At 38.1% G+C, this 72,089-nt stretch overlaps 2 protein-coding genes and 1 long non-coding RNA gene across 3 annotated transcripts; 2 read left to right on the forward strand and 1 right to left on the reverse strand.

Annotated features, from left to right (window-relative positions):
• Positions 1-13,112: 13,112 nt before the first annotated feature.
• On the reverse strand, positions 13,113-19,244 carry LOC121483491. The gene is made up of 3 exons (XR_005985738.1): positions 19,138-19,244; positions 18,022-18,196; positions 13,113-13,426 (listed from the first exon to the last, which is right to left on the reverse strand). It is a non-coding gene; the product is annotated as an uncharacterized LOC121483491 (long non-coding RNA).
• Positions 13,424-14,185, forward strand: LOC121483490 (proline-rich nuclear receptor coactivator 2-like). Its single transcript, XM_041742093.1, has one exon. It carries the CDS (start codon positions 13,471-13,473, stop codon positions 13,888-13,890), a length of 420 nt encoding a protein of 139 aa, XP_041598027.1. The 5' UTR covers positions 13,424-13,470; the 3' UTR covers positions 13,891-14,185.
• A 4,598-nt stretch (positions 19,245-23,842) lies between the features above and the next one.
• Positions 23,843-28,668, forward strand: LOC121483489 (zinc finger X-linked protein ZXDB). Its single transcript, XM_041742091.1, has one exon. It carries the CDS (start codon positions 23,980-23,982, stop codon positions 26,395-26,397), a length of 2,418 nt encoding a protein of 805 aa, XP_041598025.1. The 5' UTR covers positions 23,843-23,979; the 3' UTR covers positions 26,398-28,668.
• Positions 28,669-72,089: the final 43,421 nt, after the last annotated feature.

The following is a 72,089-nucleotide window of genomic DNA, read 5'->3' on the forward strand; positions in this document are numbered from 1 at the left end:
ACATACAGGAGCTAGAGAAAGAACAGGAAATAAAGTATAAAGCCAGTACAAGAAGTGAAATAATAAACATTAGAACAGAAATAAATGATATAGACACTAAAAAACACAATAGATCAATGAAACCAGGAGCTTATTCTTTTAAAAAATTAATAAAATTGACAAACGGCTTGCCAGACTTATCAAAATGAAACCAGGATGGGCACAAATAAATAATATCACAAATGAAAGAGGAAAGATCCAAACCAACATCACAGAAATACAAACAATTATAAGAGAATATTATGAAAAATTACATGTCAATAAATTTGACAATCTGGAAGAAATGGATAAGTTCCTAGAAACACATAAACTACCAAAACTGAAACAGGAAGAAAGAGAATATTTGCACATTGATAACAAGCAAAGAAATTGAATCAGCAATCAAAAATCCACCCCCCCCCTTCAAAAAAAAAAAAAAAAAAGTCCAGAGCCAGATGGTTTCCCAGGGGAATTCTACCAGACATTTAAAGAAGAGTTAAAACATTTTCTTCTGAAACTGTTTCAAACAATAGAAGCAGAAGGAAACCTTCCAGATTCTTTCTATGAGGTCAAAATGGCCTTGATTCCAAAACCAAAGACTCCAGGAAAAAAGAAAGAAAGAAGAAAGAAAAGAAAGAGAGAAGAGAAAGAGAGAAAGAGAGAGAAAGAGAGAAAGAGAGAAAAGAAGAAAGAAAGAAAGAAGAAAGAAAGAAAGAAAGAAAGAAAGAAAGAAAGAAAGAAAGAAGAAGAAAGAAAAAGAAAGATAGAAAGAAAGAAAGAGCGAGCAACAGGCCAATATCTGTGATAAGCATGGATCCCGAAATTATTGCCAAATACCAGCAAATTGTATCCAACATTACATTACAAGAATCATTCACCAGAATTAAGCAGGATTTATTTCTGTGTTTCAAGGTGGTTCAATATTCACAAATCAATCAACGTGATACACAACGTAAGTGAAAAACAGGATAAGAACTGTCTGATTCTTTCAATAGGTAGAGGAAAAGCATTTGACAATGTATAGAATATATTCTTTATAAAACCTCTCAAGAAAATAGAGCTAGGGGGAACATACCTCAACATCATAAAGGCCATATATGAAGGACCCATAGCTAATATCACCCTCAATGGGGGAATACCGAGAGCTTTTCCTCTATGGTCAGGAACAAGAGAAGGATGTCCACTCTCACTACTGTTCTTTCACATAGTACTGGAAGTCTTAGCATCAGCAATCACAAAGAGAAAAGAAATAAAAGGATGGAAATTGGCAAGGAAGAGGTAAAACTTTCACTATTTGCAGATGACATGATACTCTATGTAGAAAATCTGAAAGACTCCACCAAAATATTGCTAGAACTCATACACAAAATCAATAAAGTCACAGGATACTAAAGCAACATACAGAAATCAGTTACATTTCTATACACCAATAATGAAGTAGCAGAAAGAGAAATCAAGGAATTGATTCAATTTACAATTGCACCAGAAACCACAAGCTACCTGGGAATAAACCTAACCAAAGAGGTAAGAGATCTGCCCACTCTAAACTATAAAACACTGACTTAAACAATTGAAGATGACACAAAGAATTGGAAAAACACACTCCATGCTCATGGATTGGAAGAATAAATATTGTTAAAATGACCCCAAGCAACTACACATTTAATGCTTATGTATCAAAATACCACCAGCATAGCATGTGTCATGGTAGTAGAACAAACAATCCTAAAATTTGTATGAAACCATAATAGACTCTGAATAGCCAAAGCAATCTCAAAAATGAAAAGGAAAACTGGACGCAACACGATTCCTGACTTTAAGTCATATTACAAAACTATAGTGGTCAAGACAATATGCTGCTGGCACAAAAACAGTCACGTAGATCAATGGAACAGGATAGAAAACCCAGAAATGGATGCATAACTATATGGTCAACTAACGTTGAACAACATGAGAGACTCCTAACTCTGGGAAACAAACAAGGGGTAGTAGAAGGGGAGGTGGGGGGGGGATGGGGTGACTGGGTGACAGGTACTGAGGGGGGCACTTGACAGGATGAGCACTAGATGTTATACTATATGTTGGCAAATCGAACTCCAAAAAAATATATAAAATAAAATAAAATAAAATAAAATAGGAAATGAAAAGAAAGAAAGAAAGAAAGAAAGAAAGAAAGAGAAAGAAAGAAAGAAAGAAAGAAGAAAAGAAAGAAAGAAAGAAAGAAAGAAAGAAAGAAAGAAAGAAAGAAAGAAAGAAAAAGGAAGAAAGAAAGAAAGAAAGAATATCTATAGGACAAGACAGCCTCTTCAACAAATGGTGTTGGGAAAATGGATGGCAACATGCGGAAGAATGAAACTGGACCACTTTCATACATCACACTCAAAAATAAATTCAAAATGGATGAAAGACCCAAATGAGAGACAGGAAGCCATCAAAATCCTGGAGGAGACCACAGGCTGTAACTTCTTTGACCTCAGCCATAGCAACATTTACTAGACATGTCACTGGAGGCAAGGGAAACAAAATAAAAAATGAACTATTGGGACTTCATCAAGGTAAAAACAAAACGGAAAACGAAACAAAACAAAGCACTTGTGCACACTGAAGGAAACAATGAATAAACCTAAAAGACTACCTTCTGAGTGGGAGAAGATATTTGCAAATGTCATATCTGAACTTAGACATATCTGAACTTATCAAAAACTCAACACCCCTCCCAAAAACAAGTAATGCAGTTAAGAAATGGGCAGAAGACATGAATAGACAGACACTTTTCCAAAGAAGACTTCCATATGGCTTACAAAGATGTGTCTTAAAATGTGGTTTATAGTGAAAAGATGCTCAACATCACTTATCATTAGACAAATACAAATCAAAACCAGGTTGGAAAGCACTTCATACATGTCATAATGGCTAAAATTAACCACACAGGAAATAACAGGTGTGGGGGAGGGGATGCAGAGAAATGGGAATACTTTTGCACTGTTAGTGGGAATGCAAGTTGGTGCAGCCCCTGTGAAGAACAGTTTGGAGGTTCCTCAAAAAGTTAAAAATAGAAAAAAAAACAGTTAAAAATACAACTACCCTATGATCCAGCAATTGCACTATTAGGTATTTATCCAAAGGATAAAAATATATAGATTTGAAGGAGTACATGTGCCCTGATGTTTATAGCAGCATTATCAACGATAGCCAGACTATGGAGAGAGCCCAAATGTCCATCACTGATGAATGGATAAAGAAGAGGTGGGAGATATATATATACATATATATCAAAAAATGAGATCTCGTCATTGGCAATGATGTGGATGGAGCTAGAGTGTATTATGCTAAGTGAAGTAACTCAGTCAGAGAAAGACATGCCATGATCTAACTCATGTGGAATTTAAGAAAGACAACAGGTGAACATATGGGAAGGGGGAAAGGGAAAATGAAGTTGGAAAAAACCCATAAGAGGTTCGCCTGGGTGGCTCAGTGATTGAGCATCTGCCTTTGACTCAGGGCATGATCCTGGGGTCATGGGATTGAGTCCTACATCGGGCTCCCTGCATGGAGCCTGCTTCTCACTCTGCCTGTATCTCTGCCTCTCTCTCTCTCTCTCTCTCTCTCTCTCTCATAAATAAATAAATAAATAAATAAATAAATAAATAAATAATTTTTTTTTAAAAAAAAGGGAGAAAAAAAGCCATAAGAGACTTTTAAGGATAGAGAACAAACTGAGGGTTGATGAGGGAGGTGACTGGTGGGCTAGATGGGTGATGAGTATTAAAGCGGGCACTTGTTATGATGAGCACTGGCTGTTGTGTATAAGTGATGAATCACTGAACTCTACTCCTCCAGAAACCAATATTGCACACAGTATGTTAGCTAGGTAAAATGAAAAGAAAAAAGAAGAAAAGAAAAGAAAGGAAAAGAAAAGAAAAAAGAAAAGGGAAGAAAAGGAAAGAAAGAAAAGAAAAAAGATAAGAAAAAAGAAGAAAAGAAAAGAAACAAAAGAAAAGAAAAGAAAGAAAAAAGAAAAGAAAGAAAAGAAAAGAAAAGAAAGAAAAGAAAAGAAAAGAAAAGAAAAGAAAAGAAAAGAAAATGCTTTCTTTAAAAAATACATGAATACTGGGCAGCCTGGGTGGCTCAGCGGTTTAGCGCCACCTTCAGCCCAGGGTGTGATCCTGGAGACCCGGGATCCAGTCCCACATCAGGCTCCCTGCATGGAACCTGCTTCTCCATCTGCCTGTGTCTCTGCCTCTCTCTCTCTCTCTCTCTCTCTCTCTCTCTCTCTCTCTCTCTCTCCTCTCTCTTTCTCTCTCTGTGTGTGTGTGTGTGTCTTATGAATAAATAAATTTTTAAAAATACTCCTAACAATACTCCTAACTCTGGGAAACAAAGGGTTGCAGAAGGGGAGGTGAGTGGGGGGATGAGGTAACTGTGGGATGGGCAATGAGGAGGGCACTTGATGGGATGAGCACTGGGTTATAATATATGTTGGCAAATTGAATTTAAGTAAAACATGTAAAAAATCAACCAAAAATAAATAAAAATACATGAATAAAATAGAGAATAAAAAAGACAATAAATAAAACTAAAACTTTTTTCTTTGAAAAGATAACAAAATTGACCAAACTTTTATTAGATTTACTGTAACAACAAAGAAGACTCAAATTAATAAAATCAGAAATTAAAGTGGGCCATTACTCTAGTTTTACATAAATAGAAAGAATGTAGATTAGTATAAACAACAAAAATTGGATAACCTAGATGAAATGGACAAATTATTTGAAGTACAGAACCCATGAACACTGAATTATGATGATATAGAAAGTCTGAATGAAGTAAGTAGATTGAATCAGTAATACAAAATCTCCAAACGACAGCATTAAGCTCTGCACCAGATGGCTTTACTGTGATTTCATCCAAACATGTAAAGAATGAACACGAATCTTTTTCAAATTATCACAAGATATTGAAGAGGCAAGAATATTTCCTAACTCATTCTATGATGTCCCTATTACTCTGATACCAAACGCAGACAAAGGTAGTAGGAAAAAAAAACACACTATAGACCAATATCCCTGATGGATATTGTTGCAAAATTGCTCATCAAAATACTAGCAATTAGAATTAAACAGGATATTAAAGGGAATATATACCATGACCACGTGTGATGGTTGTCTGAAAATATGCATGGTATGATCTCAATCTTTTTGTACCAGCAAAGGCCTGACTAGTGACCCAGTATGTGATCTATGCTGAGGAATTTTCCATATGCACTCAAAAAGAATGTGTATGCTGCTGTTTAGGCTGAAATGTTCCGAATAGATCTGTTAAGTCCATCTGGTTCAATGTATCACTCAACCTATTGTTTCCTTGTTGATTTTATGCTTAGATGATCTGTACATTGCTGTAAGTGGGTTGTTAAATTCCCCTATTGTTATTATATTATTATCATTGAGGGTTTTTTTTATTTTGGTTACTAATTGGTTTATATAATTGGCTGGTCCCAAATTAGAAACATAGATGTTTATAATTATTAGATCTTCTTGTTGGAAAGACACTTTAAGTATGATATTGTGTCAATCTTCTTCCCTTATTACAGTCTTTGGTTTAAAATCTAATTTGTCTGATAGGAGGATTGGTACCCCAGCTTTCTTTTGAGGTCCATTATCATAATAAATGGTTCTCTCATACCTCACTTTCAATCTTTCAGTCTTTAGGTCTAAAATGAGTCTTTTGTAGATAACATATAGATGGATCTTGCGGGGTTTTTTTGGTCCATTCTGATACCCTATTGTATTTTGATTGGATCATTTAGCCCATCAACAGAGCAATTATCGAAAGATATGAATTTAGTGCTATGGTGTTACCTGTAGCATTGGTGTTTCTGGCGACATCCTCCTGTCCTTTCTAGTCTTTGTTGCTTTTGTTAATTTTTTCTCCACCCATAGTGTCCCCCTTAAAATTTCTTGCAGGGTTGTTTTAATGGTCATAAACTCCTTTAGTTTTTGTTTGTCTGGAAAACTCTATCTTGCCTTGTCTGCGTGGCATCCTTGCTGAATAAACAATTCATGGCTGCATATTTTTTCCCATTCAGCACATTGAATATATCATTCCACTGTCTTCTGGCCTGTGAAGTTTCTGTGGACATATCTGCTGCAACCCTGACAAGTCTTCCCTTTGTAGGTTAAGGACTCCCCTCCCCCCACCCCGCCATTGCTGATTTCAGGATTCTTTCCTTGTCTGTATATTTAGTGAATTTGACTATGATATGCCTTGTTGATGCTTGGCTTTTGTTGATTTTAATGGGAGTTCTCTGTGCTACTTGGATTTTGATGTCTGTGTCCTTCTCCAGATTAGAAAATTTTTCAACTATAATTTGTTTGAATAAACCTTCTGCCTCTTTTTCTCTCTTCATCTTCTGGGCCTCCTATGATATGAGTGTTATTCTAATTAGTTGTTATATTCTGGATGCCTGGGTGGCTCAGCGGTTGGGCAGCTGCCTTCGGCTCAGGTCATGACCCCAGCATCCAGGATCGAGTCCGGCATCAGGCTCCTGTGAAGAGCCTGCTTCTCCCTCCACCTATGTCTCTGCCTCTGTGTGTGTGTCATGATTAAATAAATAAATCTTTAAAAAAATTAGTTGTTATATTCCCCAAGTCTTCTTTCATGGTCCATTACCTTTCTTTCACTCTTCTTTTTGGCTTCATTATTTTCCACAATTTTATCTTCTATATCACTGATTCACTCCTCTGCTTCTTCCATCCTCATTTTTGTGATACATCCACATAGGACTGTATCTCAGTTATAGCCTTTTTAATTTGGGCCTGATAGATTTTAGTTCTTTTACCTTTGCAGTAAGGGATTCTCCATTTCCTTCTATGCTTTTTTCAGGCCCCAGTAGTATCCTTATAATCATTGTTTTAAATTATATTTCAGACATTGTACGTCTAGCTGTATCGATTACATCCCTGGCCATCAGTACTACTTCCCATACTTTCTTTTGGCATGAATTTCTCCATCTCATCATTTTTTTTCAGAAAGGAAAAAAGAAAAAACCCAAGCAAGCAAGCAAGCAAGCAAGCAAACAAATAAACAAACAAAAACCAAAGGAAAATAAAAACACAAAACACAAAAAACCTAGATCCTGGCTATGTTTTAGTCTGTGTGTTAAAAGAATCTTCCAAAAGTTGGTTGTTTTTCTACTTGTGGACTTACAGTTTTTGTTCTCTCAGACCTCTGACTGACTTTTTTTGGGTGTTCAGAATGATTTGATAATCATCTAGCTGTGTTTGAGGTACAGGACATGTTTTAGGGTCCCCGTAATCCTCTGTCATTTTAACTCTCGAAAGCCTATTTTATTCATATCTCACCTAGTCTTTATTATTTCCTTCCTTCTACTAGATTTGAGTTTAATTCTTTGTATTTTAGTTCCTTAAGTTGTAAGATGAATTTGTTGATTTGAAATCTTTTTTTTTCTTTTTAAAAGCTTTTCTCACTATAAATATCCCTTACAGCACTGCTTTAACTGCATTCCATAGGTTTTGATAAATTGTGGTTTCATAACTTATTTAGACATATTTTTAAATTCCCTTTTGGTTTGTTCTTTGGTCATTTTTTTAATAGTGTGTTTTATTTCCACACATCAGTGAATATTCCAGTTTCCCTCCTGCTATTGATTCCTATTTGCATTTGCTTGTGATTGGAAAATATTTTTGTATGATTTCAATCTTTTCCAATGTATTAAGACCTTTATTGTGACATAAAAATGATCTATTCTAGAGAAGTGCCATTTTCACTTGGAAAAAATGTGTAGTTTGCTGTTATTGAATGTTCTCTATATGTCTGTTGAGTCTCATTGATTTATAGTGTTGTTAAACACTTCTATTTCTTTTTTGATATTCTTGCCTGTTTGGCCCATCCATTACGAGAAGTTAGCTATTGAAGTTCTCAACCATTACTGTAGAACTGCCTATTTCACCCGTTATTGTTTTTAAATGTTTGGTTTGTATATTTTGGTGTTCTGGTATTTATAATTGTTATATCTCCTTGGTGATTTGAAACTTTTATCAATATATATTTCCCTTTGTTCTTTAATGACAAGTTTTACATTAATGTATGATTTGCCTGATATCAGCTCTCTTTTGATTACAATTTGAATATATTTTTCCAGGGGTGCCTGGTGACTCAGTCCATTAAGGGTATGACCTCTGATTTCACCTGAGGTCATGATCTCAAGGGCATGAGATTGAGCCCCAATGTCAGGCCCCATGCTGGGTGTGAACCCTGCTGAAGACTCTTTCTGTCTCCTTTTGCCACCCGCCCCCAGATTGCTCTCTCTCTCTCTCTCTCTCTCTCTCTCTCTCTCTCTTTCAAATAAAATATTCTTCCATCTTTTCAATTTCAACCTATATGCATCCTTAGGTCTAAACTGTTTGTCTTATAGAAAGGATACTGTAGAAGCATGCTGTGTGTGTCTTTTAAAAATCCATTCCAACCATATTTGGCATTTGATTGCGGAATTTAATCCATTTATATTTAAAGTCTTTACTGATAGATGACTTACTTTTGCCATTTTGTCATTTGTTTTCTGTATGTCTTGCGGCTTTTTGGTATGTGGATGTCACCATTGCTGCTTGTGTTTGTGTTTAATTGCCTTTTGATGTATTTTGATCTTTGTGTGTGTGTGTGTGTGTGTGTGTGTGTGTGTATGCCTTATATTTTATGGTTACCAGACAGATTATATAACAACCTGAAGTTATGATGATCTACTTTTAATTAAGCCAAAGTTAACTTCGGTTGCAAACAAAATCTCTACTACTTTATAGCTCAATCCTCCCTCACCTATGTAATTAATATTACAAATTACATTAACATAGATTTATGTTTATTTTTATGTATTTGTCTTTATATCTTGTAGATTATATAAGTTGGAGATATAAATCAAAACTACAGATTACTGGTATTTTTTCAACCTCTACCAGAGATCTTTTTATCTTCATATGTCCATAAATTATTACCTAGAATCCTTTGATTTCAATCTGAAGGTCTCCTTTTAGCATTTCCTACAGAGCAGTTGTAGTGGTAGTGAAGTTCCTTGGCATTTGGTTATTTGGGAGTATCTATTTATCACACACTTAAAGTTTTTATTTATTTATTGTAGAGAGACAGAGAGAGCATGGGGAGGGGCAGAGGAGGGAAGAGGGAATCTCAAGCAGACTCTGCACCAAGCATGGAGCTGAATTTAGAGCTTGATCATATGACCTCAAGATCACAACCCCAACGAAACCCAAGACTTGGATGCTCAACCAACCAACCTACCCAGGCACCCCTCTCCCACACTTTTGAAGGACAGTTTCACTGAATACAGTTGAAAGTTTTTTGGGGGTTGTTTTTGGTTTTGGTTTTGGTACTAAAGTGCCTTGAATACATCATTCCACTGGCCACCAAGTTTTGTTGTTGTTGTTGTTATTATTATAAATTTTTTATTGGTGTTCAATTTGTCAACATATAGAATAACACCCAGTGCTCATCCCGTCAAGTGCCCACCTCAGTGCCCGTCACCCAGTCGTCACCCCCACCCCCCACCCACCTCCCCTTCCACCACCCCTAGTTCGTTTCCCAGAGTTAGGAGTCTTTCATGTTCTGTCTCCCTTTCTGAATATTTTTTATATTCCCCAAATGAATGAGACCATGTAATGTTTGTCCTTCTCCGATTGACTTATTTCACTCAGCATCATACCCTCCAGTTCCATCCATGTCGAAGCAAATGGTGGGTATTTGTCATTTCTAATGGCTGAGTAATATTCCATTGTATACATAAACCACATCTTCTTTATCCGTTCATCTTTCGATGGACACCGAGGCTCCTTTCACAGTTTTGGCCACCAAGTTTTATGCTGAAAAGATACTGACATCTTTGGGGGATCCTGAATGGCTCAGTCAGTTAGGCATCTGACTCTTGATTTTGGTTCAGGTTATGATCTAAGGGTCGTAAGGATGGAGCCTTGGATAGGGCTTCATGCTCAGCCTAGAGTCTGCTCTCTCCCTCTGCCCCTCCCCCCATGCATGTTCTCTGTCTTAAATAAATAAATAATAAATAAATAAATAAATAAATCTTTAAAAAAGACACTGACTTTTTAAATTAAAAATATCTTGTATGTGATGAATGGCTTGTATATAACCATTATGGGCATCTGTGCCTTTGACTTTCAACATTTTCATTATGACGTATCATAGAGTTTATCCTACTTAGAGTACAATGGTCTTGTTGGTATGAAGATGTCTTTCACACAAATTTCCGAATCTTTCAAGTACTACTCAGAAGGGGAAGAAGGAAAGGCGATTCTTGGGAGAGGGAAATAACAGAGTTGTTTAAATATTTCGGTCAAATGACTCAGCAGCTAGAGTTGGAGTCTCTGGGTCAGAGAGGTCTGAAGGCAGGCACTGGTGTTTCAGAGCCACAGGATTTGTCTTAATTATGGATAACATATATTGGATGTAGTTTTGTAGGGTATGCAAAGTAGGCAAGCACTAAATGACTAAATATATGCTTATTTCAGATCTACTGAAAACTATTACATGTGTAAATTTTGAATTTGGTACTGGTGGGCTTTTAGTTAATGGTCCTGCTGTGAAGAAGTAAACAATATAGGGACCAATATACACAGGCCATCTTTAATTCACTTGAATACCAATATGTCCCTTAGTTAGATACTTTGATTAATCAGATGTATAAATTTAGACTGTCAAATGTATAAAATTAGTAATATTAACAGGACCTTAAGCAGCAAAGTGGAATTGATCTGCAGTGTGAACTTCAGTCATGCACAACACTACAGGGTCCTGACTGAGCAAATCCCATCAACTATCATGGTTTACCTAAGTAAGGGGCAAGAAGTTAAGTTTCTGTATTGATCTTTCTGCTTTGCTGGAGGAATTAATGCAGGTATAGCAGGATGTACTAGCAATTGCACAGGCTCCAACTTGCTCCACAAGTAGGAAGTCAATGAGAATTCTATCATCCATAACAAGGTTAATATGGATACCTTCTAGGACCAAAGCAGAGTTTCCTTAAATATTTGAAATCATCTTATGAGTACTTTTAGGTACAAATCAGGGTGTTTTGGGGTGAGAAGAAAGTTAATGCCTAGCTTCTACACAAATGCAATAATGAGAGATATCCATCACCTTGGGATGGGGCAATTAATTCCCCGAACGAGCTGGTTATTTTGAGAGAAAGACAAGTTATTTAAAGTCTGGGATTAGTGTAGAAGAGCAGAGGCCTCTTTGAAATAAAGTAGGAGATGAATGATGTGAACAATTGCACTGAGGGATCTCTGGCGCAGACATTTTCTAAAATCCAGTAAAGAGGCTCATAATTCAGATGAGAGATAGAAAAAATAAATAAACTCTTGTCAGAAGTGATCAACAGATCATTGCACATGAAAAATGGAAATTGATTTTCTCTACCCTGCAATCAATCCTCCTATGTGACTTTAGTTTTTCTGTTATGTGGCAGTCAGTAGTGGGGACAGTTTGGTTTAAGGAACCACAAATTTACAGGCCCTATACTCTGCCTTCAATGAATAAAAGGCATCTTTCTTATGCCGTTTCACTTAGTATTATGGGTATTTAATCTAGGAAATTAAAATTTCATAAAACACAGCAGCCCAGTTTTAGAGAATTTATATTTTAGTATAAATTTCTTTGTTTAAAGCAAACATTTATGCCTCTTAAATTTTCACTAAGTTTTTAAATAAAGTTGTTCTAGACTCTCTGAAGACTCTGCTTGATTGCAGGCGTTTAAAATTTATTGTTGTTATTGTAAAGACTAGGTTAAGTCTTTAGGATCATTGATAAAAAGCAAGTACTAAGTCCACCAGCATGTAGGAAATCTTTTCTTGAAGCATTTCTGAAATATAGAGATGACATCATGGGAGAGCTAATAGAAGTAATAGAGATGATGTTAAATGAAGAAACTGGCTTATAAAAATTAGTGGAAGTACATGTGAAAAATAATAATACAAGTGCGTCTATATTTATTGTGGGTACATGTGTATTTGTTAGAACAACTTTGGTATTGTGGTTCATATTTGAATCTGTGTAATATAACTATCTTAAGTATAGGAGTAAATACCTACAAAACTACACATGTTCAGAACCCAAGATAGGGAATTGTTGAATGATTGTAAAACATTTTTTTATCCAGCATAATGATTTGTCTTTTGCCATCAAAACTTGCCTTCCAAGTACCCTTTATAGAGATCATGTTAGGGAAAAAAAGGGATACACTCATAGAATGGGAAGAAAATTCTAAGGCCAAAGCTCTCCCACCTTTTGTAATTCAGTTAGACATCACATCAGGTAACCTTCAACCTAACATCATCAGATGAAGATGAGTATGAAATTGAATCTCCAAGCATTAAAGATAACATCAAGTTCATTCTGTATATGATTGAGTCTCTTCCATATCCAACACTAAATTGCACATTGACTGTTGAAGACCTTACAGTCCATTGCAGGATCCTGGAATCTTACAACAGCCATATAGACCTTATTAAGTACTCATGGAATTGTTCTTCAGCGCTGTGTAAAATAGCTCTGATTCATCTGAAGTGTATATTAAGAAGGAAAGTGATCTTACAGGAAATACAACGTATCATTAGCAATCCATTATCCAAATAGACATCATTGCTTGTTTTACCAACCTGTGTCCCAAATGGTAATTCAGGGCACAGTTTTAAGATTACATCATGCATGGTACTAGTAGGAATAGTATATGTCTTTTTGCTGCTTATAAAAGGTTCTCTGAAATGTGGCACAGAAACAGACAAAACCAACTCCACCTGACTGGTACTACAAGATGAAATCAAATGTATAGTAACTAAGTAATTTAAATAATGAAATGAATGCCATCTAATTTACAATTCAAGCATTACATCATCTTTGAGGAAATTTTGGAATTCTAACCTGAAGTAGTCCTTCTGATGAAGCTATTATTTTTGGAAGAAATATCAACTAACAACCAGCGTTAGTACCTGTTCTACCATTGCTACTGTAAAGACTGGATATTGTATATGACTATTGGCTCTCAATTTTTAAAAGAAATTTTATATCATAGAGATGTAAACTTGTAAATATGTAAATAAATATTAATATATACATTTTTGGGGTCGGTAGAGGCGTAAGGAGGAGGTCGAGTCGGGACGCCGAGGTGGTCAGCAGCTAGCTCGTCGGTGCCCGACTTCTCTCAAGCTTGTGTGCTGAGGAGACTCCGATGTTGGCCTCAGCTCCTAGGCTGAACTCGGCGGGTCGGCCCATGAAAACTTCTGTATTGAGACAAAGGAAAGGATCCGGCAGAAAGCAACATCTCTTCTCCTGGGCTTGGCAGCAAGGACGGGGACAGGTGGTGGAAATCCTGCGATCCGAAAGGCAGACCGAAAGGTGACAAAGAAGCTGAAGATGGGTGGTGGAAAGAGGTATAACATTCCAGCCCCTCAGTCGAGAAACGTTAGTAAGAACCAGCAACAGCTTAACAGAGAGAAGACCAAGGATCAGAATTCCCAAATGAAGATTGTTCACAAGAAAAAAGAAAGAGGACACACTTACACCTCCTCAGCAGCTGCACGGCAGGCCGTGCAAAACGGGGGGAAGAACAAAAATTTTCCAAATAATCAAAACTGGAACTCTAGCTTATCAAGTCCCACTTTACTTTTTAAGTCTCAAACTAATCAGAACTACGCTGGAGCCAAGTTTAGTGAGCCACCATCACCAAGTGTTTTTCCTAAACCACCAAGCCACTGGGTTCCAGTTTCCTTTAATCCTTCTGATAAGGAAATAATGACATTTCAACTTAAAACCTTACTTAAAGTACAAGTATAAAATAAGATAAAATACTACTGTTTAAATTTAGTTATATTTAAGGGTAGTTGTCAGTTGTTTCAGACCAGATTCACTAGGGAATTAATCTGTGTAAAATTGCTAATTAATGTAGAAAACATTATTAGATTTCATCTTAACTGTTTTACGTGTAGTGTGCACTGTGATGTAATGGTAGTATCAGTGCAACTTGAAATAACTAAATTATTGATAATTGTACTTGATATTGTGTTCTCGATTGAGTAACTCTTAAATGAAACCTGTCAAATTTAGATTTGGTGAATGGTAATCAACTTTTCCCATTGTTTGTTGGGCACAAATACTAATTTAAGATTATCCTTCGTGGATCAGTAGATTTACTTGTTGGAAGCTAGTGAATCTGATTATAAGCATCCAGTTAAGACCTACAGGGATTGGGATCCCTGGGTGGCGCAGCGGTTTGGCGCCTGTCTTTGGCCCAGGGCGCGATCCTGGAGACCCGGGATCGAATCCCACATCGGGCTCCCGGTGCATGGAGCCTGCTTCTCCCTCTGCCTGTGTCTCTGCCTCTCTCTCTCTCTCTCTCTCTGTGACTATCATAAATAAAAAAAAAAAAAAAAAAAAAAAAAAAGACCTACAGGGATTGGAGTATAGTTGAATATCTAACAGTTTAAAGTCCTAGAAACACCCAAACCAGGAATATGACGACAACCCGATGCACTGCCAAAAAGAAAATGTGAGTTTTTCTTAGAGAATAGTTGCATTTTTGTAAAACTATACTGGTGAAATGTGGAAAAGGTCACTAGGGGCTATCTAATTTAGATGAGACCATATATCCCAATGGCCGTTTGTTTCATGCAGTGGGTGTCTGCCAACTAATGCACCAAAACCATTTCTTACAGAAACAGTATTTTGTGGTCACTGAGTAGCTTTCAAAATACATTTTTGTATTACAGCACTGCATAAGCTATTCTGACAGTGATCTGGTCTCAAATCATTCCCTGAAAAGCTTACGTGAAGTAGGGAGCTGTATAATGTGAGAGTTTTAAGTACCTTAGGAAAGAGCCATGTAAATATATGTAATAAACTTGTAGTATATGTAAAGTTTTGTTGGCATTTATCCTACCAAAATAGAATATTTTAGTATGAATTTGCTGAATGTAAGACCATGGACTCTGTTTTTATACTATGGCCTGATTTTAAAGGTCCAAAATAATTTGTTTTTAAAAGTTTGCCCTTGTGCTAAAGTGCCAGTGTATGTATAATTGGTCTGGTTGTAAACTATATTTCAAAGTAAATCCTAGTGTAATTAGTTTTATATAACTAAAGGTTTTAAGCTGCTAAAACACTTCCTATTTTTAAGAGAGGTGAGATGCAGTATGGGACTAATTTTTCTTTCTTAAGCCCAAAGATTAAACTATTAAAGGGTCCCTCCAACCTTAAAGATTCATTCTGGCTTTCAATAATTTTTGTAATCTATAATATGAATATAGTTTAGTGTATGATGTCAGTATATATATTTTTTGTTACTAGTCCAAGTGCAACCCAGGGGACCATTAATGCAAAAGATGTAATTTCTTCCATAATATCTTGATAACGTGTTTTACCTAAATATAACAGTTAATCCAACAGTAACTTACAAATCTGTATGGGAGACTCAATTTAAAAATTCTAATTGTAAGTACCCTATTCTAATTTGGTGGCTTTTTGACATTTTAAAGCAGAATGGCCAAATTGTATTTCCCCAGTTAAACTTAGATTGAGGTGATATTGCTCAAGTCAAATAATGCTATCCTAAAGTTTACATAGTACTTCATGTACATTTGTGAATTTCAAGCATGAAATTAAAAAATAAAATTGCCTCTCCCACCCCAAAAATATATATATTAATATATACATTTTTTAAAAAGTCCTAAAAAGTGCAACAAATAGTTGTGTGTGATTGGTAATGTCTTTTAAAAGATTTATTTATTTATTTATTTTAAATTTTTTATTTATTTATTTTAGAGAGACTATGGGCTGGGGGAGAGGCAGAGAGAGAGAGAGAGAGAGAGAGAAGCAGACTCCCTGCTGAACGTGAAGCCCAACTCAGGACTCGCAAACCTGAGATCATGACCTGAGCTGAAATCAAGAGTTAGATGTTTGCGACGTCTGGGTGGCTCAGTGTTTGAGTGTCTGCCTTCAGTTCAGGGCATCATCCTGGAGTCCTGGAATCGAGTCCCGCATCGGGCTCCCCATGGCGAGTCTGCTTCTCCTTCTGCCTATGTCTCTGCCTTTCTCTGTGTCTCTCATGAATAAATAAATAAAATCTAAAAAAAAAAAAAAAAAGCCAGTTAGATGCTTAAGTGACTGAGCTCCCCAGGTGTCCCATGACTGGTTACTTTTGTGTGAAAACAAAATTAAAACAAAAATAAAAGCTCTTTTGTGGGCTCTTGGGCCCCAAAATAGCATATAAGCCAGTGAAAAGGAAATAATGCATGAGTTGTATTCAGTAGTATATGTGTTTATTGGGAGCCTGAAAGAGACAAACACTAACAAATATTGGCTTTCCTGATGAGTCAAAAAATCATCAATGTCACATAAGAGCAATATCCTCAAGTTGGCTGGTAACTCTCTGACAGCAAGACATTTAAATATGCACTGGTTGTGTCTATCCACTACATATAGGATTCGGAGATGTCAGCATTTACTTTGGACAATATCTTTTTGGCAACTGTGTGTCAAGAACTGTGAAAGGTGTAAGTTTTTACCCAACTTGTAAACTAACAATTTGATCTGACAGTTTCATAGATACTGGAAGAAGATACAAGACACCTAAGTCAGACATAAAAAGGATGGTTTATTAGTCATTCCACAGCAGGTAGCATGAACTTCTTTGCAGTGGTTAGCCTCAGTCCCCAAGTCTCAGGCTAATGATAAGAAGCACTGCAGTTGTATGATATGCAAACAATGGGTTTGCATTATAGTGTACGAAACTCCATTGTTTTAAATGGACTTTTTAAATGGACATGTAGTAAACATCCTCAGAGGGTAGTACCATCTTTATGTTCCTGCATAGCACATATGTATGCCCTCTGTCCCAGAAGGAAACACAATCTCTACTTTCTTCCAAGGCTGTTTGTAACGCAAATAACATTGAAAAATAGTTTGGAACAAAAGCTCTTAATGTCTCCAATCAGAATTCAAGTAGAAATATAAGACCTATAAAGAATTGTCTCCAAACGATGACAAGATATTTCTAAGATTTATATGGAAATGCATAGGACTTATAATATCTGAAAGTATTTTGAAAAAGAATAACCATGCTGTAGGCCTTGCATTGCTAGTTTCCAAGACTTACTACAAAGCAATAGCATTGAGAAAAGTATGGCATTGGCATAAAGGTAGGCACATCGATCAGTTTAGGAGAAGAATCTGGAAATAGACCCATATGGATATAGTCAACTGATTGTCAACAAAACTGCAAAGTTAATTCAGTGGAGAAAAGATAGCGTAATCAGGGACTGATGCTACCACAATTGGTTAAAATAAATGATGGTCAATCCTTACTTTACACAACATACAAAAATTAAGACATTAGACTTGAATGTAAGAGCTAAGACTACAACATTTTTTTATAAGAAAAAAAATAGGACAAAATTTAAGTGAATGTGGATTTGGTAAAAATATCTTAAATAGGTTGCCAAAAATATGAAGTATAATAGACAAAATCAGTAAATTGGACCTCGTCTAAATTAAAATACTTTGTTCTACTACGGAGACTACCAGAAAAGTAAAAATTAAGACACAGAATGGGAGAAAATATCTGTGAAACATGTAACCATCGCAGGGCTTGTAATTTTAATATATAAAGAACCCTTAAAAGTCAATAAGTGGTAAGCAAACAACACAATTATAATGGGCAAATATTAGAACAGATTCTTCATCAAATAAGATAAATGGATGGCAGTTAAGCACATGAAAAGATGCTCAACATTATAATTAGGGAAATGCTAGTTAAAACTAAAATGATATACCACAATACACCTATTAGAATGGCTCAAATTAAAAAAACTGAAATTACTAGGGCTCCATGACTACATGACATGAATATATGTGGTTATGGATGTTTGGAAACAGTTGTGCAATTTCTTAAAATGATAAACATATACTTACCATACTGTTGCTCTTTTTATCTAGAAGAAGGGAAAGCATATGTCCACACAGTCTTGCACATAAATATTCATAGCAGTTTTATTTGTAATAGTCAAAAACTGGAAACATCTAGTAGCCAGTAAAGGCATCAAATTTTCTGACATCTACCATAGCAACATTTTTCTAGGTATATCTCCTAAAGCAAGAGAAACAAAAGGAAAAATAAACTATTAGGACCGCATCAAAATGAACAGCACAACAAGGAAAGACAACCTAATGAATGGGAGAAGATATTTGCAAATGACTTATCTGGTAAGGGGTTAGTATCAAGAATATACAAAGAATTTATACAACTCAACACCAAAAAATCAAATAATCCAATTAAAAATGGGCAGAACACATAAACAGACACTTCTCTAAAGAAGATATCCAGATGGGAAATAGACACATGAAAAGATGCTCAACATCACTGTGGAAAATGGTATGAGGGATTATCTCAAAGTTAAAAATATAACTACCCCATGATCCAGCAATCACACTGCTGGGCATTTATCCCAAGAATACTAAAACACTAATTCAAAGGGATACTTGCACCCTTATGTTTATAGCAACATTATTTACAATAGGCAAATTATGGAAGCAGCCCAAGTGTCCTTCAAATGATGAATGGATAAAAAAGATGTGATATATATGTATATATATCACATCATATAATATACATATGAATTATTCAGCCATGAAAAATAATGAAATCTTGCCATTTGTAACAACATGGATGGAGCTAGAGCGTATAATGATAAGTGAAATAGGTCATATGATTTCACTGGTATGTAGAATTTAAGAAACAAAACAAAGGAGCAAAGGGGGAAAAAACGGACAGAGAGAGAGAGAGAGAGAGAGAGAGAGAGAGAGAGACTAATCAAGAAACACACTTTAATCACAGAGAACAAACTGATGATTACCAGTGGGAAGGTAGTATGGGGATGGGTTAAATAAGTGATGGGGATTAAGGAGTGCACTTGTCTTAATGAGCAATGGGTAATGTATGGAATTGTTGAATCACTATATTTTACAGCTAAAACTAATATAACACCGTATCAAACTTTAAAAGTTTCACATTTCACATTTGTATCTCACCATTACCACAGTGGCAGTTATGAGAGCTGGACCAGGCAGCAGGTCCAAGCAGCATTTACAGGACAAACTCCCTGTTCATACACAAGTCCTCATGTACAAGGTCTGAGGGTGCCTGCAATAAGAAGCCAATTCAGTCATCTGTGTGAAAAGAAAGGTGTGGGCTGATTTGTTTTGTGTGGTTTCTGAGCCCAAGAGGTGAATATGCTTAATACACTGGTAATACTAGGAAGACAGTATAAGAGTACAAGAATGAGAAATTTTTACAATATTTTCCTCCTGACTAGTGGTATCTTATTCTATTAAATATAGGCCCACAGAAAGAAAAAGGTTTGGTTTGGTTTTGTTTTAGTGAAAATGTCTCTTCTCAATATAAGTTACAAGCCAATCGCTACAGAATGGACCGCTTGCCACTTATCAATGGCAAAAATATGTGCCATTTTCTCCCAACAACTTTTGTCCACTTTAGAGCCTAAAACCGGTTGAGATAAGTATAAAGAAACCACACACATTTCCAAAAATGGTAACTATATACGTTTTGTAAGTATAACAAAGGAATCTTATGCCCTGCTCCTCCATGGCTGGGGCTCTGCTGGGCATGATTTTATTTTTTTTATTTATTTATTTTTTTATTTTATTTTATTTTATTTTATTTTATTTTATTTTATTTTATTTTTGGGGGGGCATGATTTTAAATGAAATCCAAGCATCTTTTCTTCCTGTTTAGTTAGGTGTGGCTGCCAGGAATGCAGAGTAGCATTTAGGGTATAAAGTACTCTATTCTCAAGGACAACACTATAGTGAGAGAGACAATCTCACCATATGCCAAGGATCTCCTTGCAGGTGGAGCAGACAAGCCCTGGGTAGGACTAGAATGCAGGGCTCACAGGCTCTCTGCCCTAGCCTCATGATAACCCTTTGTGCCAGAGCCTGGGTTTTGCAGCAAAACTCAGTTCAGGCCAGGGAACCTTAGGTCCACCAAGAATCCTAAGTAGTCTATTAAGGCTTCTGCAGTGGCCAGTCCTACTTCTTTAATCATTAATTTACCAGAGAAATAACAGGATGATACTATTCCTTGGGTGAGCTAACAATAACCCTGGCAGGTAGGGTGTCTGCTATTCATGCACACTAAGAATAGAAGTGAATCCCTTAAACTGATAAAGTACACGAAGCCAATTATTAATGTAGTGCTTCTCCACTCTAAATTCACCCTTCAAAACATGCTTTCTGATAATAGACAAAATTTTTAGGTGTCTCTCCTTCAAAGTGACACAATGTTATATTTTCTCAGTAGAAGACACTGGAGGGAGATTGAAGGAAATGCCTCCCCTCTTATTTCCGGTTCTTAGAGGCATGGGTATGAGGATATTCTCAGTGCTCTGCCCCAGGCAGGAGACGAGAACAACTCTCCTCATTGAATGTGCAATCCTGGTGTGGCCTGGCGATCAGCTTTCTATGACTTTCTTCATAGAGACATCCTGTGCTCTAAACCACCTGCCCACTGATTCTCTCTGCTTACTTTCTCTACTGCTCCCCACTCTGCCCCCCTTACCTTCTGTCCAACAACAGGTTTATCCTCTCTAGTTCTCCCAGTGCTACAGCCCTCCCAACACCAAGGCCCTTCTGATTCTACATGCAGGACATTTTTAGCTCCAGGCCTCTAACTCCACCAGCATCCCTATTCCTACTACATGCCCAAACACAAGGCCACTAGTTGTGGCTTGTCCACATTGATGTGTTCCATAGGGTTGTGTCCTGCTTACCCTGTAACTGTAGACCAGCTCTGGTTCTGAAAACCAGCTCTAGTTCCCACAAACCAGCAAATTTCTCTGCCATCCAACAGTTTCTCCTATACTTTCTCCAATGAGGTGTGAATTCCAGCCTTGGAGAAGGGATTCCCCACTCCAAATTGGTCTATCCTTGAGTACTCTCTCTCAGCCCCAGAATACATAGTGATTTATGATACGTGTGTTGCTGTAAATAATTTGGAAAAGAGCAGACTTTTCAAACGTGGTTCACTGAGACAATCAGATATCCAAAGGCAGGGGTGGGTGGGGAATAGAACCCTACTCAACACCATACAAAAGCATCACTTGTGGGGGGATTAACACATAACTGTGAAAGACAAAACCATGACTATTTTAGAAGACAATACAGAGGATATGTTCACAGCCCCAAGGAAGGGACAGACTTCTTAAACAGATAAGCACTAATAATAAAGAAAAGAATGATAATTTGACTGTATAACATCTGTTCACAAAGCATAGCATAAAGAAAGTGAAAATGCAAGCAGCAGAGCAAGGGAATATTTTGGCCAAACATATAATCGAAGGACTAGTATTTAAAATACATAAAGAACTCAATAAATGAGTAAGTGAAGACGGAAAATAGAAGAATGGCTGACAGAGTTAAACTTGAAGAGTTCTTTCACAGGAGAGAAAATCCAAAGACTCATAAACATAAGAATATGCCAAAGCTGAACAGTAATAGTAAAAAAAAAAGAAAAAAAGAAAAAAAAAGTTTTGGCAATCTTACATGTAGGTGAAGATGTCTAGCAGCAAAAACTCTATGCTACTTGTGAAATGGTAAATTGGCACCACTACTACAGAAACCAATTTGGCGTCATCTCGAAAAGCTGAAGATATTCATACCCTATAGCCAAGTGAATGTGGTTTTGGAGGTATACCCAAGAGACTTTTACACATGTGTTCCATGGGAAATTTCCAGGAATGTTTACTGCAACATTGTTCATAGTAGTTAAAAACTAGAAACAAACAAACAAACAAACAAAACTAGAAACAACTCTAGTGTCCATCCACTGTAGAACTGTATAATTATATCATAATCACTTCACTAAAACTATACACTGGAATGCTAGTCAACAATGGGGATAAAGGATTTACAACTATCTTGAACAACTTGGATGAGTCTATCAAATCACATGTATTACATGATACGGTGTGAGAGAAACAAGCGATCAAAGGAAGCATGCAATTCAATTTATATAACTTAGTATAAACTATATTATTTAGGAATGTGTACAAAAAATGGTAAAGCTATAAAGAAAGCACTGAAATGATTATCGCAATGTCGGGATAATAACTTTATCTATAAGGAAGGGCACGGGTTGTGATTGAGAGGAATACTGTCGGTATCCAGGAAAGCTGGCAATGGTCTGTTTCTTGATCTTGATCCTAGATACATGGGTGTTTGGTTGTTTTCCTTGTTTTATTTTGTTTGTTTTGTTTTTGTTTTAAGGATTTTATTTATTCATTTGAGTGAGAAATGGTGAGAGTGCACATGAGCAGGACAGAGGGGCAGAGAGTGAGAGAGACAGAAGCAGTCTCCCAGTTGAGCAAGGAGCCTTTTTCAAAAATGACTTTATTAGGTTTTTATTTTTATAAGTTATCTAAATCTGGCAGATATGTTTTATGCACTCCTCTATATCTCAGATTTAAAAAATGGCTTCCTTTAAAAATGTAACAGAAGGAAAATATGTGAAGTAAAAATTTTGACGAGGTTTCAAATGTTAGGGATAATAAAATTGTTCTTCCTATCAAGAGATCAGCAAGTGTCCATTATCATTAAAAAGGGGGAAGTGGGGATTATTTAAACTATATGTATCCAATAATTTAGTCATCACTCTAAGCCTTTCCCTTGCTAGATATTTCACCATTTATTGGTATCATTTCCCAAATCACAGATGACAGACAAGTCGGAAAATCATCCTCATCATTAATACAATCAGTAAGGCATCACAGGCCAAATCCATTACAATGAGATTGGGCCACCACGCTGAAATGCAAGCAGGTACACCAGGACTATTGAACATGGTCATATGTGCATTTTTCTCAGTAGAGTCCATCACAGTGACTTAGGGTTTAATCTTACCTCGTTTAACTGGTACTCTGTCCAGAGACCTCCATGTGCTGGAGAATCTATCATTAACTGAGGAATGTTCTGAGGAATGCTGTGGGATTGGACATGAGATTTACCATGATGTAATGGCAAAGAGTTGGTTTAGGTTGGGCACTGTCTTGGAAGGACCCAGGAGTGGGTTGGGTTTTCCAGGATTCAGTATAAATTGTTTCATCTTCCAAGCTTTGCACTTCTAGGCTGAACAGTGGAAATCTGTTTTGGCCTCACCTCTTACTCATTCTAATTTCTGCATCAGCAAGCCAAAAAAAAAAAACGAACTGTAAGACAAATTTTCCTGAGGACCTTTTTCAAGACAGTTCTGGATATGGAAGCTATCCAGAAAAAAATAAAAAATAAATAAATAAAAAAGAAAAGGACATCATTTTCATTAGCATTTGCTAGCATTATGGTACTTTGATGTTGACACAAAGTGTTATTGTTCCAGGAATTTTCTCTCACTGGATTGATAAATCCAGCCAGCCAGCCAGGCAGCCAACCAGCAAACAATTTTTTTAAAAGCACCATACTTAGCACTGGGAGGGAGTGGGAGTGTTTATTTTGGTATATATAATGACACAGAGGTTTAAGTTGCATTTAGCAGATAGATTGCTAGGTTAAATGTACCGAATGAACTTTCATTTCCCCACCATCTGGGAAGACATCCTTGATTTCCTACAAATACTGGATGTAGAACTTACTTGTGCATACGAGGCTCTGCCTCTGGGCTTTCTATTCTGTTCCAGAGATCCAGTACCAGAATATTTAAATCACTGTGTCGTTAAACACGTTTTAATATCTGATAGGGCCAGTTTCTGCGCATTGCACATTTTTTTTTTTCCTTTCAGGAACGTGTTCGGGCCCGCGGCAGGGGGCGGGGTCGCGCCTCCTCCGCGGCTCTGGTTCCAGCCGAGCCTCACCGACTCGGAGATGGAAAGCCCAAGGCTGCTCCCGCCTCGAGGGACACGACAGAGCGGTGGTGCTGGCAGCCCCGCGGGCGGCAGCCGGTTCCACGGCGGCCCTGACCCGCGGGCTGGCCAGGTCCCCGCGCGCCGCCTCCTGCTGCTCCGGGGCCCCCAAGATGGCGGGTCCGGGAGGCGGCGCGAGGAGGCCCGCGCGGCCTCACGGGGCCCGGGCCTGAGCCCGATGGCGCCCAGGTCGGATTATGCTAGTGGCGGCGACAGCGATGACTTCTTCCTGGTGCTGCTGGACCCGGTGGGTGGCGATGTGGAGACCGCGGGCGATGGCCAGGCCGCAGGGCCTGTATGGAGGGAGGAGGCCGAGTCGGTCCCACAGCTGCAGCAGGGTGAGAGTGGCGCGAATCCCGCGGGCCGCCAGGCGCTAGGCCCCCGCTGCCTGTCTGCAGTCCCCGCCCCAGCCCCGGCCCAGAACCCGATCCCCGCCCCAAGTCTGGCACCCGCTGCGGCCTTCACGGGCACCGTCACCATTCACAACCAAAACCTACTCTTGCGCTTCGAGAACGGTGTCCTCACCCTGGCCACACCCCCGCCGCCAGCCTGGGAGCCTGAGGTCGCGCCTGCCCCTCAGCCTGGGGGTCTGATGGCTCCGCAAGCGGGGGTCCCGCACGCCGCGCAGCCCAACGACTGCCCTGAGCTGCCGCCCGACCTCCTGCTGGCCGAGCCGGCTGAACCGGCGCCGGCCCCAGCGCCTGAGGAGGAGGCAGAGGGCCGGGCCGCAGCCGAGAGTCCCCGCAGGCCGCTGGGCCCGGGCCCGGGCGTGGTGCTGTACCTGTGTCCCGAGGCGCAGTGCGGACAGACCTTTGCCAAGAAGCACCAGCTGAAGGTGCACCTGCTGACTCACAGCAGCAGCCAGGGCCAACGGCCCTTCAAGTGCCCCCTGGGCGGCTGTGGATGGACTTTCACCACCTCCTACAAGCTCAAGAGGCACCTGCAGTCGCACGACAAACTGCGGCCCTTTGGTTGCCCTGCGGAGGGCTGTGGCAAGAGCTTCACCACGGTGTATAACCTCAAGGCGCACATGAAGGGCCATGAGCAGGAGAACTCGTTCAAATGCGAGGTGTGCGAGGAGAGCTTCCCCACTCAGGCCAAACTCAGCGCCCACCAGCGCAGCCATTTCGAACCTGAGAGGCCATACCAGTGCGCATTTTCCGGCTGCAAGAAGACGTTTATCACAGTGAGTGCCCTGTTTTCCCATAACCGTGCCCATTTCAGGGAACAGGAACTCTTTTCCTGCTCTTTTCCAGGCTGTAGCAAACAGTACGACAAGGCTTGTCGCCTGAAAATTCACCTGCGGAGCCACACAGGTGAGAGACCTTTCCTTTGTGACTTTGACGGCTGTGGCTGGAACTTCACCAGCATGTCCAAACTCTTGAGGCACAAAAGGAAGCACGAGGATGACCGGAGGTTCATGTGCCCTGTGGAAGGCTGTGGGAAATCTTTCACAAGGGCTGAGCATCTGAAAGGCCACAGCATAACCCACCTGGGCACAAAGCCTTTTGTGTGCCCTGTGGAAGGCTGCTGTGCCAGGTTCTCTGCTCGCAGTAGTCTCTACATTCACTCCAAGAAACACTTGCAGGACGTGGACACCTGGAAAAGCCGCTGCCCAGTCTCTACTTGTAATAAGCTCTTCACATCCAAGCACAGCATGAAGACCCACTTGGCCAAAAGGCACAACCTTGGCCAGGATCTCTTAGCTCAGCTAGAAGCTGCAAATTCTCTTACGCCCAGCAGTGAACTTACCAGCCAGGGACAGAATGACCTCAGTGATGCAGAGCTAGTGTCTCTCTCCTCTGATGTGCCTGGCAGTAGCTCCGCTGCAGTGCTGGACACAGCATTGGCAAACTCTGGAATCTTGACTATTGATGTGGCTTCTGTGAGTTCAACTCTGGCAGGGAGCCTCCCTGCTAATAATAATAATTCATTAGGGCAGGCTGTGGACCCTCGGGCCTTGATGGCCATCAGTGACCTTCCTCAGAGTCTGGATACCTCTCTCTTTTTTGGAACGACAGCCTCTGGTTTTCAGCAGAGTCCCTTAGATATGGATGATGTCTCAAGTCTAAGTGTGGGGCCATTGGTATCTCTGGGCTCTTTGGCTATGAAAAACTCGAGTCAAGAGCCCCAGGCTTTGACCCCCAGCAGTAAGCTTACAGTGGACACAGATGCTCTGACTCCTTCAAGCACCCTTTGTGAAAACAGTGTCTCAGAACTACTGACGCCAACCAAAGCAGAATGGAACGTACATCCTGACTCTGACTTCTTTGGACAGGAGGAAGAGACCCAGTTTGGATTCCCCAGTGCAGCAGGAAACCATGGTTCTCAGAAAGAAACAGATCTTATCACGGTGACTGGCAGCTCATTTTTGGTATGAACTAACTATTAATTCCTTGCCACGTGGCTTATTCTTGTGAATTACACTCCATTTTAAGGATATTCTGGACTAAATGTTTAAATCCAGTAGTCATTTCTTATAGGTTTGAAAAAGAACAAAGCCCTGGGCTACAAGTCTGGAGATTTAAATTATGATCTTGACTCTGGAACTGTCGAGTTGTGTGACCCTGAGCAAGTCACTTAATCTATCTGAGCCTTAATTTCCTTATTTATAAAATGAGGTGGTTTGAATTGATTGTTTCTAAGGTCTTTTTAACTCTGTATTTAATGATTTTGTGTTCTTTCTTGAAAATTTTAGGAAATCGTCTTTACATGATTTACTATTGCATGTGCTTCTAATGTAATGAAAATGCATTGAGAGTTAATGATCAGAGATTGTGGAAATGGTGTTTAACTTTAAAATTTTAATGGAAATTTTACAGAATGTTAAATATTTCTAAAATTTCATGATAGATCTTTAAGAAAGAAAACTAAAAATATGGTTTAGTTCTATTTACCTCCTTATTCTTCTTGCTTTTTTTCCCAATGGAAGGCTGTATTTGGAAAATGCCAGAGCTTTGATATGATAAAAACCCAGAAATCGTTTTATTGTGGTGTTGGATAAGTGGCCTTAAATAAGTCATGTAGGTAGCATCAGTAGGCTTCAGTTCCGTAGCTGTAAAATGGTCATTATAATGTACACATACCTGGTGCATCATAGACTTATTTTTCTATCCCAGGAGTTAGTTTTTTGGGGAGAATGTTATGGGTTTTGGCATGTTTTAGCGACTCTTTATCTTCTTTCCTACCCCTCTAATTCCTTCCTCAAAGAGGAGAAATTAGCATATTTCACTATAACATTTATGCAGGCAATAAACGTTTATGAAGTTTAAGTAGTGGGAAGGGAATCTCTTTCTTCCACAAAGAAGAAGGATTTTTCTCCATACATTTCTTGTGTAACATTGGCCACAAGTCTCTTAGTCTGAATTATATAGTATATAGTATATTTGCTCTGCATTCAAAGCTGGCCCGTAGAGTGAATATATAGAGCCTGTGATTCCAAGATAATCTGGGAATGGATCAGGGTGAAATTTTCTCCCTCTGTGTCTCAGAGAACTCATTGCTTGCCTTCTCCCTGAGTTGGAATGAGAGGTTTCATTTGCATTTTTAGTAAATATTGTCTGTCTTACTTGAGTATAGTATTTTAGAGTTGATGTAGCACTTTCACAACTTATATTTGAGCCTCACAATATTGTGAGATAGTTGTGGCAAAGTTTTAACTATAACATATGGAAAATTAAAATTTACCTAAGTCACATTATAAATGAATTTTATATTTATTATACACATATTTATTTATTTACTTATTTATTTATTTACTTCAACGCCCATTTTATTCTTCTGAGTTCCAGGATCACTTTTGTTTATAACCACCTGTCTTGTTCCATTGTAATTGATGTCTCTTCCCTTCTTCAGGCTCTGTTCTCTCTCCAAACTATTCTCTAACATCTGCATACCAGTTTCTGTCATGATTTTTTCCTTTTAAATTTTAATTAGGTCATTTTCATGGTAACCATCTCTCAGCCATTCCCTTCATGGCCCATTTTTCAGTCACAGTATTTACTGCAAGTCTGAGTATGCATTACGAAATTATTTTCTGGATTTAGATGTCAATGTGTTTCTATATAAATCAAATGATAATGGGGATTTTTTTGTTGGGTTTCCATGAGACATGTTCTTTTACTTTTCTAAATTTTGTCACCATGTTGTTCTGCTAGCAAACACTATTTGTTGCTCTGAAACATTCTACCCCAGTGCTGCTTGCATGTAGATGTTTGTGGATGACAATTAGAGCACTTTTGCAGGCACTTTATTATTTGCCACTTTGAAATGCAACTGTGCTATCTGTTTTTTAAATTGGTTGTGCTCATTCAGTGAAAAAGCAAGTATATACATAAATTTGTAATTCAAAGAAGTGGTCAGAGTATGATTGTTTCTAACTATTTAACAGTTATCCCTCAGCACTTTGGAGAGATTTTAAGCCCATTTTAGAAATGTGTTGTCATTAGTTAAGTCCCCTTAAATAGACTTTTCCTCTTTTCCTACAGATAGGAATATAGAGGTCTGAGGTAAACATGTAAGTTATATATATATAACTTACTGTTAAGATATATAACCATAGGGGATCCCTCGGTGGCTCAGCAGTTTAGTGCCTGCCTGCCTTTGGCCGAGGGCATGATCCTGGAGTCCCAGGATCCGAGGCCAGCATCGGGCTCCCTGCATGGACCTGGTTCTCCTTCTGCCTATGTCTCTGCCTCTCTCTCTCTCTCTCTCTCTCTCTCTCTCTCTGTGTGTGTGTGTGTGTGTGTGTCTCATGAATAAATAAATTTTTAAAAATTAAATAATTTTTAAGAATATTTTAGATAATAATAATAATTAAGAATATTTTATTGATTAAATATTTATTATTTTAGATAATAATAATAATTAAGAATATTTTATTTTTTTACCATAAGAATATTTTAAAATTATTTCACTTTGTTTCTTTAATCCCCCAATCCTCTTTCTTTCCTTTAAAAACTATTATATTCTGTGGAATTTTCAATGGACAAATATTACATTCCTTGAAGATAAAAAATCTTGTAGTTGTTTTTGGGCTCACACAGTTTCTTTCAATCTATTTGTTCAAAAGATTTCTTTTTTCAGTACCATTTTCCCAGTAAGATGGTGGAAATGGCATAATGTTACAGTCAGAAGTGTAACTGCAAACATAATGGCTACATTTCTGTTCGTGTTGGCATAAAAATGCCATTTAAAAAATAATGGAACATGATTCAGTGTTATCCCATTTGCCTTACATACCTCTTAAGTCTTTGGTTTCAATTTTGCCAATTGAAAACGCTGTATCAAAATGCTTTGCGGAAAGATTTGCATCCAGGGAACTCTGTTGAACATGGTCATCATAAGCTAAAATATGTTAAGCTTGACATTTTTATCATTTCATTATAGTATTACATAATTGAAAGTCTAGCAGAAGTAAAACTTGATAGAATATGGGGATCACTTTTCTTTGTGGATTAAATCTTCATATTACCATCCAGGAAAAATAAGAGAAGACTTGGTATAATAGGGTATTCATGACTACTCTTTGATTCCAGATAAAACATTGATTAACCCCCTTTTTGGGAATACTCATAATCCTTTAGTAATTATTGATACCAAACAGATCCACTTGATATTCTTTTAAGGACTTTATTTATTTATTTGAGAGAGAGCGAGAATGAGAGAGAGAGGATGAGAGCAGTAGCATGAGCTGGGAAGGAGCAGAGGAAGAAGCAGACTCCCCACCTAGTGGGGAGCCAGATGCAGGACCTGATCCCTGGACTCTAGGATCATGACCTGAGCCAAAGGCAGACACTTAACCAACTGAGCCACCCAGGCGCCCCCACTTGATAATTTAGATATAGCTCACTCAAAATATGTGCTAATGAAAATATAAGGCTGAGCTAAAATTTGTGTATATATTGCTTTTGAACAAAAGTTTTTACTGGCAATTTAAAAAACTAAAATGTGTTGGGGACTTAGAGAACAGATTATCTAAGCTCTTTGTCAGAACACAACTATATCTAAAAAGCAAAGCACGTACTACAAATGAATTTTTATATTTGTCAAATCTGGGTTGACAGGGCCTTTGGTAATAGCTTTTAAGCTAAGAACCTCACTGTATATTTCAAGTTAATTTACTGACTACATACAAAATACAAGGTAGAGTACTAAGAATATAGAGAAGTAAAATGTAAGCCACATCTTAAAATTTTGGAAAGGACATAGGAATTCAAATATCAAATATTTCACAACTAAACAATATCAGGAAACATGACTTCAGACACCAAGTTAGTGGCTTGGAAGAAAAGAGGGGGGCAGTATCAATGATTTAATGGATGGTTAGATTTAGTTATGCTGAGAAGAGAGTAGATGAATTCTAGCCAGGGAGAAAAGCACAGGAATGAATTTGAAATGGAATAGTCCACACGACACTGGGAGAGACCATCTAGTTCAAATGCAGGGCTCATGTTTGGTAAATTTGGAGTGTTAGGGCTAGACTGCCAGTATGGAGCCTAACTCTAAAGAGCTATGAAAATCAATCATAGTGGGTAGGCCTTTATTATGAGCATGGTTAAGACCCAGGGAAGATATTTAAGAAAGAAAGTCAAATGATGAATATACAGAAAGTTTAATATAGTAGAATACATAATGTGGATTTGATGGAAGGGAATAAAATCATTTAGGAGTCTATTGTAAAATAATTTCAGTGTATTGTGATGACTTGATGTGGAAACATGGCAGGAAGTGAGAGATATTGGAGATATTCCCAAATTGAAGAAACAAATGTAATTTGGTGACTCACTGAATATATGAGAAAGAAAAAGAAGCAAAAGCATCAGAAAAAGAGCAAAAATGGGTGACTGGGTGGCTCAGTTAAGTGACTGACTTTTTAAAAAAAGATTTTATTTATTTATTAATGAGAGACATACAGAGAGGCAGAGACAGAGAGAGAAGCAGGTTCCCTACAGGGAGCCTGATGTGAGACTGGATCCCCTGACCAGGGATCATGCCCTGAACCAAAGGCAGATGCTCAACCGCTCAACCGCTGAGCCACCCAGGCATCCCAAGTGATTGACCCTTGATTTCAGTTCAGGTCATGATCTGAATCTCATGAGATCAAGTTCCACATCAGGCTCTGCGCTCAGCAGGGAGTCTGCTGGAGATTCTCTCCCTCTCTTTCTACTCCTCCCCCTGCTCACACTCTCTCTCACTCTCTCTCTAAAACAAACAAATCTTCAAAAGAAAGCAAGATCAGAAATGACTAAGGATTTCTTGGAGACTGTAAAAATTATATTTCATTATCACAAACAAGAAGGGTATTGAAATCTTTTCAGGAGCACATATGAAAAAAAATGATTCTGGTATGTTTAATTCATTGGGAAGTGATAAGTCATCATTACCTGCTCTGCTGTAAACAATACATATTGAGGATTATACACAATATTAGACTGGGGGCCACTTCATCTTCGCTGGTTCCTGTTCTCAAATTCACATTTAATGTTTACACTTTTTTGCCTTTGAGTATTTACAGTCCTCTTCAATATTTTTTTAAAGATTTTATTTATTTATTCATGAGAGACACAGACTGAGAGAGAGAGGCAGAGACACAGGCAGAGGGAGAAGCAGGCTCCATGCTGGAAGCCCGATGTGGGACTCCATCCTGAATCCCAGGATCATGCCCTGAGCCAAAGGCAGATGCTCAACTGCTGAGCCACCCAGGTGTCCCAGTCCTCTTCAATCTTATGCCACATCTCCACAATACTCTGCATCTAAATAAGCTTACACTTTTCCCTACTATGGATATTCCACAGATACTTTGTGGTATCTAGTAATATAATAATTTCTCAATAATTTGGGAGATGCTGCTTAGTTATTGATTTCAATAGTTCCTCAATATAAACCTTGTAAGAATAAGTTTTACGTAAATTTTTCTCAGACGGAAAGAGATAGGAGTAGGATTGTCTAAAACTACCATGTGATCTTTGGGGCTTCTTACTTATAATTCCCTATGTCATTGACTGATATGGTGTAAGAACTCAGTCATAGGAATCACATCCTCTGTTATCCACTTACCCCAAAATATTTTGTACTTTTCATTACCACTATTGGTGATAACTCAGAAGGAATGAAGTCCAAAGAAAAAGCAAGAATAAATAAGTAGCACAAATAAATACCTGGTGATTACATTTTATTTGATGGTGAATTTGCTATCCTACATTGTCAACAGAACACTTCATCTCATTCTACTTTTCTGTTGACATATATGGACCTGGAAAACACAGTATCTGTCACTTGACCTACAAAAAATAATTTAGTATTTTAAATAATCAGCAAATGATGCTTTTTTTGTTTTTGAATAACATCACTTTTTAAAATATTTTATTTTCATCATAAAAAGTAAGCCTCCACATAGTTTCCTATCACATTGTTCACTTGTATTTCTTTTCTTCCATGTTTTTTGTTTTCAGCATAAATAAATATTAATAAAGGTGAATGAGGAGAGAAACAATAGTTGAAATAATCCTAACCATAGAGGGTAGTCATTGATTGTTTTTCTCTTTTCTTTTTTTTTTTTTTAGTCATTGATTCTTAAGAACACTGTTAAGATGTGAATTCCTTGGGAATATCTCGTTATCAGTTTATTAAGCAGCTGATAATTATTGAGTGATTGCTCTGTGGGAAACACTATGAATTAAAATATAAAAGTATATTTAATCAATTCATTTAAACAAGTATTTCGAGCATATATTTGACAAATTTGCCCTTGTGCTCATACACATTAAGATATAGACAATGAGATAAAAAAATAGGCAATGAAAATAACGTATAATCTAGTTCTAAATGTTTTTATTTTGGAATAATACAGATTTAACTAAAATAGCAGTTGTCATTCTCAGCATATGGATTATTAGTGATGAGGCAAAAATCAAAGCACATTTTATCAAAAGCTATTTCAAAAAATTCTAAGAATCTAAAATTTAATCTGGGATGCAGCAATTAGGGTAAACTATCCTAAATTAAAATTTACACAGACTTTTGAATGGTATCTTAAATAATTACAACAAAATCCTTTGGGAAATAAATTTTAAATTTTGCTTTATTTTTAGTTATTCTAGATTAGAATCCTGCATGTAGTAAGTGTTCATATGTGTACACATACACATACATACATATATCTGAAAGTGATATTTTGAAATTGTATAAAAACATATTACTTTCAAATTAATTAGCATGCAAATAAATGGTACTAAACTAAATAAAATGTCCTCATATTAGACAAAGTAAACTTAATTTCTGAAACAGAAATCCCACAGACTTTAATTAGAAAGTATTTCTTTCATGTAGGTACACTAGTTGAAAGGAGGGTTATATAAATTTAATATGATATTTAGGACTGAGAACTGGAATTCTGCATGGAGAATCCTGAGAATTCACCAATCATGTGCTAAGTGTCAGGGTAATCATAAGGCAATCATTTAGGATTCTGAATAAAATATAGGTAACTTAATACATTTGGAAAGAGGAACAAAGTACACCATGGCAAAATAAAACTCTCTTTAGTGCAAACACTGTTTCCAAGATGCAAAACAACTACAAATGGTAGCAGAAACAAAGACATTTCAGCTTTCAAGCATTCTAACTTTGGGATAAAACCAATAAATTATTAACCTTTATCAAGACTTCTTTCCCTTTCCAGTTTATGCTGCAGTCTGTGTGAAACTACATTACACTGGATGTGGAAAAAAGTAGCTGTGTCACATGTCTGTTTGTGAGGAAATCAGCCAAAATAGAAAGCTGAAATGGAATTTCCACAGGCAATGACTCAGTGAATAGACCAGCAGTTATCCTAGGCTAGTTCTAATTTTAGAATATGTGCTGCTGGATGGAGTGAGAACTTTTTTTCCTCTCAATTCATGTTGGCATTCTAGTTAATACTAAATTTAGCAGTTGGTGTTTCTAAGAAATTCAACAATTTTCCCTGTAAAATTACCTTATTCCCTGTAAAATTACCTTAAGTTCCTTTTTTTTTTTAAGATTTATTTATTTATTCGTGAGAGACACAGACTGAGAGAGAGAGAGGCAGAGACATAGGCAGAGGGAGAAGCAGGCTCCTTGCAGGGAGCCTGATGCGGAATTGGATCCCGGATCCCCGGACCACAACCTGAGCCGAAGGCAGACACTCAACCGCTGAGCCACCCAAGCGTCCCTTACCTTAAGTTCCTATGCTTCTTAGAGCTAATTTCATTTTATTGTTAATTATCAATAGTATCAATAAAAATTGTATCAGATGCCATGATATACTAAGAGAAAAAGAGACAAGTCATATATTTTTATTGTCTCACTTTTCAAATTGCTGTTATGTAAAACCTGTTTTTCTCCTTTTTTGTTATTAGAGGACTCCCTTTCCCACTTGGGTATGTCACTGTTGTTTATGTAATCCTGCTGATTAATCTGATATATTTTAGAGCATGTAATATAGTCCATTTTTAGAAGACCTGTCTACAATACTGAGTTTTTAGATGAGACCCTAAAAATTTGGTTGACTTGTATTTTATTGGGTTTTTTTATAAGCATTGGAGAGTCCTTTTCACTACTTAAATCTACTGTGTATTATAAAAACTCACTGCTCACAGGAAGTTTTGCAAGATGATCCTGATTGTCCTTCAAAACTTCAGATCTCTTTTGGGGCAAAAATTCCTCAAAGATGAAATGGTACCTGAATTTACAAAAATAATTGAGGATTCTCCCCAAAAATCGATATGAGAAAATAAAATTGAAACAGCAACAGGTTAATTTTGTTTTATAGCCAAATGTTTTGACTTTTTCTAAGTGCCTTTGGTTGACAACATCTGGATAAAAGCACAATGGCAATTTTGAAACATGCCTAGTATTTTCCAATTGCAGTTAGTAATACAAAATTTTCAAATAGATGTTATTATAACATTGGTCATCTGTCTAATACCATCTGGCTTTCAGAAATTTAATGAAGAGAGTAAAAAGTAAAAAGTTTTCAAAATTTAGGCCCTGCCTATGAAATGGCAGAATGTGCTCACATTAGATGTCACTAATTACTTCACATGGCAGATAATCTTGGTAATTGGTGCTTTTAACTATTTCTACTTTAAATATTCTTTAAAGTGGATTATTAATTTTTAGAGTATTCACTTTTATAAGTATTTCTCGTATATTTTGAATATCTATATCAGATATGTCATTTGCAAATATCTTCTCCCATGCCATAGGTTGCATTTAGTTTTGTTGATTATTTCCTTCGCTGTGCAGAAGCTTTTAATTATGATGAAGTCCCACTAGTTTATATTTACTTTTACTTCCCTCGCCTAAGGAGACATACCTAGAAAGAAGTTGTTATGGACTGTGTTAAAGAAGTTATTACCTGTGTTCTCTTCTACGATTTTTATGGTTTAAGGTCTCACATTTAGGTTTTTAATTGATTTTGAATCTATTTTTGTGTATGGTGTAAGAAAGTAGTCCAGTTTCATTCTTTGGCATGTTGTCCAGCTTTCCCAAAATCATCTTTTTGAAGAGACTGTCTTTTTTCCCACTGGATATTCTTTGCTGATTTGTTGAAGATTAAGTTATCATATAATTGTGGGTTCATTTCTGGATTTTCCATGCTATTCCATTGATCTCTATTTTTGTGCCTGTACCATACTGTTTTGATTTCTATAGCTTTGTAGTATAACTTGAAGTCCAGAAATGTGATGCCTTCAACTTGACTTTTCTTTTCCAAGGTTGATTTGGCTACCTGGGGTCTTTTGTGGTTTCATACAAATTGTGGGATGGTTTGTTCTAGGTCTATGAAAAATGGGTAGTATAGACATTTAAACAATAAAAACCCTTCCAATCCATGAGCATGGAATATCTTTCCACTTCTATCCTCCATCTTAAGTTTCTTTCATCAGTGTTTCATAATTTTCCCTCACTAGAAAATAATTTTCTGAGTATAGGTCTTCCACCTCTCTAGTAGGTTCATTCTTAAGTATCTTATTGTTTTTGGTGTGATTGTAAATTAGATTGAATCCTTAATTTCTCCTTCTGCTGCTTCCTTATTGGCATATAGAAATGCAACAGATTTCTGTACATTGATTTTGCATCTTGCAACTTTACTTTATTGAATTTGTTTATCAGTTCTAACAGGTATTTTTTGTTTTTAATCTTTCAGGTTTTCTATATATAGTATCATGTCATTTGCAAATAGTGAAAATTTTACTTTTTCCTTGCCAACTTGGATACTAAAAGGGATAAAATTTATAAAAATGAACACCCTAAAAACTAATAATCCACCTTAATGAAAGTTTCTTTTTGTTATTTGATTGCTGAGGATAGGACTTATAGTACTATGTTAAATAAAAGTGGTAAGAGTGGACATCCCTCTCCTGTTCCTGACTATAGGGAAAATGTTCTGTTTTTTTTCCCTATTGAGGATGGTATTAGCCATAGGTTTTCCATATATGGCTCTTATTATGTTGAGGTATGTGCCCTTTAATCCTGTGGTGATAATTTTTTACACGATGTTGTACTTTGTCAAGTGCTTTTTTTGCATCTATTGAAATGATCATATGTTTCTTATCCTTTTCTTTATTAATGTGATGTATCATGTTGATCAATTTGTGAATATTGAACCACACTTGCAGACCAGGAATTAATCCCATTTCATTGTGATGAATGATATTTTAATGTGTTGTTGGATTTGGTTTGCTAGTATGTTATTGATAATTTTTGCATCTATGTTTATCAGGGATATTGGCCCATAGTTCTCTTTTATATTGTTGTTTCTATCTGATTTTGGTTTCTGGGTAATTCTGGCCTCAGAATGAATTTGTAAGTTTCCTTCCTTTTCAATTTTTGGAATAGTTTGAGAAGAATAGGTATTAACTGTTCTTTAAATGTTTGAATTCGCGTGTGAGGCCATATGGCCCTGGGCTTTTGTTTGTTTTGAGTTTTTAAATAGATACAATTTTGTTACCAGTTATAGGTCTGTTCAAGTTTTCTATTTCTTCCTGTTTCAGTTTCAGTAGTTTATATGATTCTAGGAATTTATCTATTTCTTCCAGGTTGTCCAATTTGTGGCATCTATTTTGTCATAATATTCTCTTATAATTGTTTGTATTTCTGTGGTGTTTGTTATTATTTCTCATATCTCAATTGGGATTTTATCTTGGTCCTTTCTCGTTTCTTTTTGATAAGTCTAGGTAGGGGTTTATCAATTTTATTAATTTTTTCAAAAACTAGCTCATGGTTCCATTGATCTGTTCTATTGTTTGTTTTTTTTCCATTTCTGTATCCCTTATTTCTGCTCTAATCTCCATCTTTTACTTCCTTCTTTTGGCTTTAGATTTTGTTTGTTTGTTTTTCTAGTTCCCTTAGGTGTAAGAGTAGGTTGTTTATTTGAGATTTTTCTTGCATCTTGATGCAGCCTTGTATTGCTATGTACTTCCCTCTTGGGATCACCTTTGCTACAAACCAAAAGGTTTGGACCATTGTGTTTTCATTTTCATTTGTTCCTTTGTACTTTTTTATTTCTTCTTTGACTTCCTGGTTGACCCATTCATTGTTTAGTAGCATGTTCTTTAAAATCCATGTATTTGTGCTTTTTCCAATCTTTTTCTTGTAGTTGACTTCTAACTTTATAGCGTTAATGGTCAGAGAAGATGCATTGTATGATTTCAATTTTTTTGAATTTGTTGAGGCTTGTTTTGTAGGCTACAATGTGATCCTTTTATTCCTATAAATTTATTTTTATTGGTGTTCAATTTGCCAACATATAGAATAGCACCCAGTGCTCATCCCATCAAGTGCCCCACCCAGTGCCGGTCACCCAGTCACCCCCACCCCCCACCCACCTCCCTTTCTACCATCCCTAGTTCGTTTCCCAGAGTTAGGAGTCTCTCATGTTCCATCTCCCTGTCTGATATTTCCCACTCATTTTTTCTCCTTTCTCCTTTATTCCCTTTCACTATTTTTTATATTCCCCAATTGAATGAGACCCTATAATGCCCACCATTTGCTTCCATGTGGATGGAACTGGAGGGTATTATGCTGAGTGAAATAAGTCAATCAGAGAAGGCTACTATGTGATCTATTCTGGAAAATGTTACATGTGTACTTGAAAAGAATGTGTATTCTGGTGCTTTACGATGGCATGTGCTGAATATATCTGCTAAATCCATCTGGCCCAACTGCCATTCACAGCTATTGTTTCCTTATTGATTTTCTGTTTAAATGATGTGTCCATTCATGTAAGTGGGGTATTAAAGTCCCCTGTTATTATTGTATAACTACTGATTTGATCTTTTATGTTTGTTATGAACTGTGTTATGGAATTTGGTGCTTCTATGTAGGGTATATAAATATTTAAAATTATTATATCTTCTTGTGGAATTGTCCCCTTTATTATTACATAGTGCCTTTTTTGTCTCTTCTCACACTCTTTGTTTTAAAGTCTACTTTTTTTGATCCAAGAAGGTGGTTGTGGAGTAGAACCCTAGGCTCACCCAGTCCCAAGAACACAACTAGAGACTGAAGAGGGAGCACACAGGGGAATGCACAAGGAAAACGTTTCCTCATAGCCATTTGCTGGGAAAATGAGAGGGACTGAATTTTGTGAGTTCTTGCAACCAATGGGGCCTAAAGCCTGGAATGCAGAAAGATATATGCAAATGACATATCTAATAAGGGGCTAGTATCCAAAATGTACAAAGAGCTTACAAAACTCAATACCCAAAAAACAACCCAATTAAGAAATGAGCAGAAGACATCAACAGACATTTCTCCAAAGAAGACATACAGGTGGCCAACAGATACAAAAATAAGATGTTCAAAACCCCTTATCATCAGGGAAACACAAAACACAATGAGATAACTCACATTTCTCAGAATGGTTAAAATCAACAAAACAAGAAACAACAGATGTTGGTGAGGAAGTGGAGAAAGGGGAACCCTCTTGCATTGTTGATGGGAATGCAAACTGGTGCAGTCACTGTGGTAAATAGTATAGAGGTTCCTCAAAAATTAACAACAGAACTACCCTATAATCCAGTAACTGCACTACTTGGAATTTTCCTCAAAGAATAGAAAAATACTAATTCAAAGGGATATATGCACCTCAATGTTTAAAGCAGCATTATCTCCAGTACCAAATTATGGAAACAGCCCAAGTGTTCATGGACTGATGAATGGATAAAGAATGGATAAAGATGTGGGATATGTGTGTGTGTGTGTGTGTGTGTGTGTATACATATAAAGATGTGGGATATATATATATATATATATGATATATATATGCCAATAAAGAATAAAATTTTGCCATTTTCAAGTACATGGATGAAGCTGGTGATTATTATGCTAAGTGAAATAAATCTGAGAAAGACTAATACCATATTCATATGTGAAAATTAAAAACAAAACAAACGAGCAAAGGGACAAAGAGAAAGAGAGAGAAGCAAACTAAGAAACATACTCCTAATGTTAGAAAGCAAACTGATAGTTACCAGATGGGAGGTGGATGGGAGTATAGATTCAATACATGATCAGGATTAAAGAGTGCACTTGTGATGATCACAGAATGTTGTATGGAATTGATGACACTATATTGTACGCCTGAAACTAATATTACCTTGGATGTTAACTAACTGGAATTTAAATAAAAACTTTAAAAATAAAGTCTACTTCATTTGATATGTTTGCTACTCATCTTTCTTTTAACATCCATTTGCATGACAGGTGTTTCTACATCCCCTCACTTTCAATCTACAAATATCTTTAGGTCTGAAATGAGTTCTAGGTGACATAAAGATGGGTGTTGTTTTTTGTTGTTTGTTTTTTTGTTAGCCATTCTGTCACCCTATATTCTTTGGAAAAATTAGTCCATTTACATTAAAAGTAATTATTGGCAGATATGTATTTTATCATTTTATTTTTTGTGGTTGTTTCTAAGATTTTTTCTGATCCTTTCTTATCTTTCTTTCAGTGTTTGCTGATTTACCTTAGTGATATATATTTTTCTTTGCATGTCTATTAGTGGTTTTTGGTACATTGTTACCATTATGTTTGCATATAAACTCTGCATATAGCAGTCTATGTTATTTTTTTAATAAATTAATTTTTGGGGATCCCTGGTGGCGCAGCGGTTTGGCGCCTGCCTTTGGCCCAGGGCGCGATCCTGGAGACTCGGGATCGAATCCCACGTCAGGCTCCCGGTGCATGGAGCCTGCTTCTCCCTCTGCCTGTGTCTCTGCCTCTCTCTCTCTCTCTCTCTCTCTCACTGTGTGCCTGTCATAAATAAATAAAATTAAATTTAAAAAAATATATTTAAAAAAATAATAATAATAAATTAATTTTTATTGGTGTTCAATTTACCAACATACAGAATAACACCCAGTGCTCATCCCGTCAAGTGCCCGCCCCAGTGCTCGTCACACATTCACCCCCACTCCCCGCCCTCCTCCCCTTCCACCACCCCTAGTTCGTTTCCCAGAGTTAGGAGTCTTTATGTTCTGTCTCCCTTCCTTATATTTCCCACACATTTCTTCTCCCTTCCTTTATATTCCCTTTCACTATTACTTATATTCCCCAAATGAATGAGGACATACACTGTTTGTCCTTCTCCGATTGACTTATTTCACTCAGCATAATACCCTCCAGTTCCATCCACGTTGAAGCAAATGGTGGGTATCTGTCGTTTCTAATGGCTGAGTAATATTCCATTGTATACATAAACCACATCTTCTTTATCCATTCATCTTTCAATGGACACCGAGGCTCCTTCCACAGTTTGGCTATTGTGGACATTGCTGCTAGAAACATCGGGGTGCAGGTGTCCTGGCGTTTCATTGCATCTGAATCTTTGGGGTAAATCCCCAACAGTGCAATTGCTGGGCCATAGGGCAGGTCTATTTTTAATTCTTTGAGGAACCTCCACACAGTTTTCCAGAGTGGCTGCACCACTTCACATTCCCACCAACAGTGTAAGAGGGTTCCCTTTTCTCCGCATCCTCTCCAACATTTGTGGTTTCCTGCCTTGATAATTTTCCCCATTCTTACTGGTGTGAGGTGGTATCTCATTGTGGTTTTGATTTGTATTTCCCTGATGGCAAGTGATGCAGAGCATTTTCTCATGCGCATGTTGGCCATGTCCATGTCTTCCTCTGTGAGATTTCTCTTCATGTCTTTTGCCCATTTCATGATTGGATTGTTTGTTTCTTTGGTGTTGAGTTTAATAAGTTCTTTATAGATCTTGGAAACTAGCCCTTTATCTGATATGTCATTTGCAAATATCTTCTCCCATTCTGTAGGTCGTCTTTTAATTTTGTTGACTGTATCCTTTGCTGTGCAAAAGCTTCTTATCTTGATGAAGTCCCAATAGTTCATTTTTGCTTTTGTTTCTTTTGCCTTCGTGGATGTATCTTGCAAGAAGTTACTGTGGCCAAGTTCAAAAAGGGTGTTGCCTGTGTTCTCCTCTAGGATTTTGATGGAATCTTGTCTCACATTTAGATCTCTCATCCATTTTGAGTTTATCTTTGTGTATGGTGAAAGAGAGTGGTCTAGTTTCCTTCTTCTCATGCCCAATTTTCCAACACCATTTATTGAAGAGACTGTCTTTCTTCCAATGGATAGTTTTCCTCCTTTATCGAATATTAGTTGACCATAAAGTTCAGGGTCCACTTCTGGGTTCTCTATTCTGTTCCATTGATCTATGTGTCTGTTTTTGTGCCAGTAACACACTGTTTTGATGACCACAGCTTTGTAGTACAACCTGAAATCTGGCATTGTGATGACCCCAGCTATGGTTTTCTTTTTTAAAATTCCCCTGGCTATTCGGGGTCTTTTCTGATTCCACACAAATCTTAAAATAATTTGTTCTAACTCTCTGAAGAAAGTCCATGGTATTTTGATAGGGATTGCATTAAACATGTAAATTGCCCTGGGTAACATTGACATTTTCACAATATTAATTCTGCCAATCCATGAGCATGGAATATTTTTTCCATCTCTTTGTGTCTTCCTCAATTTCTTTCAGAAGTGTTCTATAGTTTTTAGGGTATAGATCCTTTACCTCTTTGGTTAGGTTTATTCCTAGGTATCTTATGCTTTTGGGTGAAATCGTAAAAGGGATTGACTCCTTAATTTCTCTTTCTTCAGTCTCATTGTTAGTGTATAGAAATGCCATTGATTTCTGGGCATTGATTTGTATCCTGCCACGCTACCAAATTTCTGTATGAATTCTAGCAATCTTGGGGTGGAGGCTTTTGAGTTTTCTATGTAGAGTATCATGTCATGGGCGAAGAGGGAGAGTTTGACTTCTTCATTGCCAATTTGAATGCCTTTAATGTCTTTTTGTTGTCTGATTGCTGAGGCGAGGACTTCCAGTACTATCTTGAATAGCAGTGGTGAGAGTGGACATCCCTGTCTTGTTCCTGATCTTAGGAGAAAGGCTCCCCGTGCTTCCCCATTGCGAATGATATTTGCTGTGGGCTTTTTGTAGATGGCTTTTAAGATGTCAAGGAAAGTTCCCTCTATCCCAACACTCTGAAGTGTTTTGATCAGGAATGGATGCTGTATTATGTCAAATGCTTTCTCTGCATCTAATGAGAGTATCATATGGTTCTTGGTTTTTCTCTTGCTGATATGATCAATCACATTGATTGTTTTATGAGTGTTGAACCAGCCTTGTGTCCCGGGGATAAATCCTACTTGGTCATGGTGAATAATTTTCTTAATGTGTTGTTGGATCCTATTGGCTACTATCTTGTTGAGAATTTTTGCATCCATGTTCATCAGGGATATTGGTCTGTAATTCACCTTTTTGGTGGGGTATTTGTCTGGTTTCAGAATTAAGGTGATGCTGGCATCATCAAACGAATTTGGAAGTACTCCATCTCTTTCTATCTTTCCAAACAGCTTTAGTAGAATAGGTATGATTTCTTCTTTAAACGTTCGATAGAATTCCCCTGGGAAACCATCTGGCCCTGGACTCTTGTGTCTTGGGAGGTTTTTGATGACTGCTTCAATTTCCTCCCTGGTTATTGGCCTCTTCACGTTTTCTATTTCTTCCTGATCCAGTTTTGGTAGTTTGTGGCTTTCCAGGAATGCGTCCATTTCTTCTAGATTGCCTAATTTATTGGCGTAGAGCTGTTCATAATATGTTTTGAAAATCGTTTGTATTTCCTTGGTGTTGGTAGTGATCTCTCCTTTCTCATTCATGATTTTATTAATTTGAGTCTTCTCTCTCTTCTTTTTAATAAGGCTGGCTAATGGTTTCTCTATCTTATTAATTCTTTCAAATAACAAACTCCTGGTTCTGTTGATCTGTTCCACAGTTCTTTTGGTCTCGATTTCATTGAGTTCTGCTCGAATTTTAATTAACTCTCTTCTTCTGCTGGGTGTGGCGTCCATTTGCTGTTTTTTCTCTAGCTCCTTTATGTGTAAGGTCAGCTTTTGTATTTGAGTTCTTTCCAGTTTTTGAATGGATGCTTGTATTGCGATGTATTTCCCCCTCAGGACTGCTTTTGCTGCACCCCAAAGATTTTGAACGGTTGTATCTTCATTCTCATTAGTTTCCATGAATCTTTTTAATTCTTCCTTAATTTTCTGGTTGACCCTCTCATCTTTTAGCAGGATGGTCCTTAACCTCCACATGTTTGAGGTCCTTCCAAACATCTTGTTATGATTTAGTTCTAATTTCAAGGCATTATGGTCTGAGAATATACAGGGACTATCCCGATCTTTTGGTATCAGTTCAGACACGATTTGTGACCCAGTATGTGGTCTATTCTGGAGAAAGTTCCATGTGCACTTGAGAAGAATGTGTATTCAGTTGAGCTTGGATGTAAAGTTCTGTAGATATCTGTGAAATCCATGTGGTCCACTGTATCATTTAAAGCTCTCGTTTCTTTGGAGATGTTGTGTTTAGAAGACCTATCGAGTGTAGAAAGTGCTAGATTGAAGTCACCAAGTATAAGTGTATTATTATCAAAGTATTTCTTCAGTTTGGTTATTAATTGGTTTAAATATTTGGCAGCTCCCACATTCGGGGCATATATATTGAGGATTGTTAAGTCCTCTTGTTGGATAGATCCTTTAAGGATGATATAGTGTCTCTCTTCATCTCTCACTGTAGTCTTCGGGGTAAATTTTAGTTTATCTGATATGAGGATATCAGATATTTTTTTTGTTTTTATTTTATTGATTTATTTAGCCTTGAGCCAATGGACAATTTGAGTTTAGAACTTATTAATGTAAATACATAATATAGAGAAATATATACATGATATATAAATACTTTATAAGGTATAAAAATAGTTTAAGGCCACCTCTTAAACTGCAGCTGTCTAACACAGGCTTCCTTCAGTCTATTGAATGAGACACATTCTTTTTTTTTTAATTAATTTTTATTGGTGTTCAATTTACCAACATACAGAAAAACACCCAGTGTTCATCCCGTCAAGTGTCCACCTCAGTGCCCGTCACCCATTCCCCTCCAACACCGCCCTCCTCCCCTTCCACCACCCCTAGTTCGTTTCCCCGAGTTCAGAGTCTTTATGTTCTGTCTCCCTTCCTGATATTTCCCAACATTTCTTTTCCCTTCCTTTATATTCCCTTTCACTATTATTTATATTCCCCAAATGAATGAGAACATACACTGTTTGTCCTTCTCCGATTGACTTATTTCACTCAGCATAATACCCTCCAGTTCCATCCACGTTGAAGCAAATGGTGGGTATTTGTCGTTTCTAATGGCTGAGTAATATTCCATTGTATAAATAAACCACAGCTTCTTGATCCATTCATCTTTCGATGGACACCGAGGCTCCTTCCACAGTTTGGCTATTGTGGCCATTGCTGATAGAAGCATCGGGGTGCAGGTGTCCCGACGTTTCACTGCATCTGAATCTTTGGGGTAAATCCCCAACAGTGCAATTGCTGGGTCGTAGGGCAGGTCTATTTTTAACTCTTTGAGGAACCTCCACACAGTTTTCCAGAGTGGCTGCACCACTTCACATTCCCACCAACAGTGTAAGAGGGTTCCCTTTTCTCTGCATCCTCTCCAACATTTGTTGTTTCCTGCCTTGTTAATTTTCCCCATTCTCACTGGTGTGAGGTGGTATCTCATTGTGGTTTTGATTTGTATTTCCCTGATGGCAAGTGATGCAGAGCATTTTCTCATGTGCATGTTGGCCATGTCCATGTCTTCCTCTGTGAGATTTCTCTTCATGTCTTTTGCCCATTTCATGATTGGATTGTTTGTTTTTTTGGTGTTGAGTTTCATAAGTTCTTTATAGATTTTGGAAACTAGCCCTTTATCTGATATGTCATTTGCAAATATCTTCTCCCATTCTGTAGGTTGTCTTTTAGTTTTGTTGACTGTATCCTTTGCTGTGCAAAAGCTTCTTATCTTGATGAAGTCCCAATAGTTCATTTTTGCTTTTGTTTCTTTTGCCTTTGTGGATGTATCTTGCAAGAAGTTACTGTGGCCAAGTTCAAAAAGGGTGTTGCCTGTGTTCTCTTCTATGATTTTGATGGACTCTTGTCTCACATTTAGATCTCTCATCCATTTTGAGTTTATCTTTGTGTATGGTGAAAGAGAGTGGTCCAGTTTCATTCTTCTGCATGTGGATGTCCAATTTTCCCAGCACCATTTATTGAAGAGACTGCTTTCTTTTGAGGACCATTTGAATGGTAAATGGTTCTCCAACCTTTTATTTTCAGGTTGTTGGGGTCCTTCTGTCTAAACTGAGTCTCTTGTAGACAGCAAATAGATGGGTCCTGCTTTTTTATCCAGTCTGACACCCTCAGCCTTTTGATGGGGTCATTAAGCCCATTCACGTTCAGAGTTACTATTGAAAGGTATGAGTTTAGTGTCATCATGATATCTATTCAGTCCTTGTTTTTGTGGATTGTTCCACTGAACTTCTTCTTAAAGGGGAATTTTAAGAGTCCTCCTTAAAATTTCTTGCACAGCTGGTTTGGAGGTCACATATTCTTTCAGTTCCTGCCTGTCTTGGAAGCTCTTTATCTCTCCTTCCATTTTGAATGAGGGCTTTCCTGGATAAAGTATTCTTGGCTGCATGTTTTTCTCATTTAGGACCCTGAATATATCCTGCCAGCCCTTTCTGGCCTGCCAGGTCTCTGTGGAGAGGTCTGCTGTTACCCTAATACTCCTCCCCATAAAAGTCAGGGATTTCTTGTCTCTTGCTGCTTTAAGGATCTTCTCTTTATCTTTGGAATTTGCAAGCTTCACTATTAAATGTCGAAGTGTTGAACGGTTTTTATTGATTTTAGGGGGGGATCTCTCTATTTCCTGGATCTGAATGCTGTTTCCCTTCCCAGATTAGGAAAGTTTTCAGCTAGAATTTGTTCAAATACATATTCTGGCCCTCTGTCTCTTTCGGCTCCCTCGGGATCCCCAATTAAACTAGGTTTTTCTTCCTCAGGCTGTCATTTATTTCCCTTAATCTATCCTCATGGTCTTTTAATTGTCTCTTTTTTCCTCAGTTTCCCTCTTTGCCATCAACTTGTCTTCTATGTCACTCACTCGTTCTTCCACCTCGTTAACCCTCATCATTAGGACTTCTAGTTTGGATTGCATCTCATTCAATTGATTTTTAATTTCTGCCTGATTAGATCTAAATTCTGCAGTCATGGAGTCTCTTGAGTCCTTTATGCTTTTTTCTAGAGCCGCCAGTAGCTGTATAATAGTGCTTCTGATTTGGGTTTCTGACTGAATTGTAATCCAGATTTTGTAACTGTGTGGGAGAGAGGACTGTTTCTGATTCTTTCTTTTGAGGTGAGGTTTTCCTTCTAGTCATTTTGCTCAGTGCAGAGTGGCCAAAAACAAGTTGTATTGGGAAAAGGAGAAAAAGAGAGAGAGAGAGAAGGAAAGAAAAGAGAAAAAGAAAAAGAGAAAGAAGAAAAAAGGGGAAAAAAGAGAAAAAAAAGAAAAAAAGAAAAAGTAAGGTGAAAAAAAGGGGTGGGGGAAGCTATCAGAAATCAAAAAGAAAGAAAAAAAATACAAAACAAAACAAAAAAACAAAATACACAGGGGGTATCTTCTGATTCTGTATACTTTAAGTCCCTTGACTTCCTCTGGAACTGGTCCGTCTAGCTGGTCTTCTGGGAGAGGGGTCTGTTGTGCTGATTTTCAGGTGTTAGCACTTGGGGGAGCTGCTCTGCCCCCTGCCTGGTGCAGGGCTCAGTGGGGGTTTTTTACCCCGTGAGGCCCCAGGAGGAACAGCCACAATGGCTAGGCAGCTCTGGAAACCTGGATTCAGCCCCCGCAGTAACTCCGGGGTTCTCCGTCTGCAGGGCCTGGCGGCTCTGGGCCGGGCCGCTGATCTGCTCAGCTCGGGACAGGAGCGTCCTTGCTGTCCTGGGCCCTCCCGGTCTCTGCCTGTCCCGGGAGGAGGCCGGATTCTGGGCTGTGTCCCGGCGCCCTGTGCTCCGGGGCCTGCGCTGTTGGATTCGCGCTCCCGGCCGTGCAGCCGGCTCTCTGCGGAGCTGCCGCCCGAGCCCCTCCGAGCTGCTCCTGGAGCCGCGCAGCCCCCTCCGCACGGAGCTTCTTCCTCTGCCCGAGCCACGACCGCCGCCGAGCTGCTCCAGGAGCCGCGCAGCCCCCTCCATACGGAGCCTCTTCCTTTGCAGGAGCCGTTGCCGCCGAGCTGCTCCCGCCCCCGCAGCCCCCTCCGTGGAGCCGCCGCCCGAAGCCCTCTAAGCTGTTCCTGGTCAATGCGTGCGAGCTGCAGCCCTTAGGGAGCTCGGGGCACTTTCCTGCGCGCGCCGCAGGTGTCTGTTAGTGTCCCAGAGAGCCCGAGGGCATCCCCGCCTTTCTGGGGATCCTGCTCCAATTCCCCGGGAGGCCTTTCCGCGGGGAAGGTTGGTGCAGCTCCTGCTCCTCCGGGAGGGGGCTCTCCTGTCCCGGGGACACTCGCCCCGGCCTCAGCCCGGCTCCTCGCGGGGCCCCTCCCCCTTGGAGGCCTTTTGTTCCTTTATTTCTTTTCCCCCATCTTCCTACCTTGATAGAAGCGCGAACTCTTCTCACTGTAGCATTCCAGCTGGTCTCTCTTTAAATCTCAGGCCGAATTCGTAGATTTTCAGGATGATTTGAAGGTTATCTAGGTAATTTGTTGGGGACAGGTGATTTGGGAACCCTACTCTTCCGCCATCTTGCCAATACTCCTTAGCAGTCTATATTAAATTGATGATATTTTAAGTTTGCTATTTCGTGTGGTTTATGTAAGTGTTTGGCAAAAAAAGACTGATAGTGTTTTTTTTTTAACAAAAATAGCTATGTCTTCTGAATTATCAAGTATAAATACAATACAGTAATGCAAATTTATTCTACTTGAGTGTGTTCTTCCTGAGCTTACATAGATTTACTGATTAGATAAGCTGACATCATATCTATTAGGTTTTTTAAATTATTTATGTTGGGCAGCCTGGGTGGCTCAGTGGTTTAGCGCCACCTGCAGCCTGGGGTGTGATCCTGGGGTCCTGGCATCAAGTCCCACATTGGGCTCCCTGCATGGAGCCTGCTTCTCCCTCTGCCTGTGTCTCTGCCTCTCTCTCTCTCTGTGTCTCTTATGGATAAATAAATGAAATCTTTTAAATAAAATAACAATTTATGTAACTGTGCATTAATACAAAAATTTCTCATTTTGACAAACTTTATTCAACAGTAATTATGCTTTATAATATGTCAACTTTTTTTTTTTTTTTTTTATGATAGTCACACAGAGAGAGAGAGGCAGAGACACAGGCAGAGGGAGAAGCAGGCTCCATGCACCGGGAGCCTGATGTGGGATTCGATCCCGGGTCTCCAGGATCGCGCCCCGGGCCAAAGGCAGGCGCGAAACCGCTGCGCCACCCAGGGATCCCATGTCAACTTATTTTTAAAAATAAGCTTCATCTGTGTATATATGTATATACCACATCCTCATTATCCACTTATCTATTGATGAACAGGAGGGTTGCTTCCAAATCTGGGCTATTGTAAATAATACTGCAATAAACATAAGTGTACATATATCTTTTTGAGTTTATGTTATTATTTTTTGGGGGGTTAAATACCCAATATTGGAGTTATTGAATATGTGGTAGTTCTATTTTTTAAAAGATTTTATTTATTTATTCATAAGAGGCACAGAAAGAGAGAGAGAGAGAGAGAGAGAGAGAGAGAGAGAGAGAGGCAGAGACAAGGGCAGAGGGAGAAGCAGGCTCCATAAGGGAGCCCAACACGGTACTTGATCCCAGGTCCCCAGGATTAGGCCCTGGGCCGAAGGCAGCGCTAAACCGCTGAGCCACCTGGGCTGCTCAGTACTTCTATTTTTAATTTTTTGAGGAACTTCCAATCTGTTTTCCACAGTTGTTGCACTAATTTGCATTCCCACCAATAGTGCACAAGACTTCCTGTCTCAACACATCCTCAACATTTAGTTCTTGCATTTCTTATTTTAGCTATTCTGACACGTGTCAAGTGATAATTCATTGTGGTTTCAATTTTAATTTCCTTGATTATTAGTGATGGTGAGTATCTTTTCATATTTCTGTTGGCAATTTGTATGTCCATTTATGAAAACTGTCTATTCAGTTTCCTTGCCTATTTTAATTGTATTATTTGATGGCTTGGTGTGTGTGTGTGTGTGTGTGTGTGTGTGTGTTGAGTTGTATAAGTTCTTTATATATTTTGGATATTAACCCCTTATTAGATATATCATTTGCCAATTCTCCATTCAGTAGGTTGCCTTTTGTTTTGTTGATGGCTTCCTTTGCTGTGTAAAAGATTTTAATTTTGGTGTCCCAATAGTTTAATTTTCCTTGCCTGAGGATACATACCTATAAAAATATTTCTACAGCTGATGGAAAAAAGATTACTTTGTGTTTTCTTCTAAGAACTTAATGGTTTCAAGTCTCACATTTAGGTCTGTAATCCATTTTGAGTATATTTTTCTCTATCGTGTTAAAAGTGTCCAGTTTCATCTTTCACCATGTAGCTATCCAGTTTTCTAAGCACCGTTTATTGAAGATGGTGTCTTATCTCCATTGTATATTCTTGCAATTTTTGTCATTGGTAAATTGGCCCTATAATTTTGTGTTTATTTCTGGGCTTTCTGTTCTGTTTCATTGATCTTTGTGTCTATTTTTGTGCCAGTACCATGCTCATTTTTTTTGTTTTTATTTAAATTCCATTTAGTTAACATACAGTGAAATATTAGTTTCTGTTATACAATATAGTGATTCAATACTCCATACAACACCTGGTGCTCATCACAACAAGTGCCCTCCTTAATCCCCATCACCTACTGAACCCATCCCCCAACCACCTCCCTTCTGGTAACCATCAATTTTTTCTCTGTAGTTAAGAGTGTTTCTTGTTTTTTCCTTTCTGTTTTGATTACTACAGCTTTGTAATATGTCTTGAAATCTGAGATTGTGATACTCAGCCATAAAAAAACCAAGAATGAGATCTTGTCATTTATAATAACATTGGTGGGACTGGAGAATATAATGCTAAGTGAAATGTCAGTCAGAAAAGAAAACTACCATATGATTTCACTCATATGGAATTTAAGAAACAAACCAATGAATATATAAGAAGAGACAAAAGGCACAGACTTTTAAATACAGAGAATAAATTGTCTTTTTTTTTTGCCATAGCAGAAGTGGGTGGTGAAATAGATAGAAGGGACTAAAGATAAATTTATCAAAAAATTTAAAAAGGGTATACTTATCTTGATGACCTGAGTAATACAGATTAATATGTAGTATTTTTTATTCATTAGTTGAAACTAATATAACACTGTGTGTCAATTATACCTCAATAAAATACAAAAATTAAAAATAATAATCTTCACCTATTCTTCATTTCTTAGTTGCACATTTTCCCCCATCTTTACTATATTTAGTGTACTAAGAGATGTAATTGACCAATTAGAAATAATATATAAACTTAAAGACATTTTCCAAAATATTCCTGGTAACTTAAACCTTAATCGTATGCCAATTTAAGTATGGGGGTTATGCAGGATGTGGTTTTTAAAATATTTATTTAAAAATATGTATTTATGCATTTATGTATGTATGTATGTATGTATGTATTTATTTATTTATTTTAAAGAGAGAGTATGAGCAGGGGTGGGGGAAGATGTAGAGGGGGAAAATGTGTCTCAAGCAGACTCCCCACTAAGTGTGGAGCCTCATGCAGGGCTCAATCCTAGAACCTTGAGATCATGACCTGAATCAAGACAAAGTGTCTGATGTTTAACTGACTGAGTCACAAAGGTGCCCCTAAAATGTATTTTTCTTAAGGAAAAGAAGAGTAATTTTTTCCTAAAGTAAAATGACGTATTGTTCCACAATGAGAAAGAGGAAAATGAGGAAAAGAAACTCAATGGTCGGGAAATTAGAAGTTTCCTAAAAAAAAAAAAAAAAAAAAAAAAAAAAAAAAAAAAAAAAAAAAAAAAAAAGAAGTTTCCTAAAAAAGTAATTTTGTTATTCATGGTCCAAACTGTGTATAACTTGATAGGTTTGTTTATAATTATAAAAAATATACTATAATTATGAAAAATACTATTGCAAAAATAAATTTGGTTTTCTCTCTGTTGGAATAACACATTTTCCTTAGATTATTTGTTTTTTTTTTAAATAAGATGTTGTAAATGTTTTTCCCTTACCCTCTGAGTAATCTGCTCAGAGGGAAACAATTATATGTCCTATCGGAATAATTTTCTGTGCTTTACATTAACTTTATCATGTCCTTGTTTCATTAAGAGAACCAAGTATTTGCACCTTTAAGAGCTAAAGTTTTTGTGTTCTTTTGAGTTTTTTTTAATAATTATGTTACTTGTCATACTTATAAAAGATTTTATTGTCACTTTGTTTAATTAGGTAGCCGAGTATTATTTCTCATAGTGACCTATGATCTTATTTAACCCTCTGTTTGCATCTCCTAACAACATGATTCCCAAAATCAAATCTTGAATGAACTATTTTTTGAGAGAAAGAGAGAACATGCATGTGAGTGGGCAGGGGGGAAAACAGAGTGGGAAGAGAGAATCTTAAGTAGGCTCCATGCCCAGCACATAGCCTGATGAGTGGCTCAATTACACAACCCTGAGATCATGACCTGAGCCAAAATCAAGAGTCCACTCCACTGACTGAGCCACCCAGGTCCCCCCTGAATGATGTATTTTAATCTCAAATTGTCTTTGGAACTTCTCAGACAACATTTAGACAATGATAAAGTATTTTTCATCTTGTAAAAATAAAAATGCTAAACATAGGGCAGTCCCGGTGGCACAGCGGTTTAGTGCCGCCTGCAGCCCAAGGTGTGATCCTGGAGACCCGGGATCGAGTCCCACATCGGGCTCCTTGCATGGAGCCTGCTTCTCCCTCTGCCTGTGTCTCTGCCTGTGTGTCTCTCTCTGTGTGTCTTTCATGAATAAATAAATGAAATCTTTAAAAAAAATGCTAAACATAATTGAAGTTATTTTATATAAGTTGCATGAGGAACTTCACCAAATAAAAAACACTTAACCTTTCCCAGATTAAATTTGTATGGGTAGAATGTGTATATATAAATATATTAAAACATTAAAAATTATATATATTTCCTAAAATTTTTACAGTGTTCATGATATGTTTCTGTTCATACCAGTCAGTCATGGTGATGTTGTGACTTATATTAGACAAAAATGTTATCAGTCACAATTTCAAGTACTTTTTAAAATGGCTACTTGGAGGGAGACTTGCAAGATGGCAGAAGAGTAGGGGTCCTCAACTCATCTGGTCCCACAAACTTGCCTAGATAACTTTAAAAGCATCCTGAACACCTATGAATTCGAACTGAGATGTAAAGAGAGAAGAGCTGGAATTCTACAGACAGAAAAGTTTTCTCTTCCAACAAGGTAGGAAGTGAAAAAAATAAAAAAATAAGTCAAGTGGGGGAAGGGAACTGCAACTAGCCGGGGAAAAGCAGAGTAGCAAAAGCCTCTGGGGCATGAAAGCCCAACTCTGCACAAGGGAGAACTTTAAAAATTGGCACCTGAGTTTTCCCTGACAGAAAAGTGCTTAGCAGGGAAATTGGGCAGAATTGCAGGAGGGGTAGTGAAGCATCAAGATTCCCAGAGACAGTATAAAACTAGGGGTGCCCGGGAGAAAACTCACTGCAAAACGCAGTCCAATCTCAGTAAAGGGCTGGAGGGCTGCAATCCTCTGGGGCATTTGGGAGACGCCAGCTAGTTACGCAGGCTGGCTTATGAGAACCCTTTACCCTAGAACCCAGCAATGGGTAGAGGCAGCTGTCCTCCATTCCCTTCAGGAGAGGCGGTCCAGTGATGCAGTGCCCTGGATCTGAGGACGCCGAAGGAGACAAAGCTGGCTATCCTCCATTCACCCAGGGACAGGCAAAAGCAGCGAGGGCACAGGAAAGTGACAATTCTCCTGCTGCTGGGTGCCCGGGAAGCATGCAGATCAGTGCACCTGTGCCTGCTCCTAGGAGCATCTAGACCAGTGTGGACTGAGTGACCCTGGTTAGTTACTCATAGGAAGCTTAATTCCAGAGATAGAAATCCAGCTGCCACCATTTTTTTTCTCTGCTTTTCACCTTGCACCTGGGAGAGGTGAGGCCACTAGGAAACAAATGCCTCACAGGATAAATAGCTCATACTATGACAAGTAGTGGAAAGAGGTGGGACATCTCCGTCCAGGCAAAAAACACTGAGAATCAGTGCAGCAGTTCCCACCCCTAAAACAACTGTTGGAAGAACAAGAGAACAGCAAGTTTACTGAACAAGTAACATTGGAAAGCTCCAGGACTGAGGGAAAATAGTGTATAGAACTAGAGGGTCCATTGTATATTTTTTCCATTACGACTTGTTTTTATATCAGGCTAAAAATATCTAATATTTTTTCTCTTTTCCCACCTTAACTACAAAATTTTACCAACTCCTCATTTTTTCAGTATTTATTTTTCCTTTTTATAATTTATTTTTCTATTGGAGTCCAGTTCAATTTGCAAACATATACCATAACACCCAGTGCTCATCCCATCAACTGCCCCCCTCAGTGCCTGTCACCCAGTCACCCCAATCCCCCACCCACCTCCCTTTCCACTACCCCTTGTTCATTTCCCAGAGTTAGGAGTCTCTCATGTTCTGTTGCCCTCACTGATATTTTCAATCATTTTCTCTCCTTTCCCATTTATTCCCTTTCACTACTTTTTATATTCCTCAAATGAAGGAGACCATATAATGTTTGTCCTTCTCCAAATCACTTATTTCACTTAGCATTATATGCTCCAGTTCCATCCACGTCAAAGCAAATGGTGGGTATTTGTCGTCTCTAATGGCTGAGTAATATTCCATTTTATACATAGACCACATCTTCTTTATCCATGCATCTTTCAAAGGACACTGATGCTCCTTCCACACTTTGGCTATTGTGGACATTGCTGCTATAAACATCGGGGTGCAGGTGATCCGGGCTTTCACTGCATCTGTATCTTTGGCATAAATCCCAAGCAATACAACTGCTGGGTCTTAGGGTAGCTCTATTTTTAACTCTCTGAGGAACCGCCACACAGTTTTCCAGAGTGGCTGCACCAGTTCACATTCCCACCAACAGTGCAAGAGGGTTCCCCTTTCTCCACATCCTCTCCAACATTTGTTGTTTCCTGTCTTATTAATGTTCACCATTCTCACTGATGTGTGGTGGTATTTCATTGTGGTTTTGATTTGTAGTTCCCTGATGGCCAGTGATGTGGAGCATTTTCTCATGTGCTTGTTGGCCATGTCTATGTCTTCCCCTGTGAAATTTCTGTTCATGTCTTTTGCCCATTTCAGGATTGGATTGTTTGTTTCTTTGCTGTTGAGTTTAATAAGTTCTTTATAGATCTTGGATACTAGCCCTTTATCTGATAGGTCATTTGCAAATAACATCTCCCATTATGTAGGTTGTCTTATAGTTTATTGACTGTTTCTTCTGCTGTGCAGAAAACTTTTATCTTGATGAAGTCCCAATAATTCATTTTTGCTTTGGTTTCCCTTGCCTTCATAGATGTATCTTGCAAGAAGTTGCTGTGGCCAAGTTCAAAAAGGATGGTACCTGTGTTCTCTTCTAGGATTTTGATGGATTCTTGTCTCACATTTGGATCCATCATCCATTTTGAATTTATCTTTGTGTATGGTGTAGGAGAATGGTTTAGTTTCATTTTTCTGCACATGGGTGTCCAATTTTCTGAGAACCATTTACTGAAGAGACTGTCTTTTTCCAGTGGATAGTCTTTCCTGCTTTGTTGAATATTAGTTGACCAAAAAGTAGAGGGGCCATTTCTAGATTCTCTATTCTGTTCCATTGATCAAAGTCTCTGTTTCTGTGCCAGGGCCAAACTGTCTTGATGACCACAGCTTTGTAGTGCAACCTGAAATCTGGCATTGTGATGTCCCCAGCTCTGGTTTTCTTTTTTAATATTCCCCTGGCTATTCATGGTCTTTTCTGACTCCACACAAACCTTAAGATGTTTTTTTCCAACTTTCTGAAGAAAGCCATGGTATTTTGTAAGGGATTGCATTAAATGTGTACATTGCCTGGGGTAGCATTGACATTTTCACAATATTAATTCTTCCAATCCATGAGCATGGAATATTCTTCCACATCTTTGTGTCTTCCTTGATTTCTTTCAGAATTGTTCTGTAGTTTTTAGGGTATACATCCATTACCTCTTTAGTTACGTTTATTCCTAGGTATCTTATACTTTTGGGTACAATTGTCAATGGGATTGACTCCTTAATATCACTTTCTTCAGTTTCATTGTGAGTGCATAGAAATGCCACTGATTTCTGGGCATTGATTTTGTATCCTGCCACACTACATAATTGCTGTATGAGTTCTAGGAATCTTGGGGTGGAGTCCTTTGGATTTTCTTTTTTTTATTTTATTATTTATTTATGATAGACATAGAGATAGAGAGGGAGGGAGAGAGAGAGAGAGAGAGAGAGAGAGAGAGGCAGGCAGAGACACAGGCAGAGGGAGAAGCAGGTTCCATGCCAGAAGCCAGATGTGGGACTCGATCCTGGGACTCCAGGGTCGCACCCTGGGCCAAAAGCAGGCGCCAAACTGCTGAGCTACCCAGGGATCCCCTCCTTTGGGTTTTCTATGTACAGTATCATGTCATCTGCGAAGAGGGGGAGTTTGACTTCTTCTTTGTGTATTTGAATGCCTTCTATTTCTTTTTGTTGTCTGATTGCTGAGGCTAGGACGTCTAATACTATGTTGAATAGCAGTGGTGAGAGTGGTCATCCCTGACATGTTCCTGATATTAGGGAAAAGGCACCCAGTTTTTCCCCATTAATAATGATATTTATGGGCAGCGCATGTGACTCAGCGATTTAGTGCTGCCTTCAGCCCAGGGCCTGCTTCTAAACACCTGGGATTGAGTCCCACGTCGGGCTCCATGCATGGAGCCTGGTTCTCTCTCTCCCTGTGTATCTGCTTCTCTCTCTCTCTCTCTCTGTCTCTCTGTCTCTGATGAATAAATAACTAAAAAATTTTTAAAAAAAGAATTATATTTGCTGTGGGCTATTTGTAGATGCATTTAAGATGCTGAGAAATGCTCCCTCTATTCCTACACTCTGAAGAGTTTTGTTCAGGAATGGATGCTGTATTTTGTCAAATGTTTTCTCTGCATCTAATGAAAGGATCATATGGCTCTTGTTTTTTCTCTTGCTGATATGATCAATCACATTGATTGCTTTACAAGTGTTGAATCGGCCTTGTATCCCGGGGATAAATCCCAATTGGTCATGGTGAATAATCTTTTTAATGTATTGTTGTATCCTATTGGCTAGTATCTTGTTGAGAATATTTGCATCTGTGTCCAACAGGGATATTGGTCTATAATTCTCCTTTTTGGTGGGGTGTTTGTCTGGTTTTGGAATTAAGGTGATGCTGGCCTCATGGGACGGGTTTGGAAGTATTCCATCCCTTTCTATCTTTTGGAACACCTTTAGTAGAATAGGTATGATTTCTTCTTTCAACGTTTGATAGAACTCCCCTGGTAAACCATGTGGCCCTGGACATTTGTGTCTTGGGAGGTTTTTGATGACTGCTTCAATTTCCTCCCTGGTTATGGCCTGTTATGGTTTTCTATTTCTTCCTCTTCCAGTTTTGGTAGTTTATGGTTTTCTAGAAATGCGTCCATTTCTTCTATATTGCCCAATTCATTGGCATAGAGCTACTCATAATATGTTTTTAAAACCATTTGTAGATCCCTGGTATTGTTGGTGATCTCTCCTCTTTCTTTTGTGATTTTACTAATTTGAGTCTTTTCTCTTTTGTTTTTAATAAGTCTGGCTAATGGTTTATCTATCTTATTGATTCTTTCAAAGAACCAACTCCTGGGTTTGTTGATCTGTTCCACAGTTCTTCTGGTCTCTATTTCATTGAGTTCTGCTCGAATATTTATTAACTCTCTTCTTCTGCTGGGTGTATGTTTTATTTGCTGTTCTATCTCCAGTTCCTTTAGGTGCAAAGTTAACTTTTTTTTGAATAATAAATTTATTTTTTATTGGTGTTCAATTTGCCAACATACAGAAAAACACCCAGTGCTCATCTCGTCAGGGGCCCCCACAGTGCCCGCCACCCAGTCACCCCCACCTCCCGATCTCCTCCCCTTTCACCACCCCTAGTTCATTTCCCAGAGTTAGGAGTCTTCCATGTTCTGTCACCCTCACTGATATTTTCAATCATTTTCTCTCCTTTCCCATTTATTCCCTTTCACTACTTTTTATATTCCTCAAATGAAGGAGACCATATAATGTTTGTCCTTCTCCAAATCACTTATTTCACTTAGCATTATATGCTCCAGTTCCATCCACGTCAAAGCAAATGGTGGGTATTTGTCGTCTCTAATGGCTGAGTAATATTCCATTTTATACATAGACCACATCTTCTTTATCCATGCATCTTTCAAAGGACACTGATGCTCCTTCCACACTTTGGCTATTGTGGACATTGCTGCTATAAACATCGGGGTGCAGGTGATCCGGGCTTTCACTGCATCTGTATCTTTGGCATAAATCCCAAGCAATACAACTGCTGGGTCTTAGGGTAGCTCTATTTTTAACTCTCTGAGGAACCGCCACACAGTTTTCCAGAGTGGCTGCACCAGTTCACATTCCCACCAACAGTGCAAGAGGGTTCCCCTTTCTCCACATCCTCTCCAACATTTGTTGTTTCCTGTCTTATTAATGTTCACCATTCTCACTGATGTGTGGTGGTATTTCATTGTGGTTTTGATTTGTAGTTCCCTGATGGCCAGTGATGTGGAGCATTTTCTCATGTGCTTGTTGGCCATGTCTATGTCTTCCCCTGTGAAATTTCTGTTCATGTCTTTTGCCCATTTCAGGATTGGATTGTTTGTTTCTTTGCTGTTGAGTTTAATAAGTTCTTTATAGATCTTGGATACTAGCCCTTTATCTGATAGGTCATTTGCAAATAACATCTCCCATTATGTAGGTTGTCTTATAGTTTATTGACTGTTTCTTCTGCTGTGCAGAAAACTTTTATCTTGATGAAGTCCCAATAATTCATTTTTGCTTTGGTTTCCCTTGCCTTCATAGATGTATCTTGCAAGAAGTTGCTGTGGCCAAGTTCAAAAAGGATGGTACCTGTGTTCTCTTCTAGGATTTTGATGGATTCTTGTCTCACATTTGGATCCATCATCCATTTTGAATTTATCTTTGTGTATGGTGTAGGAGAATGGTTTAGTTTCATTTTTCTGCACATGGGTGTCCAATTTTCTGAGAACCATTTACTGAAGAGACTGTCTTTTTCCAGTGGATAGTCTTTCCTGCTTTGTTGAATATTAGTTGACCAAAAAGTAGAGGGGCCATTTCTAGATTCTCTATTCTGTTCCATTGATCAAAGTCTCTGTTTCTGTGCCAGGGCCAAACTGTCTTGATGACCACAGCTTTGTAGTGCAACCTGAAATCTGGCATTGTGATGTCCCCAGCTCTGGTTTTCTTTTTTAATATTCCCCTGGCTATTCATGGTCTTTTCTGACTCCACACAAACCTTAAGATGTTTTTTTCCAACTTTCTGAAGAAAGCCATGGTATTTTGTAAGGGATTGCATTAAATGTGTACATTGCCTGGGGTAGCATTGACATTTTCACAATATTAATTCTTCCAATCCATGAGCATGGAATATTCTTCCACATCTTTGTGTCTTCCTTGATTTCTTTCAGAATTGTTCTGTAGTTTTTAGGGTATACATCCATTACCTCTTTAGTTACGTTTATTCCTAGGTATCTTATACTTTTGGGTACAATTGTCAATGGGATTGACTCCTTAATATCACTTTCTTCAGTTTCATTGTGAGTGCATAGAAATGCCACTGATTTCTGGGCATTGATTTTGTATCCTGCCACACTACATAATTGCTGTATGAGTTCTAGGAATCTTGGGGTGGAGTCCTTTGGATTTTCTTTTTTTTATTTTATTATTTATTTATGATAGACATAGAGATAGAGAGGGAGGGAGAGAGAGAGAGAGAGAGAGAGAGAGAGAGGCAGGCAGAGACACAGGCAGAGGGAGAAGCAGGTTCCATGCCAGAAGCCAGATGTGGGACTCGATCCTGGGACTCCAGGGTCGCACCCTGGGCCAAAAGCAGGCGCCAAACTGCTGAGCTACCCAGGGATCCCCTCCTTTGGGTTTTCTATGTACAGTATCATGTCATCTGCGAAGAGGGGGAGTTTGACTTCTTCTTTGTGTATTTGAATGCCTTCTATTTCTTTTTGTTGTCTGATTGCTGAGGCTAGGACGTCTAATACTATGTTGAATAGCAGTGGTGAGAGTGGTCATCCCTGACATGTTCCTGATATTAGGGAAAAGGCACCCAGTTTTTCCCCATTAATAATGATATTTATGGGCAGCGCATGTGACTCAGCGATTTAGTGCTGCCTTCAGCCCAGGGCCTGCTTCTAAACACCTGGGATTGAGTCCCACGTCGGGCTCCATGCATGGAGCCTGGTTCTCTCTCTCCCTGTGTATCTGCTTCTCTCTCTCTCTCTCTCTGTCTCTCTGTCTCTGATGAATAAATAACTAAAAAATTTTTAAAAAAAGAATTATATTTGCTGTGGGCTATTTGTAGATGCATTTAAGATGCTGAGAAATGCTCCCTCTATTCCTACACTCTGAAGAGTTTTGTTCAGGAATGGATGCTGTATTTTGTCAAATGTTTTCTCTGCATCTAATGAAAGGATCATATGGCTCTTGTTTTTTCTCTTGCTGATATGATCAATCACATTGATTGCTTTACAAGTGTTGAATCGGCCTTGTATCCCGGGGATAAATCCCAATTGGTCATGGTGAATAATCTTTTTAATGTATTGTTGTATCCTATTGGCTAGTATCTTGTTGAGAATATTTGCATCTGTGTCCAACAGGGATATTGGTCTATAATTCTCCTTTTTGGTGGGGTGTTTGTCTGGTTTTGGAATTAAGGTGATGCTGGCCTCATGGGACGGGTTTGGAAGTATTCCATCCCTTTCTATCTTTTGGAACACCTTTAGTAGAATAGGTATGATTTCTTCTTTCAACGTTTGATAGAACTCCCCTGGTAAACCATGTGGCCCTGGACATTTGTGTCTTGGGAGGTTTTTGATGACTGCTTCAATTTCCTCCCTGGTTATGGCCTGTTATGGTTTTCTATTTCTTCCTCTTCCAGTTTTGGTAGTTTATGGTTTTCTAGAAATGCGTCCATTTCTTCTATATTGCCCAATTCATTGGCATAGAGCTACTCATAATATGTTTTTAAAACCATTTGTAGATCCCTGGTATTGTTGGTGATCTCTCCTCTTTCTTTTGTGATTTTACTAATTTGAGTCTTTTCTCTTTTGTTTTTAATAAGTCTGGCTAATGGTTTATCTATCTTATTGATTCTTTCAAAGAACCAACTCCTGGGTTTGTTGATCTGTTCCACAGTTCTTCTGGTCTCTATTTCATTGAGTTCTGCTCGAATATTTATTAACTCTCTTCTTCTGCTGGGTGTATGTTTTATTTGCTGTTCTATCTCCAGTTCCTTTAGGTGCAAAGTTAACTTTTTTTTGAATAATAAATTTATTTTTTATTGGTGTTCAATTTGCCAACATACAGAAAAACACCCAGTGCTCATCTCGTCAGGGGCCCCCACAGTGCCCGCCACCCAGTCACCCCCACCTCCCGATCTCCTCCCCTTTCACCACCCCTAGTTCATTTCCCAGAGTTAGGAGTCTTCCATGTTCTGTCACCCTTTCTAATATTTCCTACCCATTTCTTTTCCCTTACCCTCTATTCCCTTCCAGAATAATTTATATTCCCCAGGTCAATGAGAACATATAATGTTTGGCCGTCTCCGATTGACTTATTCCACTCAGCATGGTACCCTCCAGATACATCCATGTCGAAGCAAAAGTTTGGAATTGGTCATTTCTAATGGCTGAGTAATATTCCATTGTATACATAAACCACATCTTCTTTATCCATTCATCTTTTGATGGACACCAAGGCTGCTTCCACAGTTTGGCTATTGTGGACATTGCTGCCATAAACATCAGGGTACAGGTGTCCAGGAGTTTCACTGCATCTGTATCTTTGGGGTAAATCCCCAACAGTGCAATTGCTGGGTCATAGGGCAGGTCTATTTTTAACTCTTTGAGGAACCTCCACACAGTTTTCCAGAGTGGCTGCACCACTTCACATTCCCACCAACAGTGTAAGAGGGTTCCCTTTTCTCCGCATCCTCTCCAACTGTGTGATTTCCTGCCTTGTTAATTTTCCCCATTCTAATTGCTGTGGGCTGGTATCTCATTGTGGCTTTGATTTGTATTTCCCTGATGGCAAGTGATGCAGAGCATTTTCTCATGTGCTTGTTGTCCATGTCTATGTCTTCCTCTGTGAGTTTTCTGTTCATGTCTTTGGCCCATTTCATGATTGGATTTTTTTTTCTTTGCTGTTGGGTTTGATAAGTCCTTTATACATCTTGTAAACTATCCCTTTATCAGATACGTCATTTGCAAATATCTTCTCCCATTTTGTAGGTTGCTTTTGAGTTTTGTTGACAATATCCTTTGCTGTGCAAAAGATTCTTATCTTGATGAAGTCCCAATAGTTCATTTTTGCTTTTTTTTCTTTTGCCTTCGTGGATGTATCTTGCAAGAAGTTACTGTGGCCAAGTTCAAAAAGGGTTCTCCTCTAGGAGAACTGTGTTCTCCTGTGTTCTCCTCTAGGATTTTGATGGAATCTTGTCTCACATTTAGATCTTTCATCCATTTTGAGTTTATCTTTGTGTATGGTGAAAGAGAGTGGTCTAGTTTCATTCTTCTGCATGTGGATGTCCAATTTTCCCAGCACCATTTATTGAAAGGACTGTCTTTCTTCCAGTGGAGTGTCTTTCCTCCTTTGTCGAATATTAGTTGACCATAAAGTTGAGGGTCGACTTCTGGGTTCTCTATTCTGTTCCATTGATATATGTGTCTGGTTTTTTTTTTTTTTTTGCCAGTACCACACTGTCTTGATGACCACAGCTTTGTAGTACAACCTGAAATCTGGCACTGTGATGACCCCAGATATGGTTTTCTTTTTCAATATTCCCCTGGCTATTCAGGGTCTTTTCTAATTCCACACAAATCTTAAAATAATTTGTTCTAACTCTCTGAGGAAAGTCCATGGTATTTTGATAGGGATTGCATTAAACGTATAAATTTCTCTGGGTAACGTTGACATTTTCACAATATTAATTCTTCCAATCCATGAGCATGGAATATTTTTCCATCTCTTTGTGTCTTCCTCAATTTCTTTCAGAAGTGTTCTATAGTTTTTAGGGTATAGATCCTTTACCTCTTTCGTTAGGTTTATTCCTAGGTATCATATGTTTTGGGTGCAATTGTAAACGGGATTGGTACCTTAATTTCTCTTTCTTCAGTCTCATTGTTAGTGTATAGAAATGCCACTGACCAGTAGGCATTGATTTTGTATCCTGCCACACTGACAAATTGCTGTATGAGTATCAGCAATCTTGGGGTGGAGTTTTCTGGGTTTTCTATGTAGAGTATCATGTCATCGGTGAAGAGGGAGAGTTTGACTTCTTCTTTGACAATTTGAATGCCCTTAATGTCTTTTTGGTGTCTGATTGCTGAGGCTAGGACTTCTAGTACTATGTTGAAGAGCAATGGTGAGAGTGGACATCCCTGTCTTGTTCCTGATCTTAGAGGAAAGGCTGCCAGTGCTTCCCCACTGAGAATTATATTTGCTGTGGGATTTTCGTAGACAGCTTTTAAGACACTGAGGAATGTTCCCTCTATCACTACAGTCAGAAGAGTTTTGATCAGGAATGGATGCTGTATTTTGTCAAATGCTTTCTCTGCATCTAATGAGAGGATCATATGGTTCCTGGTTTTTCTCTTGCTGATATGATGAGTCACATTGATTGTTTTATGAGTGTTGAACCAGCCTTGTGTCCCGGGGATAAATCCTACTTGGTCATGGTGAATAATTTTCTTAATGTGTTGTTGGATCCTATTGGCTAGAACCTTGTTGAGAATTTTTGCATCCATGTTCATCATGGATATTGGTCTGTAATTCTCCTTTTGGTGGGGTCTTTGTCTGGTTTTGAATTAAGGTGATGCTGGCCTCATAGAGCAAGTTTGAAAATAGTACATCCCCTTCTCTCTTTTGGAACAGCTTTAGTAGAATAGATATTGTTTCTTCTTTAACCATTTGATAGAATTTCCCTGGGAAGCCATCTGGCCCTGGACTTTTGGGTCTTGCGAAATTTTTGATGACTGCTTCAATTTCCTCCCTGTTTATTGGCCTATTTAGGTTTTCTATTTATTCCTGTTCCAGTTTTGGTAATTTGTAACTTTTCAGAAATGCATCCATTTCCTCTAGATCGCCTAATTTATTCACATATAGCTGTTCATAAGATGTTTTTAAAAGCGTTTGTATTTCCTTGGTGTTGGTAGTGATCTCTCCTTTCTCATTCATGATTTTATTAATTTGAGTCTTCTCTCTCTTCTTTTTAATAAGGCTGGGAAATGGTTTATTTCTCTACCTTATTAATTCTTTCAAAGAACCAACACCTGGTTTTGTTGACCTTTCCACAGTTCTGGTTTCGATTTCGTTAAGTACTGCTCTAATCTTTATTAACTCTCTTCTTCTGCTGGGTGGGATCCATTTGCTGTTTTCTCTCTAGCTCCATTAGGTGTAAGGTTAGCTTTTGTATTTGAGCTCTTTCCAGTTGTTGGGTGGATGCTTGTATTGCAATGTATTTCCCTCTCAGGACTGCTTTTGCTGTATCCCAAAGATTTTTTATGGTTGTCTCTTCATTCTCATTAGTTTCCATGAATCTTTTTAAATCTTCCTTAATTTCCTGGTTGACCCTTTCATCTTTTAGAGGATGGTCTTAACCTCCACGTGTTTGAAGTCCTTCCAAACTTCTTCTTGTGATTTAGTTCTAATTTGAAGGCATTATTGTCTGAAAATATGCAGGGGACGATCCCAATATTTTGGTATCGGTGCAGACCTGATTTGTGACCCATTATTTGGTCTATTCTGGAGAAAGTTCCATGTGCACTTGAAAAGAATGTGTATTCAGTTGAGTTTGGATGTAAAGTTCTGTAGATATCTGTGAAATCCATCTGGTCAAGTGTATCATTTAAAGCTCTCGTTTCTTTGGAGATGTTGTGTTTAGAAGACCTATTGAGTATAGAAAGTGGTAGATTGAAGTCACCACGTATAAGTGTATTATTATCTATGTATGTCTTAATTTTGGTTATTAATTGATTGATATATTTGGCAGCTCCCATATTCGGGGCATATATATTGATGATTGTTATGTCCTCTTGTTGGATAGATCCTTTATGTATGCTATAAGATCCTTCTTCATCTCTCACTACAGTCTTCGGGATAAATTTTAGTTTATCTGATATAAGGATGGCTACCCCTGCTTTCTTTTGAGGACCATTTGAATGGTAAATGGTTCTCCAACCTTTTTTTTTCAGGTTGTAGGTGTCCTTCTAACTAAAATGAGGCTCTTGTAGACAGCAAATCGATGGGTCTTGCTTTTTTATCCAGTCTGACACCCTGAGCCTTTTGATGGGGTCATTAAGCCCATTCACGTTCAGAGTTACTGTTGAAGATATGAGTTTAGTGTCATCATGATATGTATTCAGTCCCTGTTTTTGTGGATTGTTCTATTGGACTTCTACTTAAAGGGGAATTTGAGAGTCCCCCTTAAAATTTCTTGCAGAGCTGGTTTGGAGGTCACATATTCTTTCAGTTCCTGCCTGTCTTGGAAGCTCTTTATCTCTCCTTCCATTTTGAATGAGAGCCTTGCAGGATAAAGTATTCTTGACTGCATGTTCTTCTCATTTAGGACCCTGAATATATCCTGCCAGCCCTTTCTGGCCTGTCAGGTCTCTGTGGAGAGGTCTGCTGTTGCGTTAATACTCCTCCCCATAAAAGTCAGGGATTTCTTGTCTCTTGCTGCTTTAAGGATCTTCTTATCTTTGAAATTTGCAGGCTTCAGTATTAAATGTCCAGGTGTTGAACGGTTCTTATTGATTTTAGGGGGGGATCTCTCTATTTCCTGGATCTGAATGCCTGTTTCCCTTCCCAGATTAGGAAAGTTTTCAGCTAGGATTTGTTCAAATACGTTTTCTGGCCCTCTGTCTCTTTCGGCTCCCTCAGGATCCCCAATTAAACGTAGGTTTTTCTTCCAAAGGCTGTCACTTATTTCCCTTAATCTACCTTCATGATCTTTTAATTTTTTGTGTCTTTTTTCCTCAGTTTTCCTCTTTGCCATCAACTTGTCTCTATGTCACTCACTCGTTCTTCCACCTCGTTAACCCTCGTCCTTAGGTATTCTACTTTGAATTGCATCTCATTCAATTGATTTTTAATTTCTGCCTGATTAGATCTAAATTCTGCAGTCATTAAGTCTTTTTAGTTCTTTATGCTTTTTTCTAGAGCCACCAGTAGCTGTATAATAGTGCTTCTGAATTGGCTTTCTGACATTGAAATGTAATCTGATTATGTAACTATGAGAGAGAGGACTGTTTCTGATTCTTTCTTTTGAGGTGAGGTTTTCCTTCTAGTTATTTTGCTCAGTGCATAGTGGCCAAAAACATATTGTATTTGGAAAAAGGGGAAAAAGCGAGGAGAGAAAGAAGGAAAGAAATAGAAGATAAAGAAAAAAGAAAAAAGGAAGAGAAAGAGAAAAAAGAAAGAAAGGAGAAGGGAAAGAAAAAAAGGGGGGAAGCAAACAGAAATCAAAAACCGAAATAAATAAATAAATAAATAAATAAATAAATAAATAAATAAATAAAAAACAAGGGGGAGTATCCTCTGATTCTGTATACTGTAAGTCACTTGACTTCCCCTGAAACATATCAGTGCTGCTTGTGCAATAGTTAGTTTTTCCCCTATACGTCTGGTTGGTCTTGAGAGGAGGGGCCTGTTGTGCTGATTTTCAGGTATTAGCACTTGGGGGAGCTGCTCAGCCCCCAGCCAGGTGCAGGTCTCAGTGAGTGATGTTTATGCTGCTTATCTGGTGAGGCCACTGTGAGGCTCAGTGGCGGTTGTTTATCCTGTGAGGTCTTAGGAGGAACAACCACAGTGGCTGTGGCCATTTATAGAGCTCTGGATTCAGCTCCTGCAGTAAATATGGAGCTCTCAGTTTGCAGGGGCCTGGGTGCTCCAGGGGCGGGCTCCTGATCTGCTCAGCTCGGGGCAGGAGTGTCCTTTCAAAAACTGGAAAGAACTCAAATACAAGAGCTAACCTTACACATAAAGGAGCTAGAGAATAAACAGCAAATAGATCCTACACCCAGCAGAAGAAGAGAGTTAATAAAGATTCCAGCAGAACTCAATGAAATAATGACCAGAAGAACTGTAGAACAGATCAACAAAACCAGGAGTTAGTTCTTTGAAAGAATTAATAAGATAGATAAACCATTAGCTAGCCTTATTAAAAAGAAGAGAGAAAAGACTCAAATTAATAAAATCATGAATGAGTAAGGAAAGATCACCACCAACATCAAGGAAATAGAAACGATTTTAAAAACTTAATATGAGCAGCTATATGCCAATAAGTTAGGCAATCTAGAAGAAATGGACGCATCTGGAAAACCACAAACTACCAAACCTGGAACAGGAAGAAATAGAAAACCTGAGCAGGCCAATAACCAGGCAGGAATTTGAAGGAGTCATTACAAACCTCCCAAGACACAAAAGTCCAGGGCCAGATGGCTTCCCAGGGGAATTCTATCAAACGTTTAAAGACGAAACATACCTGTTCTACTAAAGGTGTTTGGAAAGATAGAAAGAGATGCAGTACTTCTAAACTCATTCTAAGAGGCCAGCATCACCTTAATACCAAAACCAGACAAAGACCCCACCAAAAAGGAATAATTACAAACCAATATCCCTGATGAACATGGATGCAAAAATTATCAACAAGATACTAGCCAATATATCCAACAATACATTAAAGAGATTATTCACCATGACCAAGTTTGATTTATCCCCAGGATGCAAGGCTGTTTCAACAGTTGTAAGGCAATCATTGTGATTGATAGTATCAGCAAGAGAAAAAACAAGAACCATATGATCCTCCCAAAAGGTGCAGAGAAAGGTTTTGAAAAAAGTCAGCATCCATTCCTGATCAAACTCTTCAGAGTGTAGGGATAGAGGGAACATTCCTCAACATCTTAAAAGCCATCCACGAAGAGCCCACAGCAAATATCATTCTCAATGGGGAAACCAGGGAGCCTTTTCCCTAAGATCAGGAACAAGACAGGGATATCCACTCTCACCACTGCTATTTGTCATACTACTAGAAATCTTAGCCTCAGCAATCAGGCAGCAAAAAGAAATAAAAGGCATTCAAGATGGCAAAGATGAATTCAAACTCTCCCTCTCCGCAGGTATCCTGATACTGTACATAGAAAACACAAAGGACTCCACCCCAAGATCTAGAACTCATTCAGTAGTTCGGCAGTGTAGCAGGATACAAAATCAATGCCCAGAAATCAGTGGCATTTCTATCCACTAACAATGAGACTGAAGAAAGAGATATTAAGGAGTCAATCCCATTGACAATTGCACCGAAAATTATAAGATACCTAAGAATCAATGTAACCAAGGAGGTAAAGGATCTGTACCATTACAACTACAGAGCACTTCTGAAAGAGACTGAGGAAGACACAAAGAGATGGAAAAATATTCCATGCTCATGGATTGGAAGAATTAATATTGTGAAAATGTCAATGTTACCCAGGGCAATTTACACATTCAATGCAATCCCTATCAAAATATCATGGACTTTTCTTCAGAACGTTGGAACAAATCATCTTAAGATTTGTGTGGAATCAGAAAGGACCCTGAAAATCCAGGGAAATATTGAAAAAGAAAACCAGAGCTGGGGGCATCACAATGCCGGATTTCAAGTTGTACTACACAGCTGTGGTCATCAAGACAGTGTGGTATTGGCACAAAAACAGACACATAGATCAATGGAACAGGATAAAGAATCCAGAAGTGGACCCTCAACTTTATGGTCAACGAATATTCGACAAAGGAAGAAAGACTATCCACTGGAAAAAAGACAGTCTCTTCAGTAAATGGTGCTGGGACAATTAAAAAGACAGTCTCTTCAGTAAATGGTGCTGGGACAATTGGACATCCACATGCAGAAGAATGAAACTAGACCATTCTCTTACACCATACACAAAGATAAACTCAAAATGGATGAAAGATCTAAATGTGAGACAAGATCCCATCAAAATTCTAGAGGAGAGCACTGGAGAACACAAAAGGAGAACACCCTTTTTGAACTTGGCCACAGCAACTTCTTGCAAGATACACCCATGAAGGCAAAAGAAACAAAACAGAAATGAATTATTGGGACTTCATCAAGATAAAAAGCCTCTGCACAGCAAATAAACAGTAAACAATACTAAAAGACAACCTCCTGAATGGGAGAAGATATTTGTAAGTGACCTATCAGATAAAGGGCTAGTATCCAAGATCTATAAAGAACTTATTAAACTCAACAGCAAAGAAACAAACAATCCAATCCTGAAATGGGCAAAAGACATGAATAGGCTTCGCTCAGAGGAAAACATAGACATGGCCAACAAGCACATGAGAAAATGCTCCCCATCACTTGCCATCAGGGAAATACAAATCAAAACCACAATGAGATAACACCTCACACCAGCGAGAATGGGGAAAATTAACAAGATAGGAAACAATAAATGTTGGAGAGGATGTGGAGAAAGGGGAACTCTCTTGCACTGTTGGTGGGAATGTGAAATGGTGCAGCCACTTTTGAAAACTGTGTGGAGGTTCCTCAAAGAGTTAAAAACAGATCTGCCCTATGAGCCAGTAATTGCACTGCTGAGGACTTACCCCAAAGATACAAGTTTAGTGAAATGCCGGGACAACTGCACCCCAATTTTTCTAGCAGCAATATCCACAATAGCCAAACTGTGGAAGGTGCCTCGGTTTCCATCAAAAGATGAATGGATAAATAAGATGTGGTCTATGTATACAATGGAATGTTACTCAGCCATTAGAAACGACAAATAACCACCATTTGCTTCGACGTGGATGGAACTGGAGGGTATTATGCTGAGTGCAATAAGTCAATCTAAAAAGGAGAAACATTATATGGTCCCATTCATTTGGGTTCTCGTTCATTTCACATATAAAAATTAGTGAAAGAAAATAAAGGGAAAGGAGAGAAAATGAGTGAAAGTATCAGTGAGGGTGACATACATGAGCATTATATTACTCTTGGGAAATTAGCAAGGGGTAGTGGAAGGAGAGGTGGGCGGGGGGGTTGGGGTGACTGGGTGATGGGCACTGAGTGGGCACTTGGCGGGATGAGCACTGGGTGTTATGCTATATGTTGGCAAATTGATCTCCAATAAAAAATATACAAAAAAATTTTAGAAAGCGAAAGCAATTTTGAGAAAGAACAAAGAAGGCAATATTATAATCCCATATTTCAAGACATACTACAAAGCTGTAGTAATGAAAACAGTATGGTACTGACAGGAAAATAGACATATAGATCAGTGGAATTTGGTAGAGGCTCAGAAATAAATCCATTACTATATATTCAGGAAATCTATGATGAAGCATGATTATAAAAAGAGAATCTATACCACATTATTTTATATTATATATATTTCCATCGTATATTCTTATATATGTGTTGTATATGTAAGTATAAATAAAAACATGTAAATATAAAATATACATATATCCACAGGCAAGGGAAACAAAGGCAAAACATTATGTACATATAAATATGAGATAAATGTTATGTATATTACTTAAATATATACTTATTTAAATATATTTGTATTTATTTAAATTTCAATTTCTTCAATTTATATTTACATAAGTATATATTTATATACCATAAACATTAAATAAATATTTTTACTAGCCACATCAAAATATAAAGCTTTTGTACAGAAAAGGAAATCAACAAGAAAATAAAAAAGCAACCTAATGAATAAGAATGTTTGTAAATTATATACTTGATAAGAGGTTAATATCCAAACCATATAGAGAATTTACACAACTCATCACACATACTAAAACAATAACCAACTAAAAAATGGGCAGAGTACCTGAATAGACATTTTTCCAAAAAAGGCATTCAAATGGCCAACAGATGCATGAAGAGAAGTTCAATGTCACTAATTACCAGGAAAATGCAAATTAAAGCACAATAAGGTTCTACTTTGTACTTGTGAGAATGGCTAATATGTAAAACAAAATATCAAGTTTGGCGAGCATGTGGAGAAAAGGAAACCATCATACACTGTTGATATGAACATTTATTTGTGCAACCACTGTAGTAACTCTATAGAATTTCCTCCAAAAATTAATGATCCAGTAATTTCACTTTTGGGTATTTCCCTTCAAATATGAAAACAGTAATTTTAAAAAATATATGCACACTTATGTTTATGGCAGAATTCTTTGCAATAACCAAGACATGAAAGCAACCTAAATGTCTACTGCTAGATGAATGGATATAGATGTGACAACAGGGCACCTGGGCAGCTCAGTTTGTAAAGCATCTGAATCTTGATTTTGGCTCAGGTCATGATCTCAGTCTCCTGGGATCAAGCCCCAGGTCAGGCTCCATGCTCAGCCCAGAGTCTCCTTGTCCCTCTGATCCTCCCATCATTCTCTCTATCTCATAAATAAACAAATAAATAAATATGTATATAGATAGATAAATAAATAAATAATAAATAAATAAATAAAATATATTTTTTAAAGAGATGTGGCACACATACATATGCACAATGGAATGTTATTCCGGTATAAAAAGTTCATAAAATTCCGCCATTTGCAGTGACATGGATAGATCTGGAAGGTACTATGCTAAGTGAAATATGTTTGCAGAGAAATATAAATACCATATGAGTTAACTTATTTATGGAATATAAAAATCAACAGAGACTCTTAAATACAGAGGACAATCTGGTGGTTAAAAGGGGAGAGATTGCTGGAGGATGAGCAAAATAGACTAAGGAGATTAAGAGGTACAAGTTTCCATTTACAAAATACTTTGAATATACAGCATAAGGAGTAATAAATAATATTTTAATAGCATTGTATAGTGGCATATGTTGACTGTACTTATCTTCATGAGCATTGAGTAACATATAGACTATTCAAACAGCATGTTGTATTCCTGAAACTAATATAACATTATGTGTCAATTATACTTGGTAATAAATTTTAAAAGCCAAAAAATGCACACAGATAAGAAAAATAGATGTAAGTATTTATTTGTAGATAACACAATTGTCTCAATAAAAAATATCTCAAGAAAATCTCAGGTAATTCACAGAAATACTGCTAGAACTAATAATAAGTTAGTGGGGTTGCAAGAAACAAAGTTAGTACATGAAAATTCAGTCTTATTTCCATATCATGTCAATGGAAAAAGAGAAAAATATATATGCTATCATTTACAATCACTTGTGAAAAGAAAAAATAG

Source organism: Vulpes lagopus, chromosome X (genome assembly GCF_018345385.1).
Source record: "Vulpes lagopus strain Blue_001 chromosome X, ASM1834538v1, whole genome shotgun sequence".
In the NCBI taxonomy this organism is placed as follows: domain Eukaryota; kingdom Metazoa; phylum Chordata; class Mammalia; order Carnivora; family Canidae; genus Vulpes; species Vulpes lagopus.

Bases quoted from the DNA above. Each gene is read 5' to 3' on its own strand.
- LOC121483490 (XM_041742093.1), top strand. From the start codon at position 13,471: ATGGGTGGTGGAAAGAGGTATAACATTCCAGCCCCTCAGTCGAGAAAC.
- LOC121483489 (XM_041742091.1), top strand. From the start codon at position 23,980: ATGGAAAGCCCAAGGCTGCTCCCGCCTCGAGGGACACGACAGAGCGGT.